General features: G+C 35.6%; 3 protein-coding genes and 3 pseudogenes across 10 annotated transcripts; 4 read left to right on the forward strand and 2 right to left on the reverse strand.

The window, feature by feature from the left end:
- The first annotated feature begins 8,054 nt into the window (after positions 1 to 8,054).
- LOC148923223 (uncharacterized) lies at positions 8,055 to 9,464 on the forward strand (annotated as a pseudogene).
- Positions 9,465 to 9,615: 151 nt separating this feature from the next.
- Positions 9,616 to 10,805, reverse strand: LOC125206202 (transcription factor SRM1 pseudogene; annotated as a pseudogene).
- A 3,144-nt stretch (positions 10,806 to 13,949) lies between these two features.
- LOC125205891 (1,4-alpha-glucan-branching enzyme 2-2, chloroplastic/amyloplastic-like) lies at positions 13,950 to 25,314 on the forward strand (annotated as a pseudogene). The gene is made up of 22 exons (XR_016132763.1): positions 13,950 to 14,254; positions 14,842 to 14,966; positions 15,352 to 15,647; positions 15,895 to 15,993; positions 16,890 to 16,932; positions 17,224 to 17,283; positions 17,520 to 17,600; positions 17,856 to 17,972; positions 18,439 to 18,522; positions 18,968 to 19,089; positions 19,235 to 19,354; positions 20,039 to 20,168; positions 20,246 to 20,356; positions 21,399 to 21,527; positions 22,115 to 22,218; positions 22,600 to 22,744; positions 23,040 to 23,187; positions 23,264 to 23,364; positions 23,752 to 23,829; positions 24,186 to 24,341; positions 24,447 to 24,521; positions 24,798 to 25,314. The product of XR_016132763.1 is annotated as a 1,4-alpha-glucan-branching enzyme 2-2, chloroplastic/amyloplastic-like (transcript).
- Positions 25,090 to 27,014, forward strand: LOC125205892 (uncharacterized protein OsI_027940-like). 7 transcript variants are annotated; one of them, XM_089061081.1, is made up of 5 exons: positions 25,116 to 25,250; positions 25,725 to 25,875; positions 26,125 to 26,154; positions 26,536 to 26,675; positions 26,782 to 27,014. In XM_089061081.1, exons 1-4 carry the CDS (start codon positions 25,116 to 25,118, stop codon positions 26,538 to 26,540), a joined length of 321 nt encoding a protein of 106 aa, XP_088917207.1. In that variant the 3' UTR covers positions 26,541 to 26,675; positions 26,782 to 27,014. The 7 variants fall into 7 exon arrangements, 4 of the variants coding, with proteins under 4 accessions (XP_088917206.1, XP_088917207.1, XP_088917208.1 ...); XM_089061082.1 differs by having other exon boundaries at positions 26,536 to 26,639; XM_089061080.1 differs by lacking the exon at positions 26,536 to 26,675 and having other exon boundaries at positions 25,090 to 25,214.
- A 135-nt stretch (positions 27,015 to 27,149) lies between these two features.
- Positions 27,150 to 28,493, reverse strand: LOC125207676 (growth-regulating factor 3-like). The gene is made up of 4 exons (XM_048107117.2): positions 28,192 to 28,493; positions 27,909 to 28,085; positions 27,649 to 27,844; positions 27,150 to 27,568 (listed from the first exon to the last, which is right to left on the reverse strand). The coding sequence occupies exons 1-4, from the start codon at positions 28,376 to 28,378 to the stop codon at positions 27,310 to 27,312; spliced, it is 819 nt and encodes a 272-aa protein (XP_047963074.1). The 5' UTR covers positions 28,379 to 28,493; the 3' UTR covers positions 27,150 to 27,309.
- Positions 28,494 to 56,276: 27,783 nt separating this feature from the next.
- On the forward strand, positions 56,277 to 58,072 carry LOC125207916 (uncharacterized). Its single transcript, XM_048107430.2, has 4 exons — positions 56,277 to 56,719; positions 57,357 to 57,467; positions 57,576 to 57,656; positions 57,747 to 58,072. The coding sequence occupies exons 1-4, from the start codon at positions 56,477 to 56,479 to the stop codon at positions 57,825 to 57,827; spliced, it is 516 nt and encodes a 171-aa protein (XP_047963387.1). The 5' UTR covers positions 56,277 to 56,476; the 3' UTR covers positions 57,828 to 58,072.
- Positions 58,073 to 63,251: the final 5,179 nt, after the last annotated feature.

Below are 63,251 nucleotides of genomic sequence, written 5' to 3' on the forward strand. Positions count from 1 at the left end.
TTGGCGTCTCTGGCCACCCAATGCCGCTGCAAATACCTCCACTCTCAACAATAAATCTTCCCATTCCATTCCTCCATTACTTTTTCTCTTAGGCCCCGTTTATTTGGCATGGATTGTGGCCTGGAAAAGTAATCTAATTCTCCATTATTAAAAATCCATGTTTGATTCAATAAAAAAAATAAGGAAAGTAATATAATTTCTAAAATTGGGGAAAGTGGGGCCAAAATACTGGATTCCGATTCCTCGGCAAAACCCTGTTATTCTTTTTTCTAAACTTGGGGATTTTAAAAGATACGGAAAAAAAAGAACGGAAAAATCCCTCTCTTCTCCTGCTCTATTTATTCGCGTCTTCTCCATGATCATTCTGCTCATTTTTCGATTTGCAACTCTTCAGAATTTCCTTCCAATCCTTCATCAACAAAGTAAGTTTCTGTTTTCCATCAAATCTGTTCATATTTTATAGTTCTTTACATTATCTCGTGTGTTTTTTGTTCTCTCTGATTTCGCAATTGGATTGATTTTCTCTCTTTGATGTGTTGCAAAGTAATAGTAAGTGAATAATGATCAATGATTTTGTATGTGTAGGTGGGTGCATCTAACAATTTTGGAATCATCCAGTTTTCCATCTCCATTTTAGGTATAATTTGTACTGAAAATCTCTTCTTTGATTTTAGCTCCACATGAAAAAAATGATTATTCTTTTCTTCTTTTATTTTTTTCATCTACTTATTCTGCTACTTTATCTGTACTTGTGTGTGTTTTAGGCGTGCTCAAATAAAAAGTCCTTTTATTTGATAATTTTGTTGGAGCTTTCCTCTAGTTTTAGTTTTTTTTTTTTTTTTTTTTTTTTTTTTTGACCTGTTTGTTTGGGTGTCCACAAATTACTGTAATTGGTTTGAGATATATGATACATCTATTTATTGCAATGATGTACGAATCATTTGTGCATGATATCAATGTGGCAAGTTGAATAGTAAATGAAAACATCAAAAAGTTGGTTCGTTATGCATCCTATTTGATGATGCAATGCAGAAAAAGAAGGCTACCTATTTTGATACTTGTTATGTTAAAACCATATTTTGGCTTATGGTAGCATGTTGACAATAACTAGAAAGATGTAACATTAACTTTCAATTAAATAAATGTGTAGAAAATAAGTTTGGCAAAGACAATCACCTGCCTTGTTATTTGATTATATTAGGCAGAATAAACTGGAATTTATTTTGATATGACCTGATCATACTTTCCAATGTATAATCCCATAGATACAAAGTCATAAAGCCAGAATTAAGTAATTTTGGATTCTAATGTGTAGAGCTGGAAATCTATTTATTAGCACTTAGCTATACAGCCATAGGCTGCATGTTAGGACCTTTATTTCTCTAAACATTTATATCCAAAGTTCTGTAACAAATTTAAAGAATCAGGTGTTGTTGCAATTTGAGCAAATGGGAAGGGGTGAGAACTACTTACTACATGAAAACAAGCTAGCCATGACTCATTGCATCGATGCATTTTAGGCTTATTGAAAGTTTTAACGCAGGTGACAAAGAGAAACAAGACAATCGTCATAAGCTTTATCAGAAATCGGAAGAGATTGAAGGCTTATCATCTTATGATAGACAAACAGCTGCAATGAAACTTGTTCGAGATCCAGATTTATTAGATTACTTTTTCACTCTTCATGACGAGAATGCAAAAGAGATATTTCTGAAAAAATTATTAGGATGAATTTAGTTCGTTTTTTTTGGCAATTCTTAACTTTTATAAATTTTCTGGGATGGATTATTTAAGAATTATTTATTGTTTAGTTTCAAAGCTGTTTAGATATGCATCTTTATATTTTTCTCTACATAATTTTTGATATTATATATTTTCTTAATGATTTAGATCATTGTTTAACTAAATTAATAAAAATATATTGTAGTATTTATGAAAATAATGTCGATAGTAAATATTTTTTTATATACTTAAATTAAATTAACTATTATATTTCTAATTTAAATTTTAAATTTAAATATAAAATAAGCTTAGGAATCTCACATTATTTTTCAAAAAGATTTCTTAATAAAGGTAAGAATTAGTTTTTACTTTGTCTCTTATCACCTTATAAATATGAATTGATGAGTTATGTTATGACAGTTTCTCACCTAGGTTGAATGATTGAAGGTGAGGAGAATTTTGGGGATTTGTTAAAAACTCGTTTATCCTAATTGGCTTTTGTACTATAGATTCATACATGTGTAGAGAAGATTGTTATGATTATCGCATATTTGCATTCTCACATTGCATGTTAAATCTAAACTTTTCTCTAAGTGAATTTGGTTCTACTTTTTGTTAAAAAGAAGATGTTAAAGGAAAATCAAGAAGTAAAACATAAAATCAAATGCAAAATTTGGAAGGGTTAGACTTGGAGAAGGTATTTGGCCCATAAAATCAAAATTAAAAATACACATAAAGGCTCAATAAATACACATATAATCTAAACCTTCAGGCCAACTCTGTGTACCGCCTCCTTCTTCAAGCTCTCTCTTCCTTGCAATAAAGAAAACCACGATGACGATGAGCAAAGGAAGGTTAAGCCAGTTAACCAAACACCACAAATTTAGTGATCCTTCAAATCTCAGAACAACAACCAAAAATCACATTGTCCATTTAATTCATAAGAATGAGGCAAACCAATCCCACTGCAAGTAAGAGGTGAAATTTTTTAGTAAAATTCAAGATATGTGAAATGTTATAAATTGAACTATGCACTTATATTCTTCATATTCTTCAGATCTCCACGTTCAAATTTATAAACTCAACTATGCACTTAGGTGTCTCCGGTGACGCCCTTCCCACTAGAACTTCCACTAGGACTTCCCACACAAAATTCATGCCACGTCATCACTAGGACTTCCCATTTCACTGGGACTTCACATTGCACTAGGACTTCCCACTAGGACTTCTCGCAATAAAATTAATAAATTCACAATTAAAATTTACGGAATTAAAATTTCGACACGAGCCGTATTTATAGAGTTTTTTTTTTTTTTAAATAATTTTCGGTGGGACGTCCTACCCACGCCACAGTGGCGGACGTCAGGTAGGACGTCGGGCTGAGGGGCGAGGACATGGGACAGGCACATGGGACGGGCGTGGGCGCCCTTCCCCTTCACTACGGCGGACGTCGGGTAGGACGCTGGCGACGTCCTACCGGGTCTTCCGCCATTGGAGACACCCTTACATTGCAGGGACGACATCCAGTTTCATATTTCTTCACTCTCTTCTCACTTTTATATTGCTTCAGATCTTCTTTCTTCTTCTTTTGATCTTTTATTTACCCCTGAAATGTTAAAAAATTATCAGAATTTTCAAAATTAATAGTAAGATGGTAGAAAGAGGTGAAGATGAATTTGTATCATTGCAATTGGTATTTATAGATCAATTTGCATCACTAATTCCCCCTAAAATCTTTTAGCTACTTTGAGTTTGAGATTGATTTTTGGCTCTATTTGCAAACTAATTTAATTTCTGTGACTGATTGATAATATAATCAGCTTTAGTACCAAGAGATACACTATTAACTCTTGATTTAAACATATAAAGGCCGTTAACTTGAAGGTATTTGTTTTACCCTTGGTCACAAAGGTAGCTGCACTCTTTAAAGACTCTTGACATAAGCTTTTTGTTATAGAAACTAAACCTTATAGATGTTTACTATTATTTCAAGATGGTTTCTAATATTTTAACATATGATTGGAAGAAATTTTATTATAAAATGGTGTATTATTTGAATGAGCAGATCCGCTCCGGCGCCAAAGTGAGAGAGCAAAAAACTATGGCATTATAGATTATAGATTATAGACTAGTTTGTTAACCAGTATCCACTCATGCGATGCATTATGCATACAATTTAAGTATAGAATAAAAAACAAAGACAAAATTAGTAAAATTTAATCATAATAATATATGAGTAGTACTAATATTAAACTATTTTGTCGTTTTAGGACGGATCTTGAATCTTCTCCTACGCTCCCAAGTACGCCTATTTCAGAATCACCAAATACCCCAACAAATGATGATGGTTCTAGTAAAAAAAGACCAGGAGAAGGTGCAGAAAAACCTCCCATAACTCCTACTGAAAGAAATAAAAGCCCATATTGGGAGCAGAAAAACCTCCCCTAGCTCCTACAAAAAGAAACAAACGCCCATATGGGGAGCATTGCCAAAAAGAGACAACAGATACGAGTGGCGGCAAGATACACACAAAATTGAAATTCAAGCACTTCGTTGGAGTATTAGTGGGTTGAAAAATAATTTAGTCAATAGGTGCAAGTTAAGTCCACTGTATGATGTGAGTAATTGTGAGAAATGTCAAAAGGTATTGACGAAAGAGACTATAGGACAAGGAAGTCGCATCGTTCCTCACACTTGTAGTCAGAAAAAGTGTAAACTGAAGGTCACTGAATATGTTATCGCCGATGGAGTATCATTTCGAGTTGTTAAAGGGAAGGGATTTGTTTCTCTTGTACATGTGCCTGAAAGAAAGTTGTCGGTATGGTTTATGCTCTATTTTTAGATCAAAAGAGAAAAATTCAAAGTGTTCTTAATGGACAAAGAGTGAGTATTACTACTGATACATGGACATTAATAAGTCGTGTTCTAGGCCTTAGTTACTGGTCAAAATGATGTGCTTTAACGAATATTATGTACAAGACCGTTGCTGAAGTGTGTAGGTTAAGGTTCAAATCAGCCAGGAAGATGTCGAAGAAGATTCAAGTGAAAAGGACGCTAGAAGAGTGCAATACTGACCAAGATGCATGCCACAGAGCTTGAGTAGAAGAGGGAAATGATTACTAGGAAACGATCAACTATGGGGAAGGGCAGCGATGTCATTTCAGAAGAGAAACCCTAAGCAAGTCACCCTATAAATAGAAGATCAAATGAAGAAGGAAGAGACTTGGACACGTAGAGACTAGCTCCATCCACTCTCATAGCTCGCTCTTTAGTCCGGAATTCACTTCGAACCTTCGGCCGCCTGCCGAAGGGGAGTTGCCGTCCGTCACAGCCAGTTGTTGCCTTAGTGTTAGAAGGATTATCAGTTTCATCGCTCCGAAGAACCAAACAATCTTTTACATGTTTTGGCTTATGATTTCTTAAGTTTTTACATTTGTTTTACCTTGCATTCAACGCTGCTCTTAGTTTAACTCTTGTTTGAAACATCTTTTGGCTTGAATACCGTGAATGCAATGAATTTCTTTTGGTTTGTCTCGAATTCTAGCTTACTTGTGATTTCTTTCCGCCTAGTCAAATAGATCTAGTAGTTTACGTTGATTTCTGTTTCTTATGTGCTCAGATCTTCCTAGTTAAGTTAGATCTAGTGTTTCTCCAAGTTTCAATTGTTCATTTCTTCTAAAGATGCATGGATCTGACATCTGTTACAATTCTACCACTTTGCATGTTAGTCAGTTAGGTATCTGTTGCTTTCTGACTGATTTAGTTGTTGCAGTTAAATTTCCGGGCTAGATCTGAATTTCGTGACTTAATTTCGTGTTAGATCTGAGTTGTTGAGTTTGATTCCAAGCATTCATCAATGGAGTTTTGATTTTCTGATCATTTTTGTTGCTTGGTGAAGAAGACAATGTCACAATCTAAGTTGGGACCACTTTGTTGATTTATGCTTTTTATCCTTCCACCTTTTCAGCTTTCTGCAAATTTAGGTAGTTCGCTAGCCAACACTGTCTGTTATTCTTTTTACTTTTGTCTATCCATTTTTAAAAAGTTCCCACTTTTCACATGCACACTAGCAGTACAACGTTCACACTCACGTACACTTCCCGCAACATGAAGCATCTAGTTACTTATTGGTCTGGATAGATATAGGTCACATTTTACTTTACGCCTGGTTAAAACTCAACCCGAAAGCGTGGTAACAAAACAATCCTTCCAGAATGTCATCACAAATGTATAACGCCTACATCCATCTTTGTGGGATCGATCATGTATTTCACTATACTAGCTAGTAGAAGTAGTTGAGGTTTTTTTTTATAAGGAAGATAGACAAAGACCCAACGACACATCTAGGTAGTACCCTCCTAGCTAGTTGGAAGTATTCACACACGAGTCTAGTCACAATATGATTCTCTTCATATATCTATTCAGAACATAAATTATATGTTTGTCACAACTCATTTTTTATACAATGATTGTAAGTTGCATAACAGAATAATTAACTTCACTAAAATCACAAGCCATGTAGGGGAAGAAATTGGAAAGATGATTGAGATTTGTTTGAGAGAGTGGAGAATAGAGAAAGTATTTTCAATCGTAGTTGATAATGCATCTTCTAATGATAGTGCGATTGAATATTTGAAAAGGAGAATGAAAATTGATAAAACTTTGATGTATGGTGGAAAGTATTTACATTTAAGATGTGCTTGCCATATACTTAACTTGATTGTTAAAGATGGTTTAAAAGAGTTGAAATCTTCAATTAAGTCTATAAGGCATGCAATTATGTTTCTTCATTCTTTCCCTTCTAGATTGAACAAATTTAGAGAGTTTGTTGTATTAGCTAAGTTTCCTAATACGTCAACGGTACCTATGGATGTAAAAACTAGGTGGAATTCTACCTATGAAATGCTTGATATTGCATTACAGTATAGAATGGTGTTTGAAACTAGGTGGAATTCTACCTATGAAATGCTTGATATTCCATGCGTAGCGACAGCTGGAACCTAGCGACCGCTACACCTATAGCGGTTCGCTCCGGAGAAAGTTGTGCTGAAAAAGTGAAGACGCCTAGCGACCGCTGGAGAGCTAGCAGCGACCGCTACAACACATGCAGCGACCGCTACCCAAAATGGCAGAAGCTACGAACAACGCACAGCGACCGCTGACCAAGGTGCAGCGGCTCGCTGCGAAAACGCGGCGCACGATTTGACCTATATTCTCTCCAGATTTTACCAAAATTAGACACCTTTTTCCTTATTCCCATAGGACTCGATTTCTTCCCTATAAATACCCCCTCAAACCTCTTCATTCATACCTTACCTTACTTTTACCATCTTTTTGCCTCATAATTCTAGAGCATAAAATTGAGAGAGTTCTTCATTGTGCAAGAGGTTGGAGACGGAATTAAGCGAAGATCAAGGCTACGAGTATTCTACCTTTGGGTTTTATTGCTTTTAGTTCTTATGTTCATTTTTTCCCTTCATTCTATGTTTTTAGATTATTCTATCATTTGTAACTAAATTCATAGGATTCTAGGGATGCGTTAGTAACGATTTTGGTTATACAATTCCTTTTTCTATTTAATATCTATTTTGTTTTTACTTCGTTTCTTCCTTAAGTTGTTCCGTAATACTTCATGTTTGAGTGACACATTCGATGAAGATTTAATATAACTTGCTACATAATCGTGAGAGGAGGTTGGCGAGTTAGATCCACTTAATAGACACTACAATTAGCTTCCCTTAAACCGGCACTGTTAATTGAGAGTGAGGACTTTTCAAGGGTCTTAGGAGCTTTTAGGAGTTACGAATCTAGGATTGACAACCCTAGTGTTAGTAATCTACGGTTGTACCGCATGGGCATAACTAGTGTGACTCGTTCTATCGAAGTATAAACTTTGCTAGGGTATTGTAGTTGGAACTTGTATAACCATAGCTGTGAACGCACATCCCTGGAATTCTCTTATCTCTCGTATTTCTATCTCTAGTATTTGTTGCAATTAGTTGTTTACCGTTTTCAGTTTCCTTGTTTTCTATAAAGTTTTAAAAGTTCTTTGGTTTTCCAAATAGTAAAAGAAGCTTAGTAGAAGGTAGCTAGCTTGTGATATTATTCCCCGTGTTCGACAACCCAGTACTAACCTTTAGCTATACTAGATCTACCATATATACATGTATTTTTAGTGCTAATAAAAACTGCATCAATATGACATTACAGTTAAGTGCTTCAAAAACTCATACGTCCCAATTGATTTCACTTTTAATGTTTGCTCTACAGATGGAGATTGAGAAAAAGTGGAATGATATTCGGATGCAACTCTTTTAGAGGTTGCAAAAGCAATGAAGTTGAAATGTGACAAATATTGGGGGGATTTGAGTAAAATGATCCAATGATTTTTATTGCTAATGTCTTGGATCCGAGGAACAAGCTCCAAATGCTTTAAGTTAGTGTGAGGAAATTGAGTTGGGATCTTGAGAAATGTTGAACTAGACCAAGAGCTTCAAGAGTAGTGTGCTCGCTTTAAAGATGACTTAGTAAGTTTTGGCAGAATATAAGGGAGTGAATGAAACCGTCTTGAATTAGAGGCCGTTTCTAGAATGTGAAGATAATGGAGACAACATTAGCCAAGGTGATTTGCATCTTTTTGATGAATTGTACAATGGAGTGCAAGAGGAAGTTGAACAAGACCAACTGAAACAGATATCTAATGAAGTGGATAAGTACCTAGCCGATGAGATTTAGAAGAGGTCTATTATTACTCTCGATCTTTTGGAGTGGTGGATATCTTACTTCCAATCCTTTCATTAATTGCGAAGGATATCTTTGTGATTCCAAGCTCAACGGTTGCAAGTGAGTCTGCTTTTAGCTTGGGTAAAGGGTTGTGGATCCTTTTAGAATGAGTTTGAGTCAAAAAATGGTAGAGGCATTGGTGTGCACTAATGATTGGCTTATAGCAGATGATTTCAATTTATATAAGGATCCTACTGATGATGATCTTGAATTGTATAGTGAAACTGAAGAAATCGAACAAAGAGTAAGTGTTTCTTTATCAATTATTAACTTTCTTTACTTATAAATGTTAATTATCCTTTTGTGTTTTTTTTGTAGATTCAAACATGATCCAAGATTTTTCTCAAGTAATATCTCCTACTTGAGCTAATCCTTTGCCTAACACTTACACAATTCACGAGCACTAATGCTTTGTCAAGGTATTTGTTCAATTTTTAATTTAAAATTATGGATTGAGAAGTGCAAGTAATGGTGTAGAGATGTACAGATTTGAGTTGTGTTGCTTTAAGTTGATAATGTTCATGAATTTTACAAAACTTGAATATGCTGAAACTGAAACTGAGATTGATCACAACTTGTACGAACAATTTGTGTGACAGATTGATCCATTAATATGTTGAAACACATTTACAGATTAGACCTCATGTATGAGTTAACTTGAATGATCATAATTGAAGTTTTCTAATTTAGCTTCAGTCAAGTAATATGTTGAAACTAAGATTGCACTAGAAAATATAAGGCTATCAAGTGTCAAAGTTATGGCATTTCATTGAGATGTTCATGGCATTCCCATTGACAAATCTGCATAATTTTTTATTCGTGACAAGTGCATTGAATGTTGTGTATTTATGTTTGTAAATTATGTATTTATGTTTGGGAGTATCTATCTAATTTGATAATCTTGAATTGATAATTTGTTTTAACAAATGCAGGTTTATAGTCTCATGGTTGTAAGGTGATCGTGAATGGAGTTTGAAGAAATGAAGCTAATTGTTTTTTATTTTGATGTTGATTTTTTTTTTAAATATTGTAAAGGTCAAATAATTTTTTAAGCTCATGTATAAATATTCTTGTAAAGGCCACACAAAACCATAACACAATATGTCGGTATTACCTATGTTCAGACAATTGTTGCACTAAGTAAGACATGGGAACCATGTTCATCTGAGCACCAGGAACCACGGGGCCATGAACTGGAGTGCCAACACCACAATGAACATGAACCGGAACGCCAACGCCATATGGCAAGTATGGTGGTGGTGGAAGATATACTGGTGGCAGTGGTGGGAGATTCACTGGCGTGCCGACTGTTGAAACATGAGGCCCGCGGATTGGTTGTCCTATAGTTGGCACAACCCATACATGCTAACAACTCCAGTGGCAGAAACGGGAACATGAGATTGATGAAATGATTTGTTAGAGTTTCCAGATGAACCTCCTTCGGCCGAACCATTTAGTTGACCTGTGATCAGAACTTGAGGCACTTAAACATCTCCATTGCCATTGTTAACATTGGTGATGTCGTGGATGCTTGATCACATCCTCTATTTGTTTGTGGAGTTCAGGCGATTAAAAACTTTTGAGCATGACTGGAAATTTGTAGAGGTGTCCTCGTCCCCACAAAATTACGGGAAATGGTTTTCAGTCACTCTTAACGCATTTGTCCAGCCCCATAAGAAACGACTTGTGCTCGTCCTTTGTCCAAGTAGTCGCCTTACATCTCTCCCACATAGAATACTTGCGTCTGTGGCTGGAGTGACTGTTTGAATTTCTAAAATTGGCGCCCTTCTTGGTTGCTGCTTCATCACCGACATGACTAGTTGAACCATATGACCAAGAATTATAACATGGAATCTCTACAAAGTCCGACTCGATTGCTTCTATATCATTAACTAGAAGTTCATAGTGGTGTTTAACCTCTCCCACAGATTTCCAAGGCACCTCCGCTGCATTTTCCTCCCATTTGTCCGGACATTCCTCGCCATACGAATCTACTGCATTCTCAAATTGTTTATCTTGCTCCCTACTCCACACGGAACCACTTGATTCCTAGCCGACATCTTGTCTAAATTCAATTCCAAAACCGCTAACCACAACAAATCCTTGAAAATAAATCCCACTCTGTAGTAATACTTCAGAGACATTGTTCTGAATCCAAATATTGCAGATCTGAATTCTTTTGTTAAGTCTTAAACAACAGCTGCAATGGATGCCTCCATGAACCACATGCTGAACAAGTCGAATACACCCCTATGGTAGCCTTCAAAGAATCTTCTGCAACCCTCTCTCTCGTAAAACATGACTTATTGGTTTCAGCAATTTCCAGTTGAACAAATACTAGCATTTTTTTTATGTTGGAATTTTATTGACTGAAAGTTGTATTAATATTGAATGTTAAGAATTTTATCGTTTTGAACATTATCAGATAGTTAAAATGTTATTTTAGTATTTAATGTATGAAACATGATTTTGGTATATTGGTATTTCAGTATACTGTACCATATTGCGGTACAGCGGTATACCGAAGTACGGTATGGTATATTGAAATATCGGTAAGGTAATGATATCCATATTTTGATATACTGAATTTAAGGTATACTGCAATGCGGTATACCAAAATAATCGGCATGGTACAGTATCTTTTCTCATATCGTACTTTTTGAAACGGTATACCGTACTGACCCACTCCTAGTCCCATTTGTAAAGGACATAAAATAAAAGAGAGGAAAAAAATAGAAAAAGTAGGAAATAAAAAGAGAAAAAAATAAGAAAAAATGGGTAAACTATGACTATTTTTCGTGGATGGAAGGAGTATAAGATATTCATAGGGCTGGGGAAAAATACCGAAATACCGGCCTTATCATTGATACGCTCAGATTTTGCACTATTTTAAGGCCATTATTTGGTCCATTTTTAATGTCAAAATCACGTTACATGTCTATTAATTGCATATTTTATACGTTTTCGTATTGTGACGTGTTCTGTGAGAAACATGCATATTTGAGTCGAAAAAGGGAGTCAAAACGCAAAGTCTGGAAATTAGGAGTTCAGACGGCGACCGGCGCCTGGCGGCCAGTGAAGTGTAGCAGCTCGCCTCGGAAATTAAAGCTTGAAAAGGAGTCTCGTCCGGCGACCGCTGGAGGACGTGCGGCGGCCCGCCGCCGAAGAGGCAGAGACTCTGGACTACCGCGCGGCGGCCGCCGGAGGATATGCGGCGGCCCGCCGTGAAAAGCGGTGAATCCGAATTGACCTAGATTTGGGCCCAAGATTTACCATATTTTGAAGATCTTTTCCTTCTATTATGAGGAATGACTTTCCCCTATAAATAAGACCTCAAGCTTCATCAAATTAGAGCTATTTTTTGCAACATAAATTCTCAAAGATTAAAAGTTAGAGTACTTCATTGTGCAAGGAGTTGAAGAAGGATCCAAGAACATCAAGAACGACAAGGATTCAACCTACGGGTTTTATTTGCTTTACTTTTATGTTCTAATTGTTTCCCTTCGATCTATGTGTTTAGATTATCTCATCATGTGTAACTAAACTCATAAGATTCTAGGGATGTGTTAGTAACGACATTGGTTATGCAATTATGTTTTCTATTTAATATCCGTTTTGTTTTTACTTTGTTTTTTCCCTAAGTTATTATTGACGCTTCATGTCTGAGTGACACATTCTGTGTTGATCCAACATAATTTGCTTCATAACTGTGAGAGAGTTCTAGCGAATTAGGTCCACTTAGTAGACACTACAATTAGCTTCCTTTAAAACGACACTGTTAATTGAGAGTGAGGACTATTCAAGGGTCTTAGGAGCTTTTCGGAGTTATGTGTTAGGATTGACAACCATAATGTTAGTAATCAACGTTTGCATCGCATGAGCATAAGTTAGGTGACTCGTTCTTAATAACCGTGCTAGGGTATTGTAGTTTGGAATTTGTATAACCATAACTGTGAACGCAAATCCATCGGATTCCCTTATCTATATCGTTTATCTTTGTGATTTATCTGCAATTAGTTGTTATTTGCTTTTTATTATTTTTAGTTTTCAAAAGTTTCCAAAATCTTTCGGTTCTCCAGATAATAATTGAGTTTTAGTAGAAGATAGACACTTTGTGTTTGTTTACCCCGTGTTCGATATCTGGTACTGACCTTTAGCTGTACTATTCCTACTCTGTATACTTGCAGGTATTTATAGTGCTAAAAAATAGTGCATCAATCGTATCGGAAAAATACCGAAAATACCGAATTTTTGGTATACCGTGATTTTCGGTACGATATGATACCTTACCGAAAGATTTCGATAAGGCAATAATATGAATTTTCTTATACCGGGGTATACGTTGCATACCGAAATTTGGTATATAACGTAAATTAATATATATTCCGTAAGGGATGTGATCATATCATAACCCATATTTATGGTGATAACCTAATAACCCTCATTTTATGGACGAAAAATATAATTTTATGGAACATAATATCATTTTATGGAATAAAAGTATCATTTTATGCATGCTGAAAAAATATCATTTTATCGTGTATAAATATCATTTTTAGTAAAAATGATACTTTTGACCCATAAAATGATAGGGTTATTAGGTTATCACATAAATATAAGTTATGATATGATCGCACCCCTATACCGTAAAATATAAATATATGTATATATAAATTATATTTTATATTCCCTCCGTCCCCCCATTAATTGTCCATTTTTGCCATTTTCGTTCGTCTCCCATTAATTGTTTACTTTCACTTTTACCATAAATGGTAAGTAGGTCCCACATTCCATTAACTTATTGTCTCATTCTAGTCACATTTAATTATAAAACTAATATATAAAAGTGGGCCTCATATTCCACTAACTTTTTCAATCCACTTTTCTTTACATTTCTTAAAATCTGTGTCGAAACCAAAGTGGACAATTATTGGGGGACGGAGGAGTATATTTTTAAATTATAAAATCTATCGTAAATAAAAATATAGTTATGAATAAAATATAGTATTTAATATATTTTTTAAATAATATTATAAAAACTCAAATTATCTATTTTCAATGATGTTGAAAGTCAAGTATCCCGCAAAAATACAGTATACCGAAAATAAGGTACAGTATCAGTGTGAAATTTCGTCATATTGAAGTTCGGTATACCAAAATTTTGATAAAGTAAAAATATGAATTTTTCGTATACCAAATTTATACTAAGATACACGGTATGATGATTTCGATAAAATATACCGTACTTATACACCCCTGCATATTTATATTTATAGACAGACCTCGTTCAATACAGACAGAGGCCCATGTAATCAAAAGGCCCACGATCCAATCCCCTCTTCAAAGATGATGCGAATTGGACCGTTTTGTGTAGGCCCCACACAAGCAATCTTCCCCATGCACTCGCTCATCCTCACACACACACGTATGTATCTCCCTCTTCTCTGCTTTCATGGTTTGGCCAACTCACTCACTCATTACTATAGTATTACTACTAATTAAACTTGCTTCTCGCTCCTCACGGATTTCACGGCGATTCTCGAATTCCGTGCAGATCTACACTAGCCTATTATAGGTTTTGCTTCTTTTGTAATCAAGTGCTCCAACGCTCGTCGGAAAATGGCTTACACGATCCCCGGCGTGCGGGTGCCTGGGGTTCCATCGCCGTGCAACCTCGGGACCGATGGCTGGAACTCTCGCGCTCGCGTCTCGCTGTTTCTTAAGAATAAATCCAATTCTCGTGACTGTGGTGTGTGGATCCCCCTCTTCGTTTTGTTGATTCACGCTGTGCTTGTTTATTTTATTGCTTTTCGGTTCTCGGTGAGAAATGTATGATTTCCTTTTTATTTTCGGACCACCATCAGGCTTGGTGAACATTTTGTGCACTAGACTTAGTGCCACTGCAATCTGATTTAACCGTGAAGTTTCTGAATCTGCAATTGATATTCTGTGGGATCATATTATTCATACATGTTTTCATTTCGTTTTCCCGCTTAAGTACTGTCCAATGTGATTTCGCATTGATTGCTCTTTTTTTTGGATGAATTTGAGCTCTATTATGAATGAAATGAAGAATAATTTGTATTTAGAGAATTCTACGGAGTTGCTTTGTACTCTTCACTCGTAAATGGATTTGGAGTTATTAAATCAGGTGGAAGAAAAACTTTAAACAATGTAAAGAAGAAAATTGCAAGAGAGAGGATAAAATCTGCACTAAATGTCATATTAGACTACAATGAAGCTAATTGCTTCTTGGAGCCTTTTCGTTTCAAGCCATGCTCATCATAAATTGGGCTGCACAATCATATTCTAGCTGACGTTTGTGCTCTTTTACAGGGATGATTTTCGCAGGGAAGTCAACTGATTCTGGCTCCCAATCATCTATGGCAACTACATCAAAGAAGGTTCTTGTTCCAGGCACTGAAGATGATGAGCTCTCATCTCCAACTGAGGAATTGGAGGTATGTCTTGAAAGCCTTACTTGAAAGTTGACATAACCCCCATAAAAACTATGAATACTTAATTCAAACCACCAGACCATGTAAATGACTAAATTGGAAGAAATAAAATGTGTAAGAGTAGAAAACAATAACACGGCACATATTATTCTATTTGACCTATAAAGACCCAAGTTTGCAATTGCATTTTAGGGACTTCTTTGAGCTTCTATAAGTTATAAGATCCAAGTAGGCCTAATCTTTGAACTGTCTTATAGTCTTGACTATCCATTACTATGCTCTAAAACCTTCTTAATGGATGGAACCTTTTGTGCCTATATAATGGGTGTGCATTAAATTGTTATCTTCACTATTCATTGATATGTTTCCATGTGATTTTTGTTTCTAGATATCAGGGGATATAGAAAGTTCCGAAATAGAACGCGGTCTAAACGTTGAAGATGAAGAAAATATAGTTGATCTTAGCTCCAGTGAAGTTATTACAGGGGAAGATCCTGCTTCTGTACGACTACCAGATGCATATGCTGAAAGAAAAGCTGAAGGAACATCAGACTCAACATATGAAACAATAAGCAGTGAATCTATGAGGATAAGAGGGAAGATCATTCCTCCTCCTGGTACTGGTCAGAGAATATATAAAATAGATCCAATGCTGAGCAGTCACCGCCAGCATCTTGATTATAGGTAATTTTGCTGAAAAATCAGTTTGATAGAAGTATTGAGTGGTATCAAGGAAAATATTTTAGGCTTTGAAAGTTTTGTATTTTAAATAATATCTTCTCACTTTAACATTATAACCTCTCTACTTTATATGTTAGGATCATAAATATATCATTTGATGTTTCTGTAAAGTTTTTTTTGGAGTATCTACAGAGCTGCATGTTGTAAGTTATTCAATTTGATGATTTCACCAAACATGTTGTCTTTCAAGGTATGACCAGTATAGAAAATTGCATGCATCAATTGACAAGCATGAAGGTGGATTGGAGGTCTTTTCTCGTGGTTATGAGAAATTTGGTTTTGTTCGCAGGTTTGTGCGCTGGACATTGTTATTTGGTTCTCTTATTTCTTAATATTTGAAACGGCACGAGTTTAGTGCACAATTGAAAGTAAGAAAGTGATAGAATGAAAAGGTAATTGAAGTATTGTTAGTGGAGAATAGGTCCCACCTCATTCGAGAGAAAAAAGCTTCCTAAAATAAAAAGTGCATAATTTTAAGGGCCGGGCCAAAATGGAAATAGTTGCTATTTTTAAAGGATGGAGGTAGTATGTTGACAGCCATCTAGAGACAATTGCGGTTTAAAATATGCTTGCACATATGGAATATGAAAATCTGAAGGTTCATTTCATGTGTTTTTCACGCCTCTATACATACTACTTGTTTCAGAAGTGTATGAATGCATGCATGGACTTGGGGTAATATTTGTACTATAGGAAGTTAAAAGGAGTTCTTCGTCCACCATTCAAAATCACTCTGGAGAAGGCTTACGTATCTATATTTCATATAGGCATCTTCATATAACCACTTATGGTTCAGATCATTGCAATTGAATAACTTTTCCATCATGATAAGATACCACTTGGAGAAAATATTTTGGGAAACCATTCCACATATTTTCTTAGAAGAAGTGCATGGAGTATAAAATATTGAGTACTGGCAGCAATATCATAACAGAAGTTCGTTGAAAGCCGACAACTGAGATTTCCTCAGCAGAAACTTAGTTCATAGTTTTATGGATCATGTTTGAAGTGCTGATGCTTTAATATAGAATTTTGAGAAGCTGTAGCCTTTCTATTGAACCAGTGTACCAGTCACTATAATACAGTTATCTTTTTTTATGTAAAGAAATGCAAATTTTACTTGATTAAAGAAACCGGATTGTTATGATAGTCCTGTACTAACTTCCTGTAAACCTTTGTTGACAGTGAGACAGGTATTACTTACCGCGAATGGGCACCTGGTGCTAAGGTTAGTGCTGTTCACAATAGTCTTCTTCAGTTCAACCTGTTCTCTTCTTTTCTCTGCTATAATTAATAACAAACAATCGGACAAACAGCTAATGAAACCCCTCATAATTTGCTCTTGCTCAGGTTTCTTAGTTTACTTTAATAAGAGTTGTCGTCCATTGCTGCCTGAAGTGGCCACATATGAAACATGCTTGATTCTTTCATTTATTGTATTTTTTAAATATCTGCCAACTCTCTACTTTATCTCATTTTGTTTTATGGCTGCTATATTTTGACCATTCTTATCCTGCAGTCAGCTGCACTTATTGGAGATTTCAACAATTGGAATGCTAATGCTGATGTCATGACTTGTGTAAGCTTTTCTTACCCCTTCTACTAGTTCAAAACTCTCATTAAAAGTAAAGTTGCTTTTCATTTTCTTTGATTTTTATTTCCTTTTATTAGCTACCCCTTAGCATTGTTAGACCACTACAATATCTTGGTTGAACGTACTTTTCATCGTCAAGGCTGTTATCTCATTTGCATGTTGCATGAAAATCAACTTGATGATATTTTGTCACATGATTAGTCTGATAGAGTTATTTACAGAACGAATTTGGTGTTTGGGAAATCTTCTTACCAAACAATGCTGATGGATCCCCTGCTATTCCGCATGGTTCCTATGTGAAGGTAATATTCATTGATATGAGTTAATGATATTCTGCTAATGTATTTTGATTTTCCAAATAATTCAAATTGAATGGTGTGTGATGGTCTAAATTATGAACTTCAGTTCCCTGCAGAATCTAAGCTTGCCATAGTATCTCTCACCTAGATAACAGTACTGAAATCTATTGCAATCACTAAATCGTTATCTCAGTCTCTTGTGCTTATTACTTTTTGTGATACTTATGACAAGATGATGCTATCCAATACTCAATGTAGATCCGTATCGATACTCCATCTGGCGTTAAAGATTCTATTCCAGCTTGGATCAAGTTCTCTGTACAGGCTCCTGGGGAAATTCCATACAATGGAATATATTATGATCCTCCTGAAGAGGTATTCATGATATTTTCTATGTCGTGGTTGTAATATTTATAGGCTATTAGATAGTTGATTGACCTGTACAGATGGCTGGGGAGCTAGAAAAATAAGGGAAGGATAAGCGAACTATTCCTAACCTAGCTATCTTGCGGACACTATCATAATCTAAATCTGAGTAGTTTGCTGTTTCCTTCCATTCTAAACTGTTTGTCATCTGTATATTGATAATAGATACAGTGATCATGCATGAACAAATTTAAGGGTTGCACTAAATGTTTCACTCTCCTGAAAAGTCAGGAAGGAATAAATCCAGCTTCATGCTATCCTTGGATTGCTACCACTATGGAGCGATGTGTGCTACAGCCGGATCATTTTTCCGTTTTCTATTTGTTAGGGATTAGGGATGAGTTGTCATTTACTTTATGTAGTTTTAGCCTTCCTTTGTTCTCGGCTAATGATGCTCTAAATATCCTCTTTGCAGGACAAGCATGTTTTTAAACATCCCCGTCCCAAAAAACCAAAATCACTGCGGATATATGAATCTCATGTTGGAATGAGTAGTAAGGTGTGCTTCTATTCTCTCAAATGATATAAGATGGTATCTAAGTTCAATATAGTGGCATATTTGGTGGGTTTTCTTTTCATTAGTATCCTACTGATGAAAAAAATAAGGAAAATATATGAGTATATGACGAAATATCCTTTGAAAATGGTTTGAAATGGTTAACAAAAGTTGCATAAAAAATTACCCTAGCACTTAAATGTAATATAAATATAATTCCTATGCCATAGTGTTTGCTCTTCAAGTGCACCAGACAATCACTAAACTTTTGGAAGAATTGCGATGGTGTTCTTATCTTTGGATTAGTAGTTCCAACTCAATAAGTTTGGACATATAACCTTTGTTGTGGACAAGTAAAAGATAAGTTGGTAGACTTTAGGTTTCCTATATTATACTGATTCATGTTCAAATGCAGCACACTCATGTTTATTATTGATGTTGGATGCAGGAACCTGTTATCAATACATATGTAAACTTCAGAGATGAAGTTCTCCCTCGCATCAAGAAACTAGGGTATAATGCTGTTCAGATAATGGCAATTCAGGAGCATTCGTATTATGCAAGTTTTGGGTAATATGCCTCACTGCTGTTATGCATTTTACTCACATAGAGAAATACAGTATTTACATAATTCGGTCAATTCTATCCTCTCTCGTCTGTGACTATTTTCTGCATTTTGGCGGTTGATAATATTTTAATCTCATTCTTGCCTCAGCTACCATGTGACGAATTTCTTTGCACCAAGCAGCCGCTTTGGGACTCCAGATGAGCTTAAGTCTTTAATAGACAGAGCTCATGAGTTAGGCTTGCTTGTTCTCATGGATATTGTGCACAGGTATATTATCTTCAAATTAAGAATAGTTAAAAGTATAACCAGGACAACTTTCTAAATTACGTATACCTGCCTAGAATCATGTTCTCCTAGGACAGTCCATGGAGATGTTAATGGTAAAGCTCATTTCAATTGGATATTACATTTCTGCTATCTATTATTTGGTTTTACATAAATTCTGGCACTGTATCCGAACCCCAAAATTTTTCCAGGGAGATGTCATGGGTGAATGATTATCAGTTTGGGTGGTGTTTTGAGAATAAAAATTTATCTTTATTTGGGTGTAGAGCATGTGGGGTTAAATGGGGTGTGGGAGACCTGGACTGGATGTTCTGCTGCATTATTTCTCTCTGCAAGCTCTGTCTTTTCTAAAGACTTACCCGTCTGTTCCTTGTTAATAGACGGAGTATTATCTTAGAACTTCCCAAAAATTAGAAATGACTCAATTATCTTGGAACTTCCCAAAATAGAAAAATGACTCAATCAATATGGAACGGAGGGAGTATTAAATTTCATCTCTGTATTTTGTTTGTCTCAGAATTTTCTTTTCTTTTGTTTTTCGTTGGGGTGATGTTTTTACTTTACACAGTTCATACTTCTGTTGCATTTTTTGTGACTGTTTCAATATGTTACTTAAATATCTTTGACCTCTCATTTGTCATTTAACTGATAATTTAATGCCTGCAGTCATGCATCAAATAATACTTTGGATGGTTTGAACATGTTTGATGGCACTGATGCCTGTTACTTTCACTCTGGATCGCGGGGTTATCATTGGATGTGAGATTCTCGTCTTTTTAACTATGGACAGTGGGAAGTATGTACTGCCTAGATATCAATGTTACAATACAATATGTACTGTATCCTATTTTTCTAATGTGCCCTTAATTATAGGTTTTAAGGTTTCTTCTCTCTAATGCAAGATGGTGGTTAGATGAGTATAAGTTTGATGGCTTCAGATTTGATGGGGTGACGTCAATGATGTATACCCACCATGGTTTAGAGGTATATCGTTTTGGTTAATGTATCTGTTTATTTACTGAGTAATGTAGTCGATTGTGCAATTAGTAATGCTTACCTTCTGTGACCAGTTCAATATTTGTTACTTGAATGGAACACAAAAGAGTTAGGACAACAACATGAAAGTTAAGTGAAGAAAAATGAGAACGGAAAGTCATTTTTGTTAACCGAACAAAAAGCTTTTGCTAACTCTTTTCTTTTTCTTGAAATTTTGTAAGATTTTTTGGAAACTAAATTGGGAATTGATTTCTTTCGCATTTATGATGTATTGTTTTGATGTCATCTTTCACACCTGTTGCAAACCTTCCAAATGAATTTGTTTATGTACCCTACCCACCAAAGCTTTCTACTGGTAATATTCTTTCCATTTGTAATTTTCCCAAAACTTCTGTCACAGTTTGTAGCGACTTATCCAAGTATTCACATGTTTATCTGTTTTGCTCTTTCATTTTCTGCTACCTTTAATACAGAAAACCGGTGTCAAAAAGAAAATTAGATTAAAATTCATGTTGACAATACCGTTTGGCTCAACTGTGTTTTCTTGTTCTTTGAAATATTTTGCATTGATGATTCATGAAACAGGGTACTCTGTTTCAGAGGCTTTCTTAATCTATTATTTTTGGTCTCTGAGGTTCCCCTACTTTCTCTTCCATGCATCATTTTAGTAGGATGTTTGATACACAAGGTTCTCTGTTTTCATCAAATAAAATTTTGTTCCACACTAAATGGAGATTCAACTACAGCATCTATTTTGAACATTTTCCATTTGTGCTTTCCTCTGTTCCACAGTTTGATGGTATAAATTAAACTGATCAAGTGCAATTCTGTATAGATAAACCATCACAGATTATGAACTAACTTAAGGTGTAACTCAGCATGAATATAAGACTAGCCTCCCTTAATTATGTGTTGAGTTTGCCATTGCCACAATGGAATCCTGTTTCCTAAAGCATTTGAACATAATATGTTTCTTTCACATCCCGTGCTTAATCAGTTGTATCCCGACTAATGTATTCTTTAATGAAAGGTGGCATTTACTGGGAACTACAACGAGTATTTTGGGTTTGCAACGGATGTTGATGCAGTGGTCTATTTGATGCTGGTCAATGATATGATTCATGGGCTTTTTCCTGAAGCTTTGTCGATAGGTGAAGATGTAAGTTTGTAGTTGTAATGAAGCCAAAGTGTTTCATGCCTCGTTTATCTATTCTTTTTTATTGTCTGAATCTTTATTTATGGGTTGGGTAGATGGAGAAGCTGGATATATTGAAATAAGGTCTTTACGGTTGTCTTGTACTTGGAAGCTTAGTGGTAAAATATGTAAAAAATTGAAGATCCAACCTTCAAGAGTCCTTCTTTAAAAAGTATTTTCCTGTCATCGCTTTTCAGTTTTTTCTTAGTAATCTCCATGTTTAAAAACAAAAATCACTTAACAAGTTTTATACCTGCAAGCTGTAAACCTTTGCGGCTTTGCCAAAATTCTTTGTTATGCTTAAGTTGCAGAAATTCTGTTGAACTTGAGAAACCATTGATGATTTCCTTCATATACCTATGCTTTGTCAAAGTAATGATCTTTATTATTCTAAAAAGACTATACTCTGAATTTGTGAAGTGCATTATTGATGTTGATGTTTGCTCGTAGCTGTCCTTTATCATATATTCTCTTAACAGAAATACCTTTTTTTTTTTTTTTTTTTTTTTTTTTTTCTGAACTATCTCATTAGGAATTTCATTTGATTTCAGGTCAGTGGAATGCCAGCCTTTTGTATTCCGCTCAAAGATGGAGGTATTGGATTTGACTATCGTCTACACATGGCTATTGCTGATAAATGGATTGAGACGCTTAAGTATGTGTGCCTTGACACTCTGATATATACATATATATATGTATCGACAATCAATTGATAAAGCTCTCCCCTTCCTTGAAGGCATTGTTTTTTGGTGACAAGACAATAATATTGGGTGATTTGATTCTACCAAAGTTAGTCTGTTTTACTGATTTTCTGTTTCCCTCTAGGTTTATAAAGGCAAACTACTAATTGGTTAAAAAGGCTATTTTCTACTTGAGTCAAATGCAATCTCATTTGCCACTATATAACCTCAATTTTATGAACAGGACCTCTTTAAACTTTCACATTTTCTCAAATGAAAATTTGACTTTTAATTTAATATGGGGCCACATTGTTGTCACAATCCAATGTCACTCTTTCCTTATTCTTTGGTTTCAGGAAAAGGGATGAAGATTGGAAAATGGGAGATATTATACACACATTAACAAACAGAAGGTGGATGGAAAAATGCGTCTCCTATGCAGAAAGTCATGACCAAGCTCTTGTTGGTGATAAAACTATCGCATTCTGGTTGATGGATAAGGTCAGGCATATTTGTAAAGTTGTCTGGATGTAGCTGCCAATCCTATGTTTGAAAGAACTAATTATCAGTACCACAAAAATAAGGAAATATATGGGAATAGAGCTTCTTTAGACTAAGGATGGTATATTTTCCATGTCTTCAGAAGCCAGGGTTCTGAAAACAAAGACCAATATAATTGACTGTCATGTCTTTTATAGTTGCAAACTCTTCCATACTTCTTTGCAAGAAGTTAATACATATATCCAGTTACCACTATGATACCTAAACTTGATCTTATGTTCTGAATCCGTCTCAGGATATGTATGATTTCATGGCATTGGATAGACCATCCACACCTGTAATAGATCGTGGAATAGCCTTGCACAAGATGATCAGGCTTATAACAATGGGATTGGGTGGGGAAGGATACTTAAATTTCATGGGAAATGAATTTGGACATCCTGGTAGGAGCACATGAAATGTTTGCTGCACTAAATGAATTATAAGTACACTCCTAACTGTTCTTTTAACTCGAATCAGAGTGGATAGATTTTCCTAGAGCCGATCAATATCTTCCTAATGGCGAAGTCATCCCAGGAAATGGCTTCAGTTATGACAAATGCAGGCGTAAATTTGATCTGGTAAGTTTTAATGAATTTAATACTTTTTCATGTTGTTAGATCCTTGAGCAACTTGTGCTCTATCAGCCTCTCTTACTATTGGATTATGACGACCAACAACATATACGGTTGATATTTATTTATAAAAGGAATACTAAAACAAGAAAATGGCCCCAAGGACTCAAGTAACTCTTGATTCTTTGGAATCTATTTTGCCTTCTATATTGGCTGAATGTAAATAATGAAATCAGTATAGTACAGTGAGATCCTATCTTGAACAATTCATTTTGCGGACATTCTTAGTGCAAATATATTTTGTAAAACACTGTCTGTGTTGCATCATCTCGAGGAGAGCCCTGTGCAGCAGTTGCATCTTTTTATCTTTAATGAACATCGGTGTATATCCAGGGTGATGCAGACTATTTGAGATATCGTGGATTGCAAGAATTTGACCGAGCGATGCAACATCTTGAAGAAACATATGGCGTATGTATTCTTTGCACTGAGTTTCCTTGCATTAGTTGAACTAAGGGTGTGATTGTATTTCTGATAGTTGTAGATATTATTATCTAGAATATGGATTCAAATGCATTCGGCATAATATTCTGCATGTATTGATTTGGAAAAGAGACATGCATGTTGTAATGCTCCCTCTGATAAGTCTGATTGTTTCATCTGTTGTATTAATAATACCAAACCTGTTTTAGCTCGTAGTTGGGAACTGGTAAGAGCTTGTCATTGCCCTCAAGAGATTTTTACATTCAACTTTCCAGTTTTGAATGCATCTGAGTTGATTTTCTTAGGTAAAATAGATGTAAATAGCCAAAAATTGTTTTCTACAGTTCATGACATCAGAGCATCAATACATATCCAAGAAAGATGAAGGAGACAGAATAATTGTATTCGAGAGGGATGACTTAGTCTTCGTCTTCAATTTTCATTGGAGCTGTAGTTATTCAGATTACCAAGTAGGCTGCTTGAAGCCTGGAAAATACAAGGTATTTGAGAAAACATTTTATTTTGTACTTTTAATTTTGTTTTGATACAGTTGTTGTCTATCCCTTGAAGAAGCAATATTCTTATAGTATGGGTATACATTTCAGGTTGTGTTGAACTCAGATGATTCGCTATTTGGAGGATTCAACAGAATTAGTCATGATGCCGAATATTTCACCTTTGTAAGTTATTCACCTTTGGCACTCACTTTTTTCACATTCTTCAATTAATAGCGTAGCATTTCATTTCTTTGTTCTCTACGTATGGCTACATTAGGTTTTGTATCGACCTCTTTAAAACATGATGAAATCGTTTTAATTATCATGAGAGTACGAAATCAGCTTTTAGAGAACCTCTTTAGAATCAGCTTCATAAAAAAATTGGGTATTGGTAGTAAATTTTATACTACTTCATAATCAAATGTGGTGATAGCATTTTCCTCAAAATGATGTTAACAGGAAGGGTGGCATGATGAACGGCCGCGTTCATTCTTAATCTATGCACCTTCGAGAACAGCAGTGGTGTATGCGTTAGTAACAGATGAAACAGAACCTGTTGATGTTGAAACTGGTATTATTGAAGCCTAGCTTTGTGAATGAGTTGGTGATTCTGGTTTATGACTCCAGCTTGCTATTCTGTCCACTGCAACAATCCGGGGGGATCAGAACCCTTGAAGAAGCAAAAACAAAGTCGAAAAATGATGAACCACTTGGAGCTAGCCTGATATAGCTTAAATCCCCATTGCCCAGTGGCTATATCTCAAGCTTTTCTGAGCAATGAAAAAATCCATAATTAACTGTGTATGGAAATCTCGACCGTGCATCCTGCTCGGCACTTGTAAAGAATTCAGATGGGATATTCCGACTATGATGAATGTAATCTCCATGTATATCCTTGTTCGTATTCAGAGGGTATTTATCCTCTTTAAGCCCGACTTACCTCATGTTAAAATATAGTGGTATCGTTTCTTGTGTCTGTTAGGTTTCTCGTCCTTTTAAAATAAATATTATTATTTAAATATAAATATGAATATTGAAGACAACGTGTTTTGGTTTAGAGTCAATTATTTAGTTTTATAATTAGTGGATAAGAGTTGGTTATTTAGTTTCCATAGTTAGTGGATTAGTGGTATAATTAGTGGCATAATCGTTGTCCATTACTTTGACTCGATTTCACACACTTTGGTAGTTTAAGTTTACTTTAAAAATGAAATATAGCACTACAATGGCTCTTTAGTCAAGTTAGTACTAATATGATGTTGTAATCCCTTTGCTAGAATGGGATCGGTTTTAGTAGTTTGGTTTTCTCTGTTATCTGCTATGATCAGCAAATATGATCATCCATTTGTAGGTTTCTTTTCTCTAAGAAGTTGGTTTATATTTCAGGAGAGAAAAATAAACATTGGTCCGGGGAGTATTTTCTGTGTTTTGGAGAAAGTTGAACAGAAATGGTGGAAGAAACTATTACGTGGAGATGAAAAGATACATTATGTCAATGTAGACTGGGATAAATGGGTGGATGAAGATGATGTGGATGGTATGATTATCTTCTTTTGCTTGTGTATTTTACCAGTTAGGTTTGTTTCATAAGATAGTGATGTGATCGTGTTTCTTGCAACTTTATCCGGACCTGACAATCTTGATTTGGATGGAATGGATTTCTCGGTAGGATTCATCAAGTTTTTAAGTTTTATTTTGTGTTTATCATTGGAAGCTCTAATGTACATTAATTTTGGTTTTGTTGTGCAGAAATTTGGCGACATGGGTCTTGATGATGATGCCATAGGGGATGACCTTGAGGAGAGTGACGATGAAGGTGCTGTGAATTAAGTATTGGTTTATGCATGAAATTGGTAAATGTGTTATGTAATCGTATAAACATTTTTAAGCTGCAGTTTTGTTTAAGACTTTATTTTGGGCATAGGACTTCAAATGGGACATGTTTCATCACTAATTGTTATTTAGATCGTTATTTGAACTCATTCATAATGCAAACTGGACTTACGAGTGAATGGTTCTGCATATGATTGGACTTAACAATTCACAAGGTTTGTGAGATATGATCTGAATTTACTCTATGGTATGCCACCTTATGCGACTGACTTCATTATATGTTAGGTTTCTTATAAATCTAGATTTGGAATGAGTTGGATTTAGTTTCTTTTGTTTATTCTCATGCTTTGGGTATCTTATGCAGGTTAGAGTTGGTGCTCTATTAATCTACTATTAACATATGTGACCGAACAGATCTCATTGGAAAATCAAACGTGTGATTGAATTTCTCCTTACCGCACAATTGGTGTATGCATTTCTTATAGTACAATTTTAGTGTGAGAAGTGAGAACCAATAATAATCTACTATACTATTTTTATTATTGTTAGATTTATTAATGTTTATACACTGACTCTCGATTATCATAATTCATAATATAATTAATTGCAGATTATTACAATAAGTGCCTCCGCGAACAAGCTGTCGAATATTCAGAAGCAAGCAGATGAGTATGCAAGATTGATTATGGAAGAATTGGACCCTAAGTATGTGGAGTAAGTGGGAGGTTTAGGTTTTATAGTTTATAATGATGAGATTGATTTTAATTTTAAATTTACTGTGGTGTATAAAGAAGTTATAAAAATAATGAGTAATTATTCATTGTGTTTAATTCTTTATTGTAATAGATTTTTATCTTCCCACTCCATGATTTAATGTTTAAACATTATATTATGTGATTTGTTTCAAATTTATTATGCTTCAATTTCTATAGATTTTTTATTATAACTAAATAATTTAAAATTGAAAATTAATATTTTAAAACTATATTAATGCTTCAAATTTATTAGCACAGGCGTGATACTAATGTTGATAAACTCAGAGCTCACATTGTACATTACAGAAGATAGCGTATGACATTATGAGAAAGAAGGGAAAACAGAACATGTGTAGAAAGGAAAACAGAGCAAGTTTGAAAAGTTAGGAGGTAAGAAAACTAGCGTGGGAGGCAGAGGTGGTGTGCAAGCTATGCAGAGTGGTCATCGGTGATGCGGACGAGCTCAACGCCTCAGCCAGTGGCCCATCCCAATTGATTTGAGGCGTAGAGCCCCCATCGCTCCCAAGCTTTAAGGAGATGGACAGGTTAGTAGCGGAGCGAGGGGCGTGGTCGTCAAGTGATGTAGGCCAATCGTCGAAGAAATGCCGGAGCGTTGGATCTCCGGCGGGCTGAGTCTCGGGCCTAGAAAATGAAAATAGTGAGACAGATGGAAATAGTACTACTGTTTAAGATGAAAATAAAAAAAAAAACGTTACTCCTACCCTGGGAGGGAGAGGGTGAAAGGAGTGGGAATTTCCACAGGCTTTCTTGAACGGTTCTTGCCGCGGTGCATGTGGCGGTGGCAGTATTTCTGGGAGGCGACGGCGTCCCTCGAGCAACGCCATTTCTTGCCGTCGGTCCGGCGGCACCTCCCCGGCTCAGGATCCATGCCTCCTTTGCCCCAATACCCCACTGCCACTATCAACCATTGATCATATGTTTGTTTCAACTTGAACAAGGATGATTAATGAATGCTACTTACAAGAAGAAGAAGGATGGTAATAATGGAGAGGAGAGGAGACAAGGCTCTTCCTGACAAGATGCAGGAGCTCCGCCGGAACGCCTCCGCCGCCCATTATGTGCCTGAATATGAGAGCCTGAAGCTCAAGCTCCTGCCACTGCGCCCAACTGAAGTAGCTCCCACCACCCATTCCCATTCCTGTACATATTAGTAATTATCAACACTAATCAATAATCAATTAATCCCTGAATCAGAATCATCCATCATATATATATATAGATAGAGGGGGAGAGATGTATTGTACTGTTACTGGGATGCTTGGTGGCAGAGGTGGAGTAGTGGTTGGATTGAGGTTGAGATTGAGGTACAAACAAGGGAAGCGCAGGTGCAGGTGCAGGAGATGATGAGTCCAGTCTTGGTAGCTTATTAGTTGATGTTTGATGCTCATCTTCTTCTGACTCCTCTCTCCAATGCTTCAGATTGAAATCCATTGGAAAAGCTTTTTTTTGCAGTTTCACACACAGTTTCTTGTTTTGGTTGGATACTTGTCAAACTGTTTATAAGCTACCAAAAAAGTTAAAACTGCTTTTCTTAACTCATTAAAATCTACCACTTCTTTAAAATTTAGAAAGACTAAAGGCCAAAAAAGTGGGGGTGAGAGAGAGAGAGACTGACACTGAGAGGAAATAAGCCTGCTCGGCAGCTTCGGGAACACAATTTAAACAAATAAAAAAGAAGCTGTAAAAGGATAGTAGTGTTTCGAGGATGAAAATAGGGTATACCGCTATCCATTCATGATTTAAAGTATTCATGATTTAAACTTTCACTTTGACACTAACTGAGTTTAACAAAAAAAAACTTGCTAATTGAGTTTAAAGCATATTCCTTTTTAGATTGTCCTATAGTTGAGTTATTTTATTTTTTAAAAAACTATATTATCTCTCATACTTTACTTTCTCTCTACTTGAATATTTAGTACATTAATTTCTTAAATTTTGTAGGCAAAAGAAAAGTTCCAACTATCTTGAAATGAAGAGAGTATGAAAATAAGCGGGTAGAAAAAAAGTTATTTAAATGCAGGTCTCATATTTATCAAGTATTAGTTTTATAATAAAATATGAATATAATGAATTAGTAAATAAAGAGTCCACCCATCATGAACGAAAAAAATAAATATAAATAGTGTTATTTCTTGGACAGAGACAAGTGATAATTATCACAAAATAAGTGTTTAATACATGTGTAAAACGTACCATGTTTTCATGGTAGTAATACTATCTTTCTGTGTTTGCACTACAAATCAAAAACATGGGAGAGAGATATAGCTGACAATAGCAAATTCCATTTTCAGGCATATCCCAGAAAAAGACACTGTTCTCTGCAGTCTGCATAGTTTTATCACAAGAAACTTGGTCTTGGTCTTGGTCTTGGTCAATTTGTGCTAAATAAATCATCCATACCCAAAAAAAACACAGTATATAAATGTTTATTATTACACTTTAGCAATAATACTACAGCTAATGTAAATGGAGAATTTTTAATGAAAGTTAATAGAAAAATGTAAATTAATGTATTAAAAAATAATTTGTTGTGACTTACTATTATCTATAAATGGAGACAATAAATTAATGTATTAATAAAATAATATGTTGTGATTTAATATTATCAATAAATGGAGATAGAAAAATGAGATGACTCAAAATTCCAGTAGTTTCATCACTTTTTTCTTATTCCAGAGAATTATCCAGAAACCATTAATACTTTCCACCTCTGTCATGAGGTAAAAAATTTACCTGTTTTTACTTTGAAAACTTTTACCAGACCCATGTGAAGATAGTATAAAAATATGTGTTTTTGGTTGATTTATTTGTCATGACACATGCATGCGAGGGCTCTTTAAAACAGGAATTTATGTTTGAGAGTGACGGGGAGGATTTTTTTTATGGATAGTGTATTGTGTATGAGTATTAATTAATTTACTATGCTAATTCCAAGATATTCTAGTTTGGCTCAGTCTAATTTTGGTGTAATAAAGAAATAGGTTTCTCTAGGTGTTATTCTCAGAAATAAAATAATCTGTATTGGGAGATTAACCAAACACATGTTATGACATAAGTGTTAATCGCGATGCAATTTCAGGCACTTTGCTTTATGGTCAAATGACCTACTTATTAATTAATTGTGGGCAATAATTTACTTATTCGGTTATAAATGGTGACATGTAATGTAACAGTATCATATTATTATTTTATTATATTAGGACGTCTTAGAGGAGAGAAAGGAGAGAAGGTATATATCGAAAAAATATACTCCCTCCCTCCGTTCCACAATAATAGAGTCACTTCATTTTCTGCACTCGTTTTAAAAAAATGAGGATAGATATAATGTCTTTTCAAATACTTTTTCTTTTGAAAAATTATTTTTCATTAAAAGAAGACAAATATGATAGTTATAAGACTTTACCTCTTCATTTATCTTTCCCCTTGGAGATGCTCTTAGAGCATTCACGTTGTGAGACCTCCCGTCATGCTACAACTCTCCGCCATATTATCATTTTCCTTTTTTTGCATCAGGCCACTACTTTTATAATAGATGTCCTCTCCTCACGCCTCCTAAACAATTTGTATTATTCATTGTTTTAGTTGTAAAACTATAATAAGAAATGACTTCATATGGATAACAAAATAAAATTACAACTTCACGTAAAATGGAGTAATAAAATTATGCCTGAATAGAAAATAAAATTAAATCAACTAATGATATTTTTCGATCTTCTCCATGAGTACGCGTAACATTTGATTGTTCACTTAGAGCTCCTCCTTGGTCATCTTCGACGTATCCTTGACTTCCAGTTTGGAGTATTGTTGGACTATCACTCATTTTGAAGTGATAAAGAGCCTCATAAATGCTATCTTGAGTCGGGTTGTGTGTACGACTTTGGTGAGTGTTGGGAGATGACATGTTCCCAATTTCTTGGGAAATTTCAAGCAGCGGGTCTACAATCAATCTAGGGCCCCCCAGATTCATATTTTGTAGAGAAATAAATTTCGTAAAAGATAAATGTGTTGAATGAATAATGAAGTTTTAGGTCGTGAGGGATGTGTATTTGTAAATTTTGACATTTAAATTTATTTAGAAAAAGAAAGAATCCAATCAACCCTCGAAAAACCACCCCGTAAGCCCGTCGTGGATTGGAAGCCCACAAGGGGCTTCGTCGGATGCTCCGACCCTCCCGCCGCGATGCCCCTATAGCGCCCATCGGCCACTTGTCCCAACCCCCCATAGTAGAGGGGAACACCTATTGGTTTCTGGATTACAAGAGATAAAAGTCGGGCTTAATACAACCCAAAAGAAGGAATACAAATGAAATGACTGAAACTGAATTACAAGGAAAAATCGAAACAGTAAACTGTAAAGAGTATTTTAGCCGAGTCGATGAGTCATCTTTCCGCAAAACGAGATACGCCCCGGTAGTTCTTTTGGATTGGCGTTTCGTCCCCAAAGATAAAACGACTACGTCTCTGGTGAAGCAGCGTCACTATCAGCAGAGCTCTGGCGAACTGGATGGAGGAGAGGGCAAGACAATTGTAACAGCCCGCTCTCCTAGGGTACAATAAATGCGGCGGCTGCTACCCAAAACCGACTCAAAAGAAGTAAACATAGGCTAGGGTTTCATTTAAAGAGTACTGACCAAAAGAATTGGAAGGAATATCAGAGTATTTAATGCAACAACTTAACCTAGTAGTTTAAAGGAAAGAAGATATCATAAATGACGATCCAAATATCTTAAGAGTACGACACAAATATCCAAGATAAAACCCACAAGAAAAGCTAAGGCCTCAAACCGAAGGCAAGATGCAAATATTCCAAAAGAAATTCTAAAGTGTATCGAAATTTAGCGGAAAGCGACCAAGAGAAAGTATAGCTATGTATGAAGACACAACTACGCTTGAAGTTCAACATATCCATATTAATTAATTAATCTGCTCAACACCCGCCACCGCTCGTCATCATTCAACCTGCACATAAGGAAAACACATGCAGGGCTGAGTATTTTGAAATACTCAGTGAGCTCATTGCCAAAACGTTTTATAAGTTATGCCACCCTTACCAAGCGAACTCGAGTTTTTAAGCAGTTATAAAAGAATATCACGAGTATCACAAAATATATTTTCCATAGACTGGCCAGTCAAAATAACTCCCCATCTTCCTCATCAAAATAACAATCACAATCATTCCATGGTGCGACGAAAGTGTGGCCACACTTTTCGCCCACGAGACCGGCCGACTAGCAAGGACGGCTCCCGATCCCCTCGTGTACACAGCCTGGTAGGGCTTGCGGCCCATACTCAGACCCGAATTCGTATAAACATATCCATAGCCCTAGCCCAATGGAGCGAACTCACAAACTAGGCATCAGGCGCACAATATCGCAATAAAACAGACATAGGCATGTCATAACAGTTAAACCACCCTTATAACACCAATCAATATTTTTGACAAAATAAAAGAGAGTTTTAAGAGTAAAGCCCACCTCGACTGCTTAGTTTTCAAGTAGTTTCGCTTTTCCGTTATCCGGCTTCGCAACCAAAGTTTCACCTTTTAATCACATAGGCACATATCACAAATTAGGTTCAATACTACTCTTACTCATGCATGTCTCATTACTTTTCCCTCTTCCCAATGATTCATCTTATCATTACTAATTAACCAGGATCATGTTTATCACACAAGATTATTTAGCCATCAAACGCACACTACTCAACACAACAACACACACACACGGCACACACATACACACGCCACACACACACTCGGCACACACACACACACATGTTCCCACATCCTTTTTTATCCCTTTTTCACTCAACCAAGATGCATGAGGGTTCAAGGAGACCGATTAATCGGTTAGAAGAAGAAAAAGAAGAAGTGGAAGAAGATCAAGCATAACTCTTAAACAAAAATACCTTTTAGAGAAAAACGATCGGTAGAAAACAAGTTTTAGCCTTGATTCTTCAAAGTTCTTGGATTAAACTTCAATTATTCTCCAAAAGATAGCAAAATATTGGAGAGTAGAAGAACAAAATTGAGAGAGTGAATGGGAGGGTGGGGGCCGAAAATTATGGGGGCTAGGGTTGATGTTTCTCTTATTTATAGTGCTCAACAAGATCTTTAGGTAATTAGAATAGAATATTTGGTAAGATCTTATTCTCCACAATAAAATAAAATAAAATAATATTGTGAAGTAGGGAAGAAGAATTAACAAAAATAGACTAGGTATCAAGCATGGTATTTTTCGAAAATTAGGCCTTCTAATTAGCCATGGTTTTGTTTTGGTATATTTTACGGAGTAGAATAAAATATCACGGAGCAAAATAAAAATAAAAATCCTCCCACTTGGCCATTAAAATAGGCGTGTAATTGCCTTGTAATTAAGGCATGGATTTTTGAGTATTAACTAAAATATGATATGGTAAGGATCTCTTGAGGTATGGAAAGATTTGGTAGAATATTTAAATTCTAGGTATGAGAAGAAATCAAACAAGGGATTAACTAAAATAAAATAATTCTTTCCTTCCCATAACAAGTGATTTTCGAAAATCACTAGGAAAAATAAGGGGCTCGATTTTCCTCTTTTAAAATAAGGAAATAATTGGCTCTGGGATTTTAATTTGGATAAATATCCCAAGGATTAAATTAATTCCGGAAGAAATAGAATTTCTCTTCAAAGGGGGTCTAGGGTTCGAAAATTACAAGAATTGGGTGGCAAGTATTTATGGAAATTTCTCCAATATTCTCACTCACCCTTAAACATATAATTTGCCACATCATTAAATCAATAAGTTTGACTTTTCAAACTTTCAACACAAACCCTAAACTCAATTCGACCATAACATCTCATGAAATAAATGCATTCTCGATTCCACGTCATCAACAATTAATTCTAGGGCTCCAAAATTAGGGTTCTAAATTCCGAGATGTTTGTGAGTTGGTGTGTAGATGCATGGAATGACTAGCCTATTTATAGGCTTAGTCCAATGCAGGGGTCAACCAGCCATGATGGCTGTCATCATTGCGGGGCTGTAACCGTCGACCGTTACAAGGCATTACGAGAGCTGCGAGGTTGATCCTGGATGTACTTATCAGGACACGCTGCGCGTCTAGGTTCGTTCACGACGTGGACTTCATCACGTGTCAGCCACGTTGGCTTTACCGCGTCATACTGACGAGGTGTCATCCTACTTGGCTTGCTGACGTGGAAACGGTGATGGTCTAAAAAGAACTAGACTAGCCTCGGGTCAAACCCAAGCACCGAGCCCCACGACCAGGCCCAAAGAACAGTCCAAAGACCAATTGTCAAGTCCACGGACACAGACACATGCACGAGCTCGGGCTCGAGGCGGGCGGCGGCGGTGCGCACGTGTGGGCTCTGTAGCCCATCTTAGTCCACTAGAATTATTACATGTAATAATCCTTCTTATTAAATAGTACTTGTTTAATAAGCTTGTTACTTTCAATGTGGAATAATTAACTCTCTTGATTAATCTCATAGCTTCTTTCATAGCTCATTTAAATATTTCGCAATTTTGCACAACTTTAATCCATTATTTCTCACTCACCGGGAATCGGATTTGAGAAAATGAATATACCACGACCATCTACTCCAAACGTAGATCGATGCTATATCATTTAATTTTACAAAATTAAATGTCTCACTGAAAATATTATTGGTCGAAGTCCTTTGACCGGGCATACGATTACAACAACACCCACCGTGCCCCTCCGTGCATCGTGGATCCCCTTCTTCTTTTCCACACTGGATGCTCTTTAAAATTTAGGGTTTAGGGTTGTAGGATGCTCTTATAAGTGGATTAACAAAGTAATTATCTCACATCAGTTGCACCACAAGTATGTGATTCATCAATATAAATAACTATTATTTGAATTTTCATGTGATTATATGAGCTTCTAATAAATTTTGTTGAAATATAATTGTTTAGATGTACAAATTTTTAATACTTTCTCTACTTTGCTATAAGTAATTGATTTTTTTAGACACGAGGTTTTAAAAAATATTATATTTATTGAGTTAAGTGGAAAGAGAATAAAGTAGGTAAAAAGTAGAGTGATGACAAGAAAATAAAATAGAAGAGAATAAAAAAAAAAGATTAAGCGTGTTTTTTTTTTTTTTGCTAAAAATGGAAATCAATAATTATAATGAGACAACCATAAAAATAGATCAACCGCTTGCAGTGAGACAGAGGGAATACTATTCTAAGGGTCACGTTCATCTTTCTATTTGGGATATCCCAAGAAATCAAATCTAGATCTGTTTCGTTAATATGTGCCCACAAAAATGAAAATGTGCGTATTTGTTCAGTTGTTCAGTTACTTTGTTTTAAAAAGCTTTCTTCATCCAATAGTGTCCATTTTGCGATCGAATATTTAAAATTTTAAGCTTGAATGTTGAAAAATCCCTCCCCCTTAATGTGTCCTACGATTTATTTCCCCCTCATACCTCAGCGGGAAAAAAAGTGGGAGCCAAACGGTGGCACATATTTTCTTTTTCTCTTCACTTAAGGCTGTTGCAAGTCTCAAAGTTTGCTTGAAAAAATTGACTTCAACAGGTTAGTTGTGCCTCTATCGATTGCTTGGTGTTTGTATTTTCTACATCCGGTTCTTCAAACGTCGGCGTGCCAACAATCTATCTTGGCCGCTAGCCCGCTACAGGTCTCGAGGTGTAGTCGTTTCTATCCCAACTCTATTTTTTGTGGACGGCCAAAAAAGGCAAATTGTGCTCTATTTTTTATGGACGGAGGGAGTATAAAAGTAGGACTCATATTCCACTAACTTTTCAATCCACTTACTTTTACATTTCTTAAAATCTGTGTCAGAATCAAAATGAATAATTATTAGGGGGCGTACCATCAATTCAAACACCACAAATAAAAATGGAAAACCAAGAAAGGCATTGCTGCAAAATCATTGTGTTCTTATCTAAATAAAAGATAAACTTCAATTCAAACAACCCTTGGTATCACTATTAACGACAATGATATGTAAACTCTACATAATTCTATGTTACTACGTGAACTAAAATTGCAGGCAGTCGATCCGATGCCTCTCTTATGCGATAAACAGGTAAATCCTATAGATTAATAGAGTTTGAACTGCTTGATATTGCTACAAAAAGTTTAGTGGATGCTATATGATAATGGGCTATCCCCCACTCTAAACCTTAGCCCATACATAGTTTGGGCTAATCGCTCAACATTAGCCCAATTAAATGAGTTGTTACTTGTTATTCACCTTCTACAAAAAAGTAAAAATGTTATAGTTTTCTAACCTTTTGTTTACATATAAAATTAAACGTTTCTTTACCAACTAATTTTTGTTACTTATTGCCTTTAAATTACAGAATGATAGTATTTATTAATCAGATATGCAGCAGTTCCCAAAAACTGTTACTAAGATTTCATATTTTCACATACATAATTAAATATCCTTTGAGTTAAGAATAACATCGGTAGGCTGAAGAATGATGATGCTAATCAAAAGTATTTCGGATTCATTTTGGTTAGCAAAGTTAGGGTATCTAAAGAAGAAGTGGCGTGTGAACATCCTTACCTATTTTTGGATTGAGTTTATATTTGTCGGCGCAATGCAAGAGGAATCTCAAAAAGACAAAAATCAAATATGAAAATGTTAGGCTGATAGTAATATTTAATGCGCAAATAATATTGAGTTGATTGTGGCAATGATAGTATTAATGTATAGAACAGGTGAAAGACGTTGGCAGCTCAACTTCCAACATCTCATAATGAATCACACATCATGGATTTGGTTGTTAGCCCACTTAAGATTATGATGCTACAATGCCACCTTTATTATAATTTCTTTTTATTTAAACTTTTTATTCCCCACATGCAAGGTCACATTGTATTCTTCTACTACTACATACTAGCACGGACATCAACATAGTTATAATTATCAAGAAATTTATATATTTTATAGATAAAACTAAAATAATAGTACAAATAAAAAGATATTCAACTGTAATGCAAAGTACACATATATTAAGATTATAGTACAAATAAAAATATATTCAACTGTAATGCAAAGTATACATATTTGTCTATTGTATTTTGGTTGTTTGGTTTGTTAAATAAAACTAAAATAATAGTACAAATAAAAAGATATTCAACTGTAATAATGCAAAGTACACATATAGTTAAGATTATAGTACAAATAAAAATATATTCAACTGTAATGCAAAGTATACATATATTATGTGGTTGTTTGGTTTGTTAGATAAAATAATTATGAGATATAGTCTAGAATTGAATTATGAAATTATTTTAGTTGGAGGAAGTGACTATAACTAATTATAATATGATATACATTTGGAATTGAATCGTGAGATTCAATCTCATGAATCAAACATAATACATAACTAATCTCGAAATGTAATCTTGTAAACCGAATAGCTCCTGTGTTTATATGACCTCATATCTAAAGACCCTTTATAGGGAATATGTAATATAGTAAAAAAATTTATAATGCATAATATACTTATGCTTAGCTTTTTTTCAAAAGTAGACATTTCGTTTCAAAACAAAGATTCTCGAAATAAAAGATTGGTAGGATCCTTTTCTTTGAGTTGGAAAGATAGGATAATCTATAAGTCGTGTATTTTACCTTATTCTCAGGGTTACGCACTTATTCTTTACTCTATCATTCTTACAATTAAAAATTTGTTTAAAACTAATATAGATTCTGCGGAATATAATGCATAATTAAAACAAATTACAATAGCGTGACAAAACAATGTGCCAACGCAAGTACACAATCCGCAAGTTGTTCGAACGCAAGAGTTTCATCTAGGTGCGGTCTGAGATCAGTGCATTAACGTGCTTACAACACCAACCACATATGATGCCAATCAAATATACGATCTTTACTCACTTGACGTCGAGTAATTTTATAAATACATGTTTGGACTTATTAAAGTATGATATTTTCATTGTATAATGTAAAATGAGACGTAACATGGAGTTAGGATGGAAATCAAGTCGGAATCGGTAGCTCGCACCTGGGTTGTGAGCGCCCTAAGTTATTCTGGATGGCGAATGCCCATCGTTTTAAGAATTTATTATACTAATTTGAAATTAGATATTGTATTGAGATTAATAAATTAGACTTGCTCTGTCCAACAATTTAAGAGTCTAATTTTAACATAAGTTTTAAAAAATATATTGTGGTAAAAGATAGTGGAACGTGAGACCCATTATAATAAAATGTGAGTCTAATTAGTCAGTGGATGTGAGGTTTACCTACCATTTATACTAAAAGTGAACCGGAACGCCTGATGGCGGACGAACTAAAATGATAAATCGGGAATCCTAAGAGTGTCCACGATAATGTGAACAAGCCCTAGGCACAGCCACAAAAAAGTTGTCCTATGCCACAAAAAAGTTATCCACAACCACAAAAGTTGTCCAGCCCAACAATGGACACGCCACAACCATAAATCTCATTATTTTATCAATTATTGGTATATATTTTAATTCAATTAGAGTAAAAATTATCGGACTAAAAATAATTAGAAAAAGAAACATAAATTAATTAGAAATAAAATTAAAACCAAATATTCATTATATTATAGATGCGAGAAAATTATACAACGAAAATTTTATAAAAACACAAAAATATAGAGAGTGGAAAAGGGGTGTAGATGCGGGTGAGGTGAATGAGAGTGAAATATGGAGTATTTATATAAAAAAAACCAAAAAAATAAAAAATAAAATAAAAAAGCATCGGCGCACCGTGGCTCGCGGCGCTGTGCTATAGGGAGCTGTGGGCAGCGTGATGACCCCGGTCCCACCGCCCCGTTCTCGCCGCCGCAGCTGGACGCGTCTTGCGTAATATAGCTTCGTGGCGCCGCCGCGGGCTCATTATAGTGGACACTCTAAGAGCATCCACAATAGTGGTAGTCCGACCGGCGAGCGAGTTGTCCGTCCAGGACATCCACTATTGCGACGGACGAGAGGTTATCCGCGGTCATGCGCAAACGTCCGTCGTCTCGTCCGCTGTTGTGCTGACTCGATGAACGTCCCGACGGAAATCCCAATTTTTTATTTTTTATTCTAAACTCTATATATACTGCTCGTTGCACTTCATTTCATTTGCACCATTTGTATTAACGAGTTTCTCTCTCTCTGCTATCATTTCTATTGAAGATAAATGGAGCACGATAGTGATTCTCCCGCCATGAGCGAGTCACAAACGCCGACGTTCCCCGTTGGAGGTGGGGGAAACACCGGCGGAACTGCAGGGATGCCCGGGATGATGCCCGGAATGGCAGGGATGATGCCTGGAATGTCGGGGATGATGGGCGAGTACTTTAATATGTACCTTTGGATGGCAGGGATGGGTAGGATGGTGCCCCAAATGCCCGGGGTGAGTGGGGGGACAATGGGGATGACAGCCGGGATGGGGGGAATGATGCTCGGGATGAGCGGGATGAACGAGATGATGATACCCAGTATGATGTCGGGCATGTCTGCCGTTGTGGGGGTAGCAGAATGGGGGTCCCCCAAACACTTGGGGACAATGTCTATCGGCCCTACATGGATTTATTGTCCGTCAGTTTCCAGAGTACTCCATTGAAGACTCAGTTCACCGGCATTGACACTTTCTCACTCGAGGAGTTGGGTCTATCTCCGATTAGGGAGCCTCCCACTCATAGTCAACCGGCGGTAGAGGGATGGGTTGCTTCGGTAGGGAAGTCTAAGAAGAAGGGCAAGGGCAAGGGCAGGGACACTGGTGAGTCCTTGCGTGCGGCGGATGAAGGGGATGAGGCCGACGAAGGAAAGAGGACCGTCTGGAGTGAGGAGTAGTGCGTCGCTCTGGCAAAGGCCTGGGTCAGTATAGTTGAAGATCCCATTATCGGGGCTAATTAGACTATCGACAGGATGTGGGCGCGCATTAGCGAGGCCTACGTCAAATTCTGCCCGACTGGTGGGAAGTATCACGGGACTGAACAGTGCTGGAAACAGTGGGAGCGGGTGAGGAGGGCCATGACCCAATTTGCCAGAATTTACGAAAACAACAGCCGCACGATAACAAGCAGCATGTCCATGGAGGATGTGAAGAATTTGTTGTTGCAGCAATACCCCAAAAAGGGAAAGTTCGGCGCGTTCAAATACCGGGACGCCTATGTTGTGCTGCAGAATTCCTCCAAGTTTCGTGTGGGTGTTGACGCTGGCTGGCCGAAGTGGCCGAGGCTCAACGCTTCCGGCGAGTACAACAGCAGTGCCGGTTCCCACAACCTCCCCGATGATGCCGAAGGGACCCCTCCACCGGTTTCCCGCCGGCGTCGCCCGGTTGGGCAAAAGACCGTGATGCGGATGTCTAGGGGAAGCACCAGGGGGTCCCACGAGCGACAGCTCCTAGGGCCGAGCCCAGTCCTGCTCTCACTCACCTCGCGCGTATCCAACAGCAACAGAGCATGATATAGGTCATCCAGGATTGGAGAACGACAGATGACCCCTTACACAAGGAGATGTTGAAGGGGGTCATCGACAGTATGAGGCGCGACTTGGGGCTCCCACCCCTCGGAGGGGCCGCGTGTGTCAAAGCTTTGGGATGTTTTTTTCTTTTTGGTGAACTATGTATTTTTTATTTATTTAAATATGTATCTTTTTTTTAAATAAAATTGTTGCATTTTCCCCGTATTCGTGTCGAAATTTTAATTCCATAATCGTGTATTTGTGAATTTGTGAATTTTTATTAATCCCTCCGTCCCACTTTAGGAGTCCCGGTTGAGTTCGGCACAGGTTTTAAGAAATGTAAAGGAAAGTTGGTGAAAAAAGATAGCGGACTGTTTATATTAGTTTTATAATAAAATGTGAGTGGAAAAATGTTAGTGGAATGTGGGGCCTAATATCATTTATGGAATATTCCAACCGTGAATCCTTAAGTGGGATACCCAAAAATAGTAAACCGGGACTCCTAAAGTGGGACGGAGGGAGTATTGTGTTTATCCCCTGGGATATCCTAGTGCTTGTCCGCTATTGTGTAGTGGGATGTCCTAGTGATGTGGCAGTGCAGTGGGATGTCCTAGTGATGTGGCGGGAGGTGTTTTTGGGATGTCCTTGGGCTTGTCCGTCGGCATATCCGCCCCTATTGTAGATGCTCTAATGGCGGACGAAGGAAGTAATTAGGTGTGACCCAGTACATTCTCACATGAAACATTAGCGTATCTTAATAGCTCACTAAAGCATAACGCGGAAGTTCATAAATACTTTATCCATCCTATAACAATATGTATACTTTCTATGTTCATTTGTCCCATAAAAATATGAATTTATGGAAAAGTTATCCTAAATCCTTATTCATATTCATCAATTTCATAACACCACCATTAAAACACTAATAATAATGTGAGTCCACTACTCCTGTTAACTAACATTACCTTAACTATCTTTTCCATCTTCTCTTTTACTTTACTAATTATGAATTAATTTTCTGTGTAATTTCAATTGCACATATTTTTATAGTTGATAATAAGATTTTCTTTAGCTTTTACTACATTTTATGCTTTAAACTTGTAAAACAATATCTATTTGTTTTCAACTAACACTAATATAGCTAAAATTTGCACGAGTACGTTTCTTCTCCCTGTTTTTTTGTTTTGTTTTATTTATAGTCACATGACTTATTTGTCTGTTCGTTTAAACACGAAAAATAAGGAGTCCAAAAAAACATGTCGTCGGAAAGTGTTTATGTTAAAAAAAAAACATAGCGTAGAAACGGAATCATAATTGTCGGATAATGCGGCGACTGCTGAATCTCTTGACTTGCTTTTCTACGTATATTAATCAGAGCAAAACTATTAAAAGTCGCTATCTTCCCGATAATTCCAAACACATATAGATAAAAACTTTATTGTCAATTATATTAAGTTCGTTTTATTTAATCTCTCCAAAAATATCTTGAGTAAGGATTACTCCATCTAACAAGGACTTTTTTTTTTCTTTTCTTTTATCAAAGTCGAATAAATAAGCATTATTGGTCAATGTCGATTGGGTAGAAATTGTAAATATGTGTGGAAAAACATTTAAATACGAAGAGTTGATAACCCGATCTATTTGTCTTGCTCATACAGGTGGTAGTACTATTCTTCCCTTTCACGTCAAAATCGAAATTTGTGATCGAATTGAAATTAAAAAAAAGAATCACGATGCCATATTAATCTATAAGTAAACTTTATAATTAGTCATTCGAATAAAGATCACAAACTTTTTAGGGAACTGGACTTGGAATATAAGCATAGTAAATGACATAAAAGGTAAATACTTATCACAAAGAAACGTCATAAAAGGTAAATACTTATCACAAAGAAACGTCTCAGTTGGAGCATCTTCAATGCAAATAGGTCAGCCACTCTCTCTCCATGTCACGTCAGCAGAACTAAAAATCCACCTGCCACATCAGATTTAGGCTAGCCATAGGCCAGCCGCAATAAAAATAATTCAAAAAATACTACATTTGCGGAATTAAAATTATGATTAAATTATAGAATTAAATTTATGAGACATATACGGAAAAATTCATTAATTGCATTAAAAAAAGGTACATAGATAAAAAAAAAATTACATAATAAAGAAAAAAAACACAAAATACGGAATTAAATTTATATACGGGAAAAATTCGTTAATTTTATTTAAATAAAAAAAAGTACATTAACTAAAAATCAAAAAAATTACATAATAAAAAAAAAATCCGGGCTTCCACACACGAGCCACCGCGCCACTCTACTCCTCACTAATTTATTAAAAAAATACATTAAAAAATGTTAGTATGCGTTAATTTTGTATTGGGCTAGTTGTTGTTGTCCATCGCTAGATGTTGCTCTTGTACAAAAATTTAGAGATAGAGAAAATCGCGTTTATATAGTTTTTCAAAAATTAAAAAAAAATTTAAAAAATAGCGCTGGCCGATCGGCACGCAACAATGGCGGCCAGCGCATCGGCCAGCGCCACGCGATCGGCTAGCCCACGCCGCTTTTTTCGCCGATTTTAGGTTGGCCTGCTGCAATGGTTCGGCTAGCCGACCGGCTAGCGACGCGAATCGGCTAGCCGGTTGGCTAGCCGGCATTGGAGATGCTCTTATAGGACTGAGGCAATACTATAACACAATTATAGCTCTGTTCAATATTAGGATATTAGGTCTGCGGAATTGGAGTATTCAATTCCAAATCAAATCTTTAGTACCACAAAATGTTTGGACTTAGAATTGAATTACAATCCTAATTTCTCTCAATTTCATAATTTAAATTTCATATGAAAAGTAGATAATTGGAATTCCAAATATTTATAAATTAGTAGATACTTAGAGCATCTCCAATGGTCGGCTAGCGACCGGCTAGCCGATTCTTCGCGCTGGCCGATCGGCTAGCCGAACCATTGGAGGCGGCGAGCGGTATACCGGCGAGCCAATCGGCATGGGCTGGCCGATTGGTGGGCGCTGGCCGATGCGCTAGCCGATCGGCTAGCCGCCATTGTGGCAGCCCGATCGGCCAGCGCCTATTTTTGTTTTGTTTTTTTTTTTTTTTTTAAAAAACCTATATAAACGCGATTTTCGTTTCATTTTCATTTGCACCACTTGTTTTAACGAGTTTTCTCTCTCTCTAGCTTTCTGTACAAGAGCATCATCGAGCGATGAGTAACGCGGGTGGTAGCGGTGGGGATGCTGAGGAGTACGAACGGAGGATGAACGAGGCTATGAATGCCTACATGAACCGCGAGATGGAGAGGTACATGCGTAGGGTGGAACAGCACGCGATACCTCGCCCTCCACCGGTTATCCACCGCCGAGCAGTGATTGATCGGGATCACGCTGCTGCACATCAGCGGCTGTACGGCGACTACTTTTCAGAGAACCCGCGGTTTCCCGCCAACATGTTCCGGCGGCGTTTTAGAATGCGCAGGGAGTTGTTTATGCGCATCGTTGGCGCATTAGAGCGTCGCTATCTGTGTTTCCGCTTCAGGCACGATGCGGCTGGCAGACCCGGCCACACCCCTATTCAAAAGTGCACGGCGGCAATCAGGTAGTTGGCCTACGGAGGCGCGGCAGACATGTGGGATGAGTACCTCCACATCGGTGAGTCAACGGCCCTGGAATGTCTGAAGAATTTCTGTAGGGGCGTGATGGCCGTTTTCGGTGAGCAGTACCTTCGAAGCCCTACTCCCGAAGATTGTCAGAATTTGATGCAGATGCACGGGGAGAAGCATGGGTTCCCCGGGATGTTAGGCAGCATAGATTGTTTGCATTGGGAGTGGAAGAACTGTCCGACTGCCTGGAAGGGGGCCTACACGACCGGCTACAAGTCAAAGAATCCCACGTTGATCCTCGAGGCCGTAGCTGATTACCGGCTGTGGATCTGGCATGCGTATTTTGGGGTAGCCGGGTCGAACAACGACCTCAACGTCCTGAACTCGTCTCCCCTCTTCAACGAGAAGTGCCAGGGCGTCGGTCCAGCCGTCTCATTTGTGGCCAACAGCAACCGGCATGATATGGGCTACTACTTGGCGGATGGGATATACCCTCGGTGGCCGGTCTTTGTGAAGACGATCAGGCAAACAAGTGACGAAAAGAAGGCCTACTTTGCAGAACGACAGGAGTCGGCGCGCAAGGACGTGGAGCGCGCATTTGGTGTGCTCCAGTCTCGATGGGCGGCAATTAAGGGTCCAACGCGTTTGTGGGATGTCGGATGCGTTTCCCAAATAATGTACGCCTGCATTATCCTGCACAATATGATCGTCGAAGACGAAGGCGTACAACTGACTAGTTGGACCAATGACGATGAAGCCGGTCCAAGCCACGGAACGGCCACCCCTAGTGTACGACAGGGGGTACCTCTCGATGAAGTCGGCCGCCTCAAGGAATTTGCCAACATGCGCCAAGTGGATGCTCATATTCAACTCCAAAAGGATATAATTGAAGAGTTGTGGGCACGGAGGATTGCACGGCGATAGTTTTTTTTCTTTATTATGTACCTTTTTAAATGTAATTTTTTTTAACCTATGTACCTTTTTTAAATGCAATTAATGAATTTTCCCGTATATGTCTCGTAAATTTAATTCCGTATTTTAATCGTAATTTTAATTCCGTAAATGTAGTATATTTTGAATTATTTTTATTGCGGCTGGCCTATGGCTGGCCTAAATCTGATGTGGCAAGTGGATTTTTTAGTGTTGCTGACGTGGCAGGGGAGAGAATGGCTGGCCTATTGCTGGCCTAAGCACCATTGCGGATGCTCTTATACACAAACTACACAATGCTCACACATACACACATTACACACACATTATAGACATACACACACTTCACATCCACTACACATATAGATACACACTACACATAATACACGCCCACTACGCACACGGCATATACACTTCATACCAATTATATTATTTTTAATAAACAAATTATTTGAAATTTAATTATAATACAGTTCGATTGAAATTGAATTCAAATTTCAATTTTGTGTAATACTCCGTAGATAAGAAGTGATGTGAGAGAAGAGACGCAATAAAATGACTTTTATGCCCTACAACTTTTTTTTGGGATTCAAATTGTTTAAACCTGATTTCCCAAATTCAAGTAGCTAAAAAATAAAAATTTATTTCCGAAGGACTAAACTACTTGATCTATTAAATTACCTTTTCTCTTTCATTTGATCTCTTATATGCACCTTTTGTAGGCTAATTATTATAAAATCGTAAAATCATCCTTATTTTTCGCTTGTATTGTTGGAATTTTTTCAATATATGAAAAACTCAAAAACACAATCCCTGGCGCTTTTATTTTTTTATTTACTGCGCTCCGACAAACAACGAGTGCAGTAACAAAATATTACTATAATCTCATGATTTCAGATCATTTTCGATATCTTTGATACGATGCGGTGGATATACCGCTTTTCAGTATTCTTTTAACCCCTACCAACGAGTGCAGTAACAAGATATCACTATAATCTTATGATTTCAGATTTAATTGAACAATCAATTCTATGAAATATTTTCATTGTCCAAAACGTTTGATCGACGTGCTAGAGATGAAATGGATCATTATTAGATAAAAGCACGAAAATAGTTGGCTAACTACCTCCAGGTTAATATATTCGACTGGGACTTAAAAAATGCTTTGTCATGAATATTCTTACAAAATTATAAAAAAATGATCAAAGTAATTTAAAAACATACTCACTTTTTTGTTGACTTCTAGTTAAGCCCAAAAACTGTTGAAATTGGAATATATATGTATGTATAAAATCACAAATTTTCATTTTTTTTTTAGTTGCTTAATAATGATCTAAATCAAAAGTACTATGATAAAATCAAATATGATACGACGATAAAACTATGTTGTTTTGGATATATCCTAATTAACACTCAAAATATAATATCATCATTTTGTAAAAAACAACGTCATTTGCTATTGTCATATATATGTTTAATTTTGTCAATTTTGACTGCGAGACAATTGATAAAATTAAAAAGTTAAAATTTTACATTTCAGTTTTAATAGGACTAAACAGAATTAAATAAAATCATAATTTAAATAACAATCCCAACAAATTTAAATGACAATCCCAACAAAAAAAGTAATGCAGTTAGGTTTATATATAATTTCTAATTATATTTCAGTAAGGTGACCCCCAGCAACTTCAATCAAGCCAAATAAAAAACTACGTAATAGTATGTCACAACATATATAATATAGAGTATAGAACATTAGATATATATATTCCACGGATTAACCAGCACGCTAATTGACGTGTTATGCGTGCAATTCCTAGGTCAACCACCATTTTTGGACCCTTTATGTTCTCTATTATTTGACACTTCTATCTATACTTTATTTATAATATTTAATTTTGATATTTCTCACAATATTCGTTTTCGTAGGGCAAATTTGATAGCCTAGATAAGCTGCCAATACACTATTTTAATCGTATTGCTTTTGCTTTATTTTGGTTTTATTTCAAGGTTTACATATATATTCTGCATCAATTTCTTAATCACTAAATTCTTGTATAGGGCATATCAGCAATTTCACATATTTAAAGGGGAATGCTACTACATACATATATCTTTGAATTTGAAACGAAACCATTTGAATTTTTTTTTCATGCGGTTCAACTAATACTTTATTAATCCCCTACCTAATTTACCCTGCAACTAAAATGCAGCTAAAACAAGATTGGATGCAAATCTACCATATATGCAAAGCAAAAATCTCCACCAATATCAATCTTAAATGATTGCATTACGAAAATTTTGTTGAAAAAATGTGACCCCCACAATCAACATACTTTCTGTATTTAATAAATTCAGTAAAAATGTAGTTACAATAAATTACATTTTTGTTAACTAAATTTTATCGTAGTATCAAAAGGATATTTTGAAAAAAAAAACTAAAATACAGGTTTTAGAATATTTTGGAGCAAAATATGGTCTAAAAAGTACAAAATACTTTAACCGATATAATATTAAAGTCCACAGACGTGTGGAAATAATTTTAAAAATGAAGGTCAAGTTGGATACTATGACAAAATTTAAATACTAAAAATATAGTTCACTCTACATTTTAATACATGGGGTGATTATCATTACTAAATAATTATCAATTTTAAATTAAGATCAAATCTTAATCATTAAATTATGAGATCTAATTAATTAAAATAATGTCACATGTATTATAATTTATATTAAAAAAATAATAAATAAAATTAAAGCGTATTAATATCAATTCTTATATATGCGTTAAAATTAATCACTTACTCACTCCTCAAAATCATCTTAAAATTTTGAATTTTATGCAATTCTCTCGATTTAAATTATTTTTTTGTAAAAAATATATCAAATTAAAGGTAGTTTTATAATGATTCTAGCGAGATCTCAATTGCATATATGTTCCGACGATGATCGAATGATGAAATTTTATAATTTTTATTTCAATTTTCGTATATGTTGATAAACAGATTTTATATCAATAAATGCATCAAACAATCTCAATATAATGCACGTACAATATCAATAAAACTATGTTGATATTTCCTGACACTTGTGTTGAGATTTCACTGTCACTGTATTGATAATTTTAATACACTATGTTGATATAAAAAAAATGTAAAATTTATTATGTTATACTCCCTCCGTCCCACTCAAGATGGCCACATTCTTGAGTGACACAAGATTTTAGGAAGTGTTGTTATGTGGAATAAAGTAGAGAGGAAAAATGTAGTTGAATATTTTAATGAGGAGAGATGAGAGAGAGGGTTATTTCTAAAACTGGAAAGTGGCCATCTTGATTGGGACAAACAAAAAAGGAAATGTAGCCATCTTGAATGGGGCGGAGGGAGTAACATATTGACTATTTTATCATTTTGTTGATATTTTATCTACTATTTATTGAAATTCGTGAACTTTAATCTTATCCGCTCATTTTAAGATATAATGGTGTAGGATTGGTCTTAATTATGGATTAGATACTATATACATTTTAACATGACCCATAATATGTATATACATATTCAATTATAAGGAAATAGTGTTAATCAAGTTATATCTACATTTTTCCTTGTATCCATCCTAATCAATAAAATGCATCTACTTTTTCCTAAATACTTTCTTCGTCCATAATTTAAAGTCTCACTTTAATTTAGTGCAGATTTTAACAAATGAAAAAAAAATAGCAGGTGGAAAAAGCTACTATTAAAATTTGGTTCCCACTTTATATAATACTACCCTCATCTACGAAAATAGTTTTGGACTTTATACTCCATGCAGGCGCCAACATTCTCATGATGCGTCTTCTCGATCAGTTTGGTGGCTTTTCTGCATTTTACTATCCCTCTTCCTCAATTTGCCCCGCTCACAACAAAGTGACCTTCATGGACTCTAAACTGACTAGTTCGTGCATTATATCACAACAAAAAGATGAAATATGACCCAAAAACAATGTACGAAACATGCCTTATCAGCATGTATTATCATCACAACATGATAATTGAACACGAATGACCAATGCAACAATTGGTTCAACAAAGAACTGTCGACACCTTGACCGCAAATAGTCCCACACATCAGGGTGCGCTGACACCATTTCGCGAGTACTTACGTCGTCAGGAGTCGACTCCCGATTTTGTCACCCACATCCCACTTAAAAATGATTTAATCGAACACATATGGGTGAAATTTGACATCCATTATAGCTTGTTCCACCAATTTAATTTTATGATTATGGAACACTTTTTTTGGTCCGTGAACTTTGTTAAAGGTATTAATTTTAGTCAGTAACATTTGAAAATATATTCTAAGGTCCATGAACTTCGATTTGAGCTACTTTTTTCAATGTTTTAAAGATTTTTAGACGAAAATACCCTCAAGGTCATAAAGAATAATTTTTTCTGTTTACTCTCTTCTTCATTAAAATTACCGAGAAAACATCTTTTTTTGTCCGCGAACATTGCTAAAATACCTTTTTTGGTCCAAGCTTTAATTCCTTCTTTAGTTCGATCACAGTAAGCCTTTCTCTCTCATAATCTCCCGCTCAACACAATAATCTTCTTCCTCTCTCCATAATTCGTGGAGATCTGCTGCTAGGTTTAAATCTTGAACTCTTAATAACAATTAAATCTCTGGAAAAATCTCCTATTCTTTAACGAGTTTGGGTTTTTTCGAGGAGTTGAATTTGAATCACAACAAATTTGAAGGAAGTATTGATGAAATTTACAGTTTGTTGTCTTTGAGGAGGGTGAATTTTGAGAAGAACAACCTTGATGGTTCGATTCTTGATTCAATTAATAAATTTCTAAATCTCTCTATTTAAACCTGAACTATAACAGATTCTACGGTGGAATCACACAGATCATCGGAAACATCAACTCGTTAAATTCCCTTGATCTCTCTGAGAACAATCTCACCGAAGAAATTCCACTTTTTCAAGGAATTAAAGCACATACCAAAAATGATATTTTGGCAAAGTTGGCGGACCTAAAAAGATGTTTTCTCAATATTTTAATGAAGAAGAGAGAGTAAATAGACTGAAATACCCTTCACGGGCTCAAGGGTATTTTCGCCCAAAATTTTTTTGAAACAAAGAAAAATAACTCAAATTATATTTAATCGAAGTTCATGGATCTTAAAAGATATTTCAAATGTTATGGACCCAAATTGATACCTTAAAAGAGTTTGTGGACCAAAAAAAATGTTCCATCTATATGTTATCGCTTACAACAAATTGTAATTGTAGAATTTCAATTATGTAAATTTCAATTTTCAATAAAATGTCATTTTTAGGATTTTAAAATCATATTTAATCTAAACTAAATTTATTAGAAAAAAGAAACAAAAATCAAGTATATTAAGATCTATGAATAGTTAAGAAAATGGACGATGGATTATGCATGTTATGTTATCTATTGAGTAAGACATAAGATAAAAAAAGTCTATGTAACTCACGAATAAATTAGGGAAGAGATGAAATTTAATGGAAAAGTTGTGAATGACCTAACTTTGTAATGAAATGCAAGTTTAATAGTTTAAAATATACATAAACACTTCCCAGTATAAAAATGGGACTTTAAATGTAAAATAATGAAAAGGATAAAAACATTATTTAAATGAAGTATATTCCCTCATTTTCCTTAAAATAGGTTATAATTTCTTTAAAATAATCCATATCTAGTTATATAACTTCTTTTTCTTTCTTATGTTTTGGAGCATTAGTAACGGAGGGCCGATAGAAATTTCCATCGGCCTCCATAGCCCCCACCACTGCAACGGAAGGGCCTTTTGGCGGCTCACACCCCTCCTCTCCAAATGGGCCGATGTATCGGCCTTGGCCGTCGACAAGGGCTCGTTGATCGGTCCTCCATTGTGGAGCAAGGGCCTATCGACGGCCCTTCCTTTTTTTTAATATTTTTTTATTCCATTTTTTCTACTATAAATACCACATCACATTATTTACATTTCTGACACCAACATCTTATTTTCTCTCATTTTATCTCAATACACTTTCTCTCTCTAGTACATTATTAAATGTCTTCCGGTTGAAATTCCGACGACGAAGTCATTGTGACATCCATGACCCGAAATATATATTTTTACATATTCCATTATTTTCATTTGCATGACATTATATATTTTATGAAAAAAAAATAGTAATGTGTATATACATATGTACGAAAAATATGTAGAGTCAATTAGCATTCATTAAATACATACCTATATATAATATTTTAATGACTTGATATTATTGTGATGTTCTATAAAATTGTGTCTTTATAAATGCAAAGTTAGTATTTATTGTAAGTTATTTGTTACTATGTACGTGTAACATATATTTGTACTATAATTGATAAATATACTTAGACTAGGTACCTATATAATTGTTATTATGGATTTGTGTGAAGTTATTTGCTTATATTCATCCTAATAGTTTGTAAAGAAGTATTAGTTAAATTCTTACGTAGGCACGTGTGATGAGTATAAGCAAAGTTTCCTTTTTCAGCTTAGTCATAGACTTGAGTCGGCAAGAATAGCAAATTCCACATATATGTAAATGATATATTAGGATGGCGGCAGAAACAAAAAGTTCTTAGAGAAAAAAAAAAAATAGAGGGGGAAAATGAGAGCTATACTATTGAAGATGCAAGAGGGTAGATTAGTAGATGGAATCAGAACTTAATTAGATAATCTGTAATAATCAGGTGTGTATAAATCACATTTTTAATTTTACATATTTTATGTGCTTCTTTGGTAGGTGTTAAATATAATGAATAATTTGATTATATGATATGAGCTAAAATGGTTATGGGTTATTTGATATAGATGGTGGAATATGGTATGGATATGTGATTGGTGCAATAGATATGTTTTATATATTGTACATGAATTATGCGATAGAAATATATAATTGATGCAATTGATATGTTTTTGCACATGGTTTTGGAATTATTTGAAACATTGGATTAAAGAGGATTCATGCCCTGGGTCTGATATCAATGGCAATGGACCTACGGGTCATATACAATGGCAATGGACCTACGGGTCATATATACAATGGCAATGGGCCTTCGGGTCATATATATGTATACAATGGCAATGAGACCTACGGGTCATATATACAATGGCAATGGACCTTCGGGTCATATATATGTACAATGGCAATGAGACCTTCGGGTCAGATACAATGGAATCCCGGGCAGATGTCAGGCTTGATTTGTCACAGAATAATAAACTGAACAGAGTGGTATATGCATATCTATATGGAATCATTTTTAATTTTGTTGATTATTGTTATATATATTGGTTAAAGAATATAATTGATTGTTTGGGCTGTGGAATTAAAGGTAAGATTTATATACACTGAGTTGTGGCTCATATAAACCACTAATATTTTTCAGGAATAAGATATCAATGATGCGTGGGTTGATGTGAGTTACAGTTATTATAAGGGTCGGCGGCTGACACGTTTTGACAACCTTCTCCTCCTCATCGTTTTTGCATGTAGATGAATGTACAGTATATAGAGTGGTGAGAGGGTCCCACTACTGTTTAGAATATTTTGAAACATGTACTTGTTAAATATTGGTTTTTGAAATTATATAAAATGTGCATTTCATTTACTTGGCGCGTGGATTATTTATTTAAAATTTCTGAATTTATTTATAGTAAGTGCATACATCATAAGGGTTGAGGTGTGACAGTCATAAACCGAGTGGTGCAACGCGTACTTGCCGGGGCGGCGACGTCGTGAAGAAGCGAACCAACGAAGATTTGCGTATTAATATTTTTGGTTCTAATAAAAAATTAAAATAAAATAGTGATGATGTGGAAATAAAATGGAATGGGAGGGCCGTATAGGAGAGTACTTCCATTACAGGGAGATAGGCCCTTTGGCCAAATGCTGATGTAGAATGGGAGGGCCCTATAGGGGGTCCTTCCATTGTGAATACTCTTACTACATTACTCACTCCGTCCCAAGATAAGTAACTCATATTCCTTTTTAGGTGTCTCAAGATAAGTAACTCATTTTCTTTTTTGGTACTCTCTCTCTTACTTTTTTTCTCTACCTTATTAACTTTCTTACTTTTATTCACTTTTCACTTTACTAATAAAATCACATTTCCTTAAATTCCATGCCGAAAAGTTTATGGTCACTTATTTTGAGACGGAGGAGTACTATTTTACTCTATTATACAATTTTATCTAGTACTTTTATTATTTATTGTTACGTATCTACTATAAATATTTAATACTCTCTCTGTCCATAAAAAATAGATCACTTTTGCCATTTTGGGACGTCCACCAAAAATAGCACCATTTCTGAAAATGGAAAGTTTATCTCTCATACTTTTCCTACTTTTTTTTCCCTCTCTCATACTTTACTCACTTTTTCTCCTTATCTCTCTTACTTTACCAATTCTATATTAAAATCTGTGCCATACACAAAGTGATCTATTTTTTTGAATAGAGGGAGTAACTTTTTTTTCTTTATTTTATTTTAGTAATTATACATTTAAACGCGTGTCAATTATAAATTTTCTACTTCTGTAGGTTGAGGGAGTATTTGGGTTGTAAAGTACTCCCTCCGTCCCAAAGAAGATGACTCCTTTCTTGGACGGTACGAGATTTTATGCAAATTTATTTTGTGTGTTAAGAGGAGAGAGTAAAGTAAGAGAGAGGGAATAAAGTAGAGATAAAAGTGTTTCCATTTTAAGTAATGAATCATCTTAATTGGGACAAACTAAAAAGGAAAGTGGGTCATCTTCAATGGGACGGAGGGAGTAACTTGTAATACACTCTATGAGCAGTCTTTGTAGTTGCACGACAAACGAAGTTGAAGGATTCCAATCCCGATGCCTGACCATTTCGCATTAACGTTGCAACTTTATAAAAATATTTTCCTTTTTCTAATTATTTTATTTTTTGGCAGGCGACAATCATATTTTCTCTTTATTAAATACTGAAACTAATCGTCAAGGAAATTGGACGTGTAGCGTTTTAATGTTGACAGAGTCAAGTGATAAGACTGATTCTCCCCCAAGAAAATCAAACACAACAAAAATGGTTTCTCATTGAAAATTTATAACGGTTAATTATTATTATGATTATCCACACCAATTTTATCCTGCAATCGGAACTTGCGTCTCTCCCTTTCTAAATTGATAATAAGGGAATGTGGGATTTTGACTATGGAACTAATTCGGTTGATAAATTTCTTAATAATAATATATTTAATAAATGAGATTACATTATAACATGCTCGGCAATCACTTACCAACAAATTAACAATACAACTAAATCTCACTAGTATTTATTAGAACAAATATAAAAAAATCTGAAAGGGAGAAACACGGTGTAAATGTGGTGATTATATTAAGATAATGGAGAATCTTCCACTAAAATCAAATTATAAAGGTTGCATCAAAATTAAATCAATAATTCTTTGATTAATAAACTTTAGAGTAAGCCACTGAAATTGAGCTGCTTCTTCTGCCAGATTTTGCACACAGCTTTTCAGATCAAGAATTCCCTCTTTATGAAAGTGAGGCCACCCTTTCTTTCCACTCCACACCAAACTTTTTCCTTAAGCACCTTAACTTCAACCACAAGGAATCAATTTAATGGAGTATGATTTTAATATATAAAATAGTACTACTACTATATAAATAAATTAGTTTACATAAATACACATTCCATTCTAATTTGACAAAATTTTCTGTATTTAGTCTAGCCACACGAATTAATCTATACATATAAATGTAATAAAATAATCAATTAAGCTAATAAAAAGAAACACTTTACAATGAAAGACAGAGAAGGTGTGGAGCTGTCCTAACTTTGAAGTAGCCAAAAAGGGTTGCGTTACGATATGTTTTGCTTCATATTTTTTAATTTATAGTAACTACTAAAAACAGTTATAAACAAACAACAATTTTATTATATGTATCTCCCACTTTGTTTCTGTAATTTATAGGATGTATGCTGTCAGCCTCTCCATGTGGAAGAAGTAGAAAAAGTTAGGTGAAGCAGCGGTGATATATACCAATACCAATACCAGCTCAAAAAAATAATATTACAAAGACTGGTTCACAATTCACATGCAAATCAAGAATTACAGCTAAAGAAACACGACCTTTTGTAAATAATTAATCACTTTCTTGTCGAAAATATATTAAATACTACTACTACTACTAGTAGTAAAGAAGAGAGTTCTAGAAGGATAATCTATTTACAAAATATGGAAACTTGGTCTGGTTATTTATCTATTTATGTACGGAACAAACAATATGCAGGTTTTTAAGAAGCAATAATTGAAAAACCAAATTCATGTGAATATTGGAATATTTGAGGTATTAATTTTGGGTGGATAGAAGATGAAGAAGGGCATATTTGACCACAACACAAAAGCAAGAGTCAATTTATTAGTAGAAGAAAATAATTATCCAATAGGAATAGAGGGTTCAGTTGTGGATGAGGAGTCTGTTAATCTTGAAATTCCAATTGGCATGGGTCACATTTTTTTATTACTCCGTATTTCCCATTGAGTAGAGGTGAATTGAGCAGTTCATCTTTTTCAAATGGTTGGTAGTTGGGTCATTCCACTCTTATGCTTATACACTATAGTCATTTTTAATATTCTCTCATCCCATAAAAACTACCGTGTATAAACTTTTCATTTATTTTCTCATCAACATATGAATATTTCCATTTATAGAGTTGCCTCCTTAAAGATTAAACACTTAGAATTATGCTGATTCTATTATCTACTAATACTATTTTAACTATCATTCTTCCCCCCTCTCTTATTTTACTAATTGTTCATTAATTTCTGTGCCATTTGAATTCTCATATTTTTATGGGACGGAGCAGTACTACAAAAATATTAATCCATTAATACCATCAAAGATCATACAACATACATGAGTGAATGCTAATAATAAACTCAACAAGATTGTTGATACCCATTAAAGAAGGAAAGTAAATATGGTAGAGAAGAAAAGAGGCCTGATTCTCCAAATATAAAATATACTAGAAGAATTTTCGAATCTTTTATTTGCCAAAAAAAAAAAGAAGAAATGATTCCAACTGAATCTGGCTTAATTTCAGAGAAATTCACACGATATTCACCAAGTTAATAGATAAAAAATGCACAATATTTAATTTAGAATTCCCTGTTAAAAGAGAACAATTTAGAAAATGAATTAGAGAAAATGAATGGATGATTAAAGTAATGAAAATACAGTTGAATAATTTGAATAGTGGGTGATAAAGGAATGAGCTGAGCTGGCTTACTTTACTTTAAACATAGAAAGAGAAGGCACCTGTATACAGGAAATCAAAGAGATAAAATCTTCTCTCTCTCCTTCATTCATCATTCCAAAAGCAAAAGCAAAAGTGTGAATTAAAGGGCGAAACCCAGACAAACAAGGCTGCAAGAGATAATACTCCACTAATAAAGAGCAGAAATTAAGAGTGAAGAAGCTTTTCTTGTGCGGCGGAGGAGCAATGATGCAGACGCAGAGGACCCTTGAAAACCAGCAATCGATGCAGTCGGGCCAGATTTCCGGGAGCCTCAGCTTCAACGGCGCTCTCACCAAGGAAGACGAGGAGATGTCCAAATCCGCTCTCTCCACTTTCCGGGCCAAGGAGGAGGAAATCGAGAAGAAGAAGATGGAGGTTAAGGAGAAAGTTCAAGCTCAGCTCGGCAGAATTGAAGAAGAAACCAAGCGTTTGGCCGTCATCCGTGAGGTTTCTCTCTCTCTCCCTCTCTCCAATTTCACGACTTAATTGAACTTCCCTCTTTTGGCTAGGGTTCCTAAATTTTTGGGGTTTCTGAAAATTGTGCTTTTTTAGGGCTTCATGCTGTTTCAATTCATCAATTTTCGGTTAAATGTGACTTTAATTTAGGTTTTCCGTTGGATTTACCTTCTTTTTGCCATTTCCGCAAAAGAGGGGTTTTAACGGTCGGATGATGTTATGGATAGCTTCTTATTTCTTATCCCTTTTTAAAATAAATTCAAATCCAGATCTTTGAAGATTCTTTAAGATGGTCTCAAAAGGTTTGGTCTTCGCTGGAGCATATGCATATCTCAGTAGATTCACCCAGAAAGAAATTCTTGAAAACTGATGTTATGCAATCCTCTGCTTATGTTAATTCACAAATTAGCACTACCTAATCTAGTTATTTTCATATGCACAAAAATTTATTCATCAGTTGCCTTTAGATTAATCATATATCAGCATGTTTTCTGAAAAAAAGTAAAACTTCCTATCTGTAATTGGCAAGTGTTGTACAAGTTCATGTATCACTAGCAAAGGCTACTTGAAATATATATTGTATCGCCGTAATCGCTTACTTTATGCAAAATCGCAATGGTTTTTTCAGGAATTAGATGCCCTCTCAGATCCAATGAAGAAGGAAGTCTCCTTTGTTCGCAAGAAAATTGATTCTGTGAACAAAGAATTAAAGCCGTTGGGCCAGACTTGCCAGAAGAAGGTGATATATTGTCATCTACTTGATTAACATAGTTCTTCCTTTAATTAGCTGAAAATTAGATTGATTAGTCTAAAATTTTGGATTATGGGATTGAATGGGTTACCGCAGGAAAGGGAATACAAAGAAGCTCTAGAAGCGTTCAACGATAAGAACAAAGAGAAAGTACAACTAATCACTAAATTGATGGAGGTGAGGGGAAATCTAATCTTCATTATCCGTTCTAATCACACACCAATTGCCTGTGAGCTTGTGTTAATATGGAGTGCTTTATCTATGCAGCTGGTGAGTGAAAGCGAGCGGATGAGGCTGAAGAAGCTGGAGGAGCTGAGCAAGAACATAGAAACGATACGCATTGCCTAATGCTGGTTGACCCCTCTCATCTCTGATTTGGATCTTGTGTGATGTATTTAAGATAAAAGTCATTTCCTATTTAATATATTTTGGTGTTTCTTGGGTTTGGTTGTATTCTAAGTTTTTTAAAATATTGTTTGTTGAGTTAGCTGTTGATGGAAGGTGTTCTAATTTTAGGAAGGGTAACTCCTTAAACAGGTTTGTAACTAAAACAGGTCTGAAAAACTATGTATTCATCTAAGTTCTTTTCTCTCTCTCTTTTGTTTCTGTATGTTTCTAATTGTCGTCTTTTTCTGAGTTATCTATGTAAGTAGTTTCACTGCAAGAAAATTTTACCTAGGATTCTCCAGAAACATGTCTTTTTTCATTAATCTGGGAATCCTATGTTTTTCTGTTCACATGAATCTTGACCTCAATTATTTCTATGCCTTTGGAATGACAGTTGTTTGCTTTCTTATTACTTGCTTGAGCCTAAATAATGGCTTTTGTGGATGGTAATGTGATCACAAAGATTCTCTTTTAAGGAATCGTGTGATGACATCTCAGCATGCTTGAAAGTGATGAATTGTTAGTTAAGAGTCAAATTGAACCAAACTGAAAGCGTCACATGATTCTTATGAGCAGGGATACATCACTATTTTGGTGTTTGTTTTTAAATTTTTTAGAGTAACTATTTTTGGTGTGAAATTGAAATGTAACCGAAAGTTAATATGGTTTTCTTTTTGGTCTCGTTGGATAGGGGTTGTTTTACTAAAATTTGCTTTGTCGTTGCAAATGAAAATATAAGATGCTTTTAAATGTCAATTTTGTTGTATGTCAATTTATTTGAAACGAAATACGTTATTCGTCAAGGAAATTTGCTATCAGTCTTTGCACAAAATGACCATTTTCATTTTTAGTTTTTGTAGTTACACGAATCGACACACATGTTTAAAGTACCCCTTTGTCCCAATAAATATTTTTGCGTCGTCCCATAAAGAATGAAACGTTTCTTAAAATAAAAATAATACTATCATATTATTTTTTCATTTTTTTTACTTTATTCGTTTATAAAATTTCGTGCCGAAAGCAAAAGATTCATTTCTAATGGGACGGAGGGAGTGAATATTACTCCCTACTGATCAAGATTTCAATTTTTCATTTTTAGTTTATCTCACTCAAAATGATTACATTATATATTTAGAAATAAATCCTTCTTTATTTTCTTCTCATTAAAATATACTCATATTCAACTATACTCTATCTTACTCCAATTCATCTTAAAATTTTGGTGCCACTTAAGAATGTAGATATATTCAATTGGTAGGAGAGAGTATTAGTTATACAGTGCTAATCATTTTATTAAAATTTGTGTTGTCAACACCTATAAATGTTTGTGGGGGTAAATATATAAAATTACATGACTGGGAGTGGATTCTGGAGATTTCTCATTTCTGGAACAAATTGATTGACCATTAATTGAATTAAAAAGAAATAAGAGCAGGATTCAAGAAGAAGTGTCACTCATCCTTACAAGCGGCTTAAATTCGTGCTGCAGTTAGGTAGTTAATTCTATTGGTTGACAGTTGACTTCAGCAATGATTGTGGCTGTCATTTTAGGATAAGGCTCATCGCATTTAAATAAAAACATATAGTAGTATCTATTTTGTATTACCTCATTTGAAAAATAAAAATATATGAAATGGTACGAATTTAATGGATTTTGGGTCCACTTCTTAAAATAGAAAATTTAGAAACTAAATATCTCAGTTTCCCTTTCTCATTCATATCTTGAATTCATATTCTTAGCGCATGCATAAAGTGGGAATTTGACTCAGAATTTGAAATTAGTCTTCCATTATTATATGGTGGGCTAATATAAACGCAATTTCTGCCCTAATTAGTTCGTAGGAGTATAATTTGTGGACCTGAACTTAACGGACTTTCAGTTATTAGTAAGGTAAGTTTAGGTCAAAGAGTGTCTCCAATGGCGGACGTTCCAGTAGGATGTCGCCGACGTCCGACTGGACGTCTGCCGTAGTGGGTGGGAAGGGCGCCCACGCCCATCCCGAGTGCCCGTCGGATGGCCTCACCCCTCGCACCGACGTCCGATCGAACATCTTGGTCGGACGTCCGTAATTTTTAATTTTTTACATTTTTTTTAAAAACTCTATAAATAGGGCTCCCCCAACTTCATTTCATTCACATCACTTGTGTTGACAAGTTTCTCTCTCTAACCACCCGCACGACTACTCGCCATTATAGATATAATTGAAAAAAGAGGTTAGAGAGAGACACTTGTCAACACAAGTGGTGTGAATGAAATTGTTAGAGTTTGTATACTAGAAATCACGTTTCGAGTGATTGAATACTGTAAAACTCTTATTTTATTTTCCAAGAAATAAAACAAATTATTTTTGTCATAAAGTTGTTATGTTTTACATTTTATGGATGTTTATGCATGTTTAAATGTATAAGTTAACTTAACAAAGTCTAAGTCTTTGTTTTAGTAGACCGGTTGTTGGCGGCGTCCACTTTAAGGTAACACGGTCAGTCCTAAATAAAGAAAAAAATGAATTTCACAACCTAGTTGGAATTAGACTATCCATCGAGAAAAGTTGCAATGTCAGTCAGCATATTTCTAAGCCTTACTGAAATAAGATGACATTGGTGTGGTATAGCACTGAACGGATCTAACAGCAAGACTTGTCCTTAGGCTATCTACTGAAAGACGAGGTCTTGATAAATATTTGTTTCTTAATCAATGTAGGTTAGCATTGAGCATACGGTATTGATTATGCATTATTTTGACTTATCAAATGGTGCGGGTTTTTCGTAACCCAATAAACCTGATATATTGGGTAGTGGTGATTAATATCTAGCAGTGCTAGGATTGCTATTATATTGAATCGTGCGCGAGGAGAGTCTCGTTTGATAATGTTCTCAAGAGGAGCGCGTAACAAGGTTTTATTATTCGGAACCTAGTTAGTTGGAGTTTGATTACTCTGTGAATAATAAATAAGCGTTTCATGCTAAGTCCACTCTTGGAATTAATAAGAAGTTAATTAATTAAGTCCATAGCCGACATTAATTAATTAATGTACATTTTTATTTTAAGCGCGGGAAATGAAAGTTAAATGGAAACCCGGATTACTTATAGTTTCGGATTTGGATGGGAAGAGTTCAATATTACTTCTGTAGTGGCTGTTCGTAATATTCCAATTAAGCTTATATTAAATTGTGGGTCCAATTTAATTAGTAAAAAGTAAATTGGATGAGCCCATATCCAAAACCTTCCATAGATCCCTGTCTGGGCCCAAAATGAACTTAATATAAATAGGAGAATAAAGGAGACAGAAATAATAAGTTTTAATACTCAAAATTTTCGTCCCCCCCATATAGAGTGGAGCTCGAAATTTTTTCCTATTCCTAAAAGGATTTCTTCTGTCTTCTTTATTTAAGTCCTAGTATTCTGGTGAGATCAGCCCACACTGATATCGGAGTATAGTTCGGGAACCAGAGAGAAGATTTGTGGTCTAGTATTCAAAGCGTCACGTGGAGAAGCTGCTAGCCATCTTCAATTCTTTGGAAAATTAATTAGGTATTATTTCTGCTCCGTAGAAAAGCATGTTTTAGGTTTCAATATTCTTAAAGCATGATTAATTCAAGTTATGAGCATGATACATGTGAGAATTACGCGAATAGATTTTGTCTAAATAATCTGCTAAATAGATCTGATTATTATGTGATTTATTTGTGCGATTAATAATTGTCAAATTATGTTATTCCCTCGCACCACTTCTGCTGCCAGTTCCTATGGCATCAGAGCCAGTCTTGGGCTCTGATTATTTGAATTTAAATTTTGCGAAATTCATGTATACATGTGTTATTTGATTTCGAAGCATGTTCTTGTTTTATTGTTTATTTATTTTATGCATGATGAACTCAAGAACATTCGAATTATAGAACTTGAATTATTCGAACGCTTGAGATGTGCGATTAAGCGCCGGGACGAATTGCATTACATGCGATCGGAGAGGGGTGTTGAAGCAGTGGGAGCCGAGGGTCGACGGGCATGGGGCGACGCACCGACGAGCAAGGGCTCGTGCGCGCCGCCGGCCAAGGCCGCGAACCCTAGGCGCCACCCGATGCAAATCGAGAACGGCGACGATCGAGTGGGAGCCGGGGGTAGCGATCACGCGGCAACGCGCTGACGAGCATGGGCTCGTGCGTGCCGCCGGTCGAGACCGCACGCCCTAGCCGGAGCCTGCTATGTCGAGGGAAGGAGACGAGGCGCGGTGGCTCGTCCGAGAGTTGCCGAGACATTGAGACTCCACCGGAATCCCTAACCCTAAAACCCTAAACCTAGTCGATCTAGCCCTTGCAAGGCGCGACCGAGAGCAGCCACGCCGCCGGCGGCTGCTGCTGCAACGCGCAAGCTCACCGGGCTGTGGAAGATCGCCGGAAAGGCGCGGCTTCAGCCGCGCTCTGGTTTGACGTCGACGGAGGGATAAGTTCGGCGGTTTTCCACCGGGATGAAGGGAAAAGGAAGCAACGCGCCTCCGGGCGCGGGCTGCCGGCGGCGATCGGACGACGAATTCGCCGTTCCAGCGAGCGTCTCGGCGGCAAATCTTCGTATCTTCGTCGTGTTGATTCGTGCAAACCTCGAACAACAAAATATTGACGAAAGATTATTTTAATGATTATTTAATTCCTAAATTAAAAGATATCATTAAAAATAATATTATTTAATGAAATAAAATATTTTGGGAAGATTTCCCTAGAATTTAGGAATATTTTGATTATTTTCTATATCTATGAATATTTTATATCCTAGATGATATAGATAAGAATAATTTGATAGTTTCCTAATTGTAATATATATCTAGAATCTCTATATAAGATAGATATATAAGATTACATTAAATAATATAATTATTTTTCTTCCTAATCATGAATATGGAAATTATGTGAATTTAATTTTTCATGTCTAATTAAGATTTAAATAATGTACTTTATTTTAGATATATCTTATAGTATGACATGAATAAGAATTATATTCTAGATTAATTAATTCCCAAACTAAGATACTAAAGATAATAAAAGATTTAATTATCCGGTCGATTAAATACCATCATAATTTAATTAGTCTTAATCTGCCTTAAGGCTAAAGGATAATTCATAAAAAACCATAACCCAAATATCTAAGCGATAATTATGAACTAAAAGTTTATATATGGTCTCTATCGGTTGGACTGCTAAATTTTGTGAAGCTGATTTTCTAATATTATTGCCACCTGCAAAGTAGGGACAATAATCCTACGAAAACAGTAAGTTCATAAGGGCGAACTTCTCACATAATAAATAGAATGAACTAGAAAGTGGTTCCCAATATTATTGCCACCTGCAAAGTAGGGACAATGATCTTAAGGAACTGCAAGTGTCAGGGTTCAA

This window comes from Salvia hispanica, chromosome 6 (assembly GCF_029641045.1).
Source record: "Salvia hispanica isolate PSC_SH4W2 chromosome 6, Shi_PSC_v1, whole genome shotgun sequence".
In the NCBI taxonomy this organism is placed as follows: Eukaryota; Viridiplantae; Streptophyta; class Magnoliopsida; order Lamiales; family Lamiaceae; genus Salvia; species Salvia hispanica.

What these genes read in the sequence shown, in the direction of transcription:
- LOC125205892 (XM_089061079.1), top strand. Translation starts at nt 25,116, where the DNA reads ATGAAAAAATCCATAATTAACTGTGTATGGAAATCTCGACCGTGCATC. An exon ending in TCCTTGTTCGTATTCAGAGG is followed by an intron (nt 25,251 to 25,724) that starts GTATTTATCCTC and finishes TTTATATTTCAG; the next exon opens with GAGAGAAAAATAAACATTGG. An exon ending in GGATGAAGATGATGTGGATG is followed by an intron (nt 25,876 to 26,124) that starts GTATGATTATCT and finishes ATGATGCCATAG; the next exon opens with GGGATGACCTTGAGGAGAGT.
- LOC125207676 (XM_048107117.2), bottom strand. Translation starts at nt 28,378, where the DNA reads ATGGATTTCAATCTGAAGCATTGGAGAGAGGAGTCAGAAGAAGATGAG. An exon ending in CACCAAGCATCCCAGTAACA is followed by an intron (nt 28,086 to 28,191) that starts GTACAATACATC and finishes TAATATGTACAG; the next exon opens with GAATGGGAATGGGTGGTGGG. An exon ending in TTACCATCCTTCTTCTTCTT is followed by an intron (nt 27,845 to 27,908) that starts GTAAGTAGCATT and finishes AATGGTTGATAG; the next exon opens with TGGCAGTGGGGTATTGGGGC.
- LOC125207916 (XM_048107430.2), top strand. Translation starts at nt 56,477, where the DNA reads ATGATGCAGACGCAGAGGACCCTTGAAAACCAGCAATCGATGCAGTCG. An exon ending in GTTTGGCCGTCATCCGTGAG is followed by an intron (nt 56,720 to 57,356) that starts GTTTCTCTCTCT and finishes TGGTTTTTTCAG; the next exon opens with GAATTAGATGCCCTCTCAGA. An exon ending in GCCAGACTTGCCAGAAGAAG is followed by an intron (nt 57,468 to 57,575) that starts GTGATATATTGT and finishes GGGTTACCGCAG; the next exon opens with GAAAGGGAATACAAAGAAGC.